The 50,661-nt window shown below is 40.9% G+C and overlaps 1 protein-coding gene across 1 annotated transcript; it reads right to left on the bottom strand.

The window, feature by feature from the left end:
• Positions 1 to 3,214: 3,214 nt before the first annotated feature.
• Positions 3,215 to 37,869, bottom strand: KIT (v-kit Hardy-Zuckerman 4 feline sarcoma viral oncogene homolog; the record flags this gene model as incomplete). Its single annotated transcript, XM_009074472.1, has 20 exons — positions 3,215 to 3,525; positions 4,640 to 4,745; positions 5,391 to 5,490; positions 5,583 to 5,694; positions 9,552 to 9,674; positions 12,023 to 12,150; positions 12,499 to 12,587; positions 14,356 to 14,506; positions 16,153 to 16,263; positions 16,350 to 16,454; positions 16,710 to 16,836; positions 16,929 to 17,035; positions 18,151 to 18,344; positions 19,542 to 19,656; positions 24,976 to 25,091; positions 25,790 to 25,979; positions 28,809 to 28,968; positions 31,611 to 31,747; positions 35,038 to 35,316; positions 37,627 to 37,869. Coding segments are annotated over 20 exons (2,819 nt in total), but the record flags the coding sequence as incomplete, so codon positions are not given.
• Positions 37,870 to 50,661: the final 12,792 nt, after the last annotated feature.

Here is a 50,661-nt window from a genome sequence, read left to right as displayed (position 1 = left end):
GAGGCAGTAATCACTGCAATAAGAAAATAAGAGTCAGATTTTTCAGAAAGCAGAGATACCATATCCTGGGGTGTTTCAGAAGGGGAGACATTTCAAGAAAATAAAATCAATGATGTGCTAACTGAATAAATACATAAAATAGCTCCTTTGGCTACACTAAATGAGAATTCACAAATTATTTGTACAATTCAGCTACTGGAATCCCTCAGTATGAACACTACTTTGCTTGAATGGGGGGAGGTGGTGGACAAGACAGGAAAAAACATGGTTCCAAATCAAACACAATCTTGGTATCTTTTGGAGCACTATTAGAAACAATGACAATGCTAATTGTGACAAAGCTTGCACCTCCTGGCTCCTGGCAAAATTGGGTTTTTAACAAACAGAGTAAAGATCTGAGTGGAAGAAAAAGAAGAAAAAAGAGCCAAAAAAAAAGGAAGCTGTTTTACAAAGGAAACTGAAGGAGGGGACCTCTTCAAGGAGGTCTGATGACAGAACAGAAATGTTTAAGGACCAAAAGAGTTGAGATCTGTCTCTCATATGAGTTTGTAGGGGTTTGGGAGGGGTAATTCAAGAAACTTATGCTTATATGCTCTATACCTACTGTTAAACCATGCACCAACCCGGCTGATCCAAGCTCATATGCAGCACAGGAACAAGAGTGAGCAGTTCAGTCACAGGTCTTAAACCTGGAGTAACTAAAGCAGAGGGTGTCCCACTAAGATGCAGGGTATCTGCTCAGTAAGGGAAGCATCCTATTTTCTCTTTATGACCCCTACCCTCACCCAAGCAGTGCAAGGTATCTCCTGCTGCCTCCCCTGCAATGCTGCAGTTGGCACAAGGAGGGGACAAGAGCATGTATGCGTGTTTAAGGAAGAGGGAATATTCAGCATCACTGCAGCCTTTCACTGGCTCTGACTGCCTCCACAACCATACCCTTAGTAACACTGAGATATCTTCATTTTAAATGCTATTCATGACATACAAACTGCATCAACAGTCTACAGGATCAATATTCTAGTAGCAATTTTTTCCAGAATAAAGCTGCATCCAAGTTTTCAACTATTTGTCCCATATATTCACAGGTAAAGAATTTCCATAACAAATAAACAGTCAGGTTTTCTGACACATATTTCCAAAAATGTTTCTGAATGTCAAACTTGACCTATGTGTGGGCAGACACTGAGATTTTGCTTCAACCCAAGAATTTATTAAGACTTACATGAAAATATTCATCTTAACAAAGTACACATAGGTAACATTTGAATACATATTTACAGATTTATTTGAACTTTTCTGAACTGCAATTCTACAACTGAGCAACATATCCGTAAGTGTTTCATAAACTTTCAAACACTTACATATTTATACATATAGATTTTGCATATATATATAAAAAAATATTTTTGAGACTCAAGGACTGAGAATAGTCAAAAGGACATTATTGCTACATTTCCATATTTACAAAAACAATGCATAAACCCATTCAAAACACCAAGCCATTGCAAAATAAATTTCAAAAATCCCCAAATTATAAAAATATAAATTTCAACAATGAAAAAACCCAAACCTCTTTCAGCTAAGTGTCCATAAAGTACCGAGACATCTATAAGTATATCCACTAGTTTGTCTACAGTTGCTCTAAAAGCCAACACATTACAAAAGAGCTTTTATAGCATTAAACTGAAAATGCTCAACAACAAGTATGCATAAGAGTGCATCCAAACAATTGGCTAACTTTGGAAAGGTGCAACAGCCTAAGTCCAGTGCAAATGGTTAATTTTTCACTTAACTCTGAAAGACAGATTCCTGTGACAATAAACCAAATGCACAGTCATAGAAGGAGGGTGGTATTTAATGTAACCCAAAATATACTACCAGTGTGTGTATTTACAGTTAGCTTGTATTTGGGCAGTTAGTTATGCATTTGAATTGCATGTAAACTCAACCAAAATCCTGGTAAAGTAAAAGTTACAGAGTGCTTAAGTGCATTGTAAATAAATAGGTACTCAACTAGTACTCTGCCTCTGATGAATGTTTCTCTCAATGCCTTTACTTATTTCTAGGGGTCAGAAACAAAGGAAGAAAAGAACTACCAGTGAGAATGTGGGAAGAAAATGGGTTAGAAAATAACTTGAGCACCACCTTGGGCTCAACAGATGCTGACCCCAAAGCCTCGTGTCTGTCAAAGATGACTGAAGGGATTCTTTCTTTTATCCCACTTATAAATTTAGTACTTCCCAGTTAGACTCTTCTTCATTATCATCTCTGGACTACTGTGGAAAGATGAAATGACTGGGGGTGGAGGAAAATAGCTCTTTCCAGTTAGCACTATCCAAGCCTGCCTGTGGGAAAGATTCACCTGGGTAGGACAAGATAAAGACAGGGCCCCCAGGAGAGAATTTTTTGCCTCTGTTCTCACTTAGATAAGATAACTTGTTAAACGGCCTCTCCTGCAGACACACAGTTTACTGGAAGCAGCCCTCCTCCTCTATTGTGACCAGTTTGGCAGGGCCTGTCTATCTTTGGTGAACACTTCTAGACATAACTATTACCAAAACAAGCATTGCAGTCCTCAGGCTGCCCAGGCAGGGTGGCACAGGAGCAGTTCAGGCTCCATGGTGGAGTGACACCCAGCAATGGGCAGCTGCATCCTGGCAGGGAATGCACCAGTGGAAAGTAGTGCCTATATCCACAGAACCTTGCAACTTGCCTGAAAGGCTGACAGCACAGGTGGAAAATAAACATGAAGATCCATACTCTTCTTCTGTCCTTCTCTGGTTCAAATCCCAATGCTCTGAGAAGGTTTCTGGCTGTGCAGACCAACTTTGGAGGGGTCTTGGTCCCTTCACCTGTCTTTCCCAGGTATATACAGCACCCTCACTGGCCTCCAACCTATGACACCTGCCTGGGAAAGCTTCTCAGGCTTGGCTGTAAGTGGAAAGGGGTTTGCAAAACCATTTACTTAATATTTGTTTATTTCTTAAATTGAGCAAAACAAGATGAATTTGAAAATGACTGTATGCATTCCAGGCACAGATACAGAGAAGTATCACTGCAGATTTGGTTTGATCTGCAGTCATCTCGTTCCACACCCTGGCTCAGGATTTCTTTTGTTACTTGTTTGGTTTTTTTTCCTTCACATCTGGCTCTCTACTGCATATACACACAATATAGCAAAATATATACAGCTTCAGTTAACATTGCAGTGACGCCTGTAACCGTGCTCAGCAGATTATGTGTAACACTGAATGGTAAAGGACAGTATTACAACAATGTTTCAGCTACACAGTGGTAGTAGTGAGTAAAAGTAAGAGAAATTATTGAAGTCGTCCCTCTCTCACCCCCTGCACAATACAAACACCTAACACATCTGAGCTCCTCTTCTTCAGATGCCACTCAAACATCTTCGCGTACCAGGAGAGGCTGAGTAGATGAAGCACTGCTACCCACAGAGTTAATCCTCACTGAGTGATCTGGAGCATTTCCTTGACTGGAAGGTGGAGTTGAGAAGTTGGCATAAACCTGCAGAAGCCAAAGACCAATATCAATACTCTGCAGACTGTTCCCTTCGTGTATTCTTGGGAGAGTTCTCCTCTCCTAGCCCTTTTCCACTGTGCACTACACATTGCCACAGAAGGGTTCCAGCTCAGGCATTTCTTTGCAAATCAGAAGGTCTTGGGCTTAACTGCTCTTTTTTAAACAATCAAGAATCTCAATCTCAGTTACTAGCAACACCAAAGCTTCCAACTGCACATCAAATTTCAACAGAGCGTGAAAAAACACACCTCAGGGTATTACTAAACTCCCCCAGAAACCTCACTAACACCCCCTTCACATTCTTGCTTTTGTTTTAGTAATGCCTGCACCTGCCAAAAATACACTACAGGATGCAATCGAACACCAGCAGCTTTCAGTTTCCTCTTTTCTCAAATTGTCAGGAAGCCATGTACTCTGTGCCCAAACAAGGCATCCAGAAGGTAAAAGGAAGTTTTATTTTTAAACTGGGTTTTAAACGTACTCTTTTAAACTCTGGTAACACACAAAGTAATGGAGAGAGAAAATCCAAGTTTATGATGTGACTCCAATTTTTCTTTGGACTCTTTTGTCCAGTTACCCACTCAGAACAAGCTTTTACTAGGGAATGGTCAAAAAAGCAGCAAATACCGTTTGTCACAACATACTTCCAACATTATATAAATAAAACTAGGGGAAGAAGATGCGGGAGAGCACTGAAAGCTCCACCCCTTCTTCCAGAAAGCTTTTCTAATAAAAGCTAAATATACTTAATTTCTGAGATGTTTCCCAGATTAATACAAGTTTTCATAGTTTAGGATAAGATGAATTTATGCAGTACCACTGCAATTTGTAACATCAAAATGGTCGTGACAGGTCTATTTTGAGTGAGAAACATCAATCAGGCAAAGAGTCTTCTCCAGCTGGTATATTCTGGGTATGGGCTTAGACAGCTACTGTCTAATGGCACAGCTAAGCAGAAATGAGTAGCCCAGACATCATTCCTACCACCCAAACTGACAGTATTTATTATAAATAATAGTGGAAATGAAGTGCCTGGGCTCTTTGCTCCTCACAGCTGTAGTATAACATCTTGCTTGAAACTGCTTGATCCATAACTTACCCGGGGAGCATTATCTGAGAGCTGCTGCTCTATCATCTGTACAATTTGTTTAAACGTAGGTCTCTGTAAAGGATCAGCATCCCAGCAACTCTTCATTATGTCATACCTGTAAAGATACTGAAATTATGTCCTGCTCATGAGGAAATCCTTAGAGCTCTTACCTCATCTCCATTATTATTTGAAAGAAAAGTGTCACCCAGTCTCATCTTCTTTAAATGACTTTTAGGAGTAGGAATGGTGTTGCTAACACCTGTGCTTGTCATGACAGAGGACTCAATACAAATGGGAGGGTCTGGACAGAGTTTTCTCTGACAGCTTGCTAAATGGCAACCCATTCACAAAACAGTGAATTAGGGATGGCTTATAAAGAAGATCAGTAGCCAGTCCTCTTGCTGTCAGGAAGTACAGCACAAATGCAGATGCTGTACAGTCTAGTGATACATCTCACTGACTTCTTTATCTGAAGTAAAAATGTTTAATTATGTTCTGTGATCTGTCAATAATTTATTGACACAGAGCAGATGCCATGACAGAGTGATCAGATGGCACAAGGCATGAGTGTATTTCGTTGCTCATAACAACACACACATGTATTCTGCTAGTTAAAGCATACGAATTATTTAAAACATGAAAAGAACTTAAAAATAAGACAGTGAGGCAGTGCAATGAGCCTAATGCAAGAATGGAAGCTTCTCTTCCTTTGCATCACTACTGATGTTTGGGTGATTACAGGTGCTGGTTGCTCACTTACATTTCAGGTGGTGCACACTCAGGGCTGAACATCCTGTATCCCTCCTTTATCATTTTGTAGAACTTGGAGTCCACTGGTATCCCTGGATAGGGGCTGCTTCCTATTGAGAGAGCAGGTGAGGAACATGATTTTTTCATCAGCAAGAAAACCCAAAATGAAACAGATCTAAGTACAGACCTTGAAGGAACTTACCTAAAGAAAAGAGCTCCCAGAGCAATATCCCGTAAGACCAGACATCACTCTCAAAGGTGTAGACACAATTGAAAATACTTTCAGGTGCCATCCACTTCACAGGAAGACGAGCCTTTCCAGGGAAAAGGGAATAAATTAAGACAATGGACATAAGGCATACAGAATTTACAAGATAAAATTAACCTTGTCTATTTTTATGTGCTTTACATACTTGTTTAATCAAGAAGATGAAGTATCCAACCAAAAATGAAAACGTTAGTATTTTTAGATTCTCCAAGTGCTGCATTGCTACTGATCCATCTTTCTGTGGGCCTACCAAATTAATATAGTTCCTTGTACTGTAATTTTCTGGATATTGCTTGATTCCCTCTGTCTAGTTAATAAAGCATATCAGGAAGTCAGAGGAAAATAATATAAATGACCATGGTATGGTTCCTCAACCAACCATGCAAGTCTGCTTTTGTGAACTGGCTGCCACAGGCACACAGATGAGATTCACACAGTCAAGAAACTTCAAGGCGTTAATGAACAGTCAATAACGTGCTTTAGCTCAGCCTATCAATGAAAAAATTAAAATTCAAATAAAAGTAACATAGATTAACATATGTATTTTGGGCAGGAGTGTTGATCTGCTGGAGGGCAGGAAGGCTCTGCAGAGGCATCTGGGCAGGATGGATTGATAGACCAGGCCCAATTATATGAGGTTCAACAAGGCTAAGTGTTGGGTCCTGCACTTTGGTGACAACAACCCCATGCAGCTCTACAGGCTGGGGGAAGCTGGAAAGCTGCCCAGTGGAAAAGGACCTGGGGGTCCTGGTTGAGAGCAGCTGAACATAAGCCAGCAGTGTGCCCAGGCAGCCAAGAAAGTCAAAGACATCCTGGCCTACATCAGAAATAGTGTGGCCATCAGGACTGTGGAAATGATTGTTTCCCTGTACTTGGCACTGCTGAGGCTGCACCTTGAATCCTGAGACCAGTTTTGGGCCCCTCATGACAAGACAGACATTGAGGTGCTGGAGCATGTCCAGAGAAGGAGAATGGAGCTGGTGAAGAGGCTGGAACATAAATCTTGCTAGGGGTGGCTGAGGGAGCTGGAGTTGTTTATTCTAGAGAAAAAGAGGCTTGGGTGGACCTTAGTGATCTCTGTAAAGGGAGGCTGTAGCAAGCTGAGGACCAGTCTCTTCTCCTAGGTAATAAGTGACAGGACCACAGAGAACAGCCTCAAGTTATGCCAGGAGAGGTTTGGATTGGATATCAGAAAAAAATCTTCACTGAAAGGGTTGTCAAGTACTGGAACAGGCTACCCAGGGAAGTGGAGGAGTCACCATCCCTGGAGATTTTTAAAAAATGTGTAGATACGGGGCTTAGAGACATGGTTTAGTGGTGAACTTGGCAGTGCTGCATTAATGGCTGGACTCGATGATCTTCAAGAGGTTTTATAACCTAATTGATTCTATGATTCCTAAATTTGTGTGGGGACAGACACATCCATCATCAATGGTAATGGGAGCAGAAGAAAGGACACAGAAAGCCTCTGCATTTGCTTCCACCTTCCTCTACCTGCTTTGCCCTTTCCTTGTCTGATTGTAGGAACTAGTCAGGCTCCAGCCTAAGAACTTGCCCTCTTCCTTCCAAGTGGTCTTACAATGTGTCTGAAGATATATTTCAACCATACTAGAGTGAATAGCCTTGATGTCTTGTAAGGAAAGGAGACTCAACAGAAAAGGAGAGAAATGGAAAGAAAAAGAAATGAGGTGGAGGAAAGGCAGCATGTGCCATGGGCTGGCTCACCAAAAAGGCAACCAGAATTGTTTATTTCATGAGCAATACAGACAGCAAACACTTTTACTGGCCAAGCCCCCAGCTGCTGTCAGATGGACTGTCTCGCAAACTGTCCACAGGTAATGATCATCCAGACCTCCTGACCTGCTTTAAGATCAGGCCAGATGCAAGTAGACACCTCCTGCAGCCACTGCTTCCTCTCTCCCCAGGCAGCTGCAGCCTATCCTCCTCTGACCCTTTCAGGATATGTAAAATCCTATTCTCAGGCAACTCTTTGGCAATTTTTGCCAAAGCAAACTGAGCCTTCTAATAAATACTTTTGCATGACTGATCAGTTCTGGGATTCCCAGTGCAAGAATGACATGGATGTGTTAGAGCAGGTCCAGAGGAGGGCCATGAAAGTGATCACAGGGCTTGGACAGGTCTCCTATGAAGAAAGTTTGAGAGAGTTGGAGCTGTTCAGCCTGGAGAAGAGAAGACTCCACAGACACCTCATTGTGGCCTTTCAATATATAAACAGGGCTTATATGAAAGATGGAGAGAGACTTTTTATCAGGGCCTGTAGTGACAGGACAAGGAGCAGTTGTTTTAAACTGAAAGGATGTAGATTTAGATTAAGAAATAAGGAAAAAAATATTTATGAAGAGGATGGTGAGAGACTGGAACAGGCAGCCTAGAGAGGTGGTGGATACCTCATCATTTAAAATGGTCAACATCAGGTTGGATGAGGCTTTAAGCAATCTGATCTAGTAAAAGACATCCCTGCCCACAGCAGAGGAGTTGGACTAGATGATCTTTGAAGGTCTCTTCCAACCCAAATCATTCTATGATTCTGTGATTCTATGAACTCAGGAAGCCTAGAATTATCTATTGCACACTTCTCTCCTAAGCTGCTGGTCTGAACTTCCTACTCCCAGGAGCCTTTACTGATCAAGCAGGTCCTGTCCTGCCCCTGACCTGAAAGCAGATTTCTTACACTAAATGCTAATATTTTGTCAGGGCAGCCCTTCCTGAATTATTTCAGTTCCTACTGTTCGCTAACCTCAACTTCAAGGCAACCAGTGGCTGATACCGACATTGTTTCAAAGAAAACCAAGACACTGGTCTCTACATAGCTTAAAATAAGGATATTGTAGGTACTTGATAGGGAGGAAGACTGCCCTGCTGAATACAGATATTCTCTCCTTTGAAAAACAGTGCAAGTGAAAGCATATGCAATTTGAGGGCAGCAGCTGGTTGCACCTCTGGCACAGACTTAAAACACAAATCCAGGCAGCACAAATCAGTCTGAGATGCAAAGTACCCATACTTAATAAACACCTCTCCAGCCTAACCACAGACAAGCTCAATTTTCTGTTGTAGTTGGGCTTTTTTTTCACTGCACTAGCACTTTAAAGGGGACTTCCAGTGCTGCCAAGGTAATCTGCATTGCTTCAAAGTGTCTTTGTACCCCTCCAGAAATTTAGTAGGTACTCCTGAGATTGGTACTCCTCTGTACAAGGGGTTTTAAACTTTTCTAATCAAAATATAGTTTCCTGTTCCAACCCTGTTACAGGGTTTGAACTACCACTACAAGTTCAAGCTGTATTTGTTACACACAAAAGGTTAGGATCTCTATGTGGAATCAGAGAAAACCAAGGCTTTTTTGCCTCCCACTATGCCCTAATCAATACATTTAGAATTCAGTTTCCATTGTCTGAGTGATCCTTTACAGAAAAGAATGGGATGCAAACCCCTGATTATCGAGATATTTTTTAAATAAACTATTTCAGCAATGAACAAATAGAACAATGCCCAGAGAAAGTTTCCAAATAATTATATTTAGGATGGGTTACTAGACTATTGCCATGACAAAACTTGCAATTACTCACAAAGCTGTAACATTTAGTATATTCAGATATAATAGGAAGATTGGACATTATACTGGTGAGCAAAACCATCTCTTCCACTACAAGTACATTCAGATACCAGCAGGTTTCCCAGTAAAACATGTATATACCAAAGGTTTTGTCAGCACACACATCTATGTCAGGAATTGCACCTCCTAACCTTCCAGACCAACATGGATGTACACCAGAACTGAGAAATCCAGATTTCCATCTAATTAAGAAAGACTATTCTTTGCATGTCAAGACAACAGGAGTCCTTTAACTTAAAAGGAGTGGATACAGTACCATAGATACTTACGTTTCCTTTGACCACATAATTTGAGTCATTCCTTATATCTCTTGCCAGGCCAAAGTCACAGATTTTTGTTATTCGACCATGAGTTAGAAGAATATTTCTTGCGGCCAAATCCCTATGAATGCACTAAATAGCAAACAGACAAACAAAAAAGCTATTTTATAAAATCCTTAACAGGCTGTTGCTTGGTTACAAGTTTACTTAGCTACATAACTTATTGCATTATGCATTTTATGGCAAGCTGAAAATCATAACGAAGCCATGTGCTAATAAGCTTACTCAAATGATTAAACATTCTGGTGTAGTATCTTTGTCATTCATAACATTGATCCATATCATTAAGGTTGTCTATGCATATATTTTAGGAAAGACCACTTGCAGCCACTTTGAATTTTCCAGTGTTTCACATATTCAGCAGAAATTCAATGAACTTTTTCTCTGACTTTTTAAATCAAAATCATCACTGGCTTGTTTCCAAATTCAGGACAAATAGGGGGAAAATGTGGTTTGGTTCCAAAACAATTCCAATATTCTATTAAGTAACTATTGTGGTTGAGGTGAAAGTGCTGAAAAGCTGAAAACAGGGAAAATTATGGTAACAATTTCAAAGCACACAAATGCTGAAACTGAATCTAATTTCATAAATACTCCTCTGGAAATCCTGAATTATTAAGTACCTAGAAGAGCTTTATAAGCAGACCTAAGTATTTGAAAATACTGGAATTTTTCATGTCAGCATCTTTCAGTGGGCAGTCACACATTCAGTGCCATAGCTATCTTATATTCCAGGTTTCACTTGTGAAGTGGGCATGTGTTGGTAACTGCAGCTCCAGGAGGTTGCCTGAGTTTCCCAGCAGTTGTGCTTCTTTGTATGCAAATGTGGAGCCCATGTGTGTTAGAGACTGGAGGTAGTTCTCTAACAAAATTATTTCTTTTTCCATCTGGAAAGGAGAGCATTAAGCTTCTGCTTTACTGATGGTATATAGTACACGGGCCACAGCTGCCTAAAGACTAGCTGAATATAGTTCAATTGTTCTTTTTTCCTTAAAATAAAAACTTTCGGGATTACCTATCAAAAATTACTTGCGCAAATCAAGCTCAGAAAATACCTGCAGATTGCATTAGCAATTTAATCTCTGTCCCTTTTGCATTCCTCATGTATGAGAAACTATTTTTAATGACACATACTGTCTCAGTGGACTCTCATTCACCTCCTTATCCAACATATTCAGCACTTTGCATATGAAAAGCTGAGAACATAACTGCACTGAAGCAGTAAAGGAATGGCCAAGCATCCAAGCATCTGCCTTGTTCCTCCAGAATCGGTGCAGTTTGTACTGAATAAAGACTTTGTCCAATGGAGGAAGCTCTGTCTTGTGATTAAGGCACCATGTGCTTAATAAGGCAGTTACCCTCTCAGGACAAGTTCCTATCCTGACTCCTGCACAGAGGCACTTTTATGCCTCTGAACCTTGAGATACAAGCAAGTTGCAGAAGTTGCTGGGTACTCTGCTCTGCTGGTCTGCATGGACCCTCCTTCCTCGAGGCTGTGAGGAAATATGGAGCAACTCATCCATCAGTCCACACTACTCTGCATTAACAAGCTGGAGCTAAAAGCCTGTATGTACACAGCAACTGAAGAGGACCAAACATAATAACATTAGCACATGGCAACTTAATTCTGTGATGAAGTTGTTAATTCTGCACTGCCAAGGAGATACAGATTACTTCCCAACTTCAAGGTGAGGTTATGTTCCACTCATTATTGCCTTTGCAGCTCAATGCCATGGTGTCTGTAACACTAGTTACAATGTTTACATGCTAAATGGCATTTTTACAATAAAATATAAGAATAACCATAGGAAGATCCTAATTATGCTGTGCTTGAGGCTTCTGTTCTTTATAAACCACTCTCTGTTATGCAGTACCTCTCCTCTGAAACCCAGAGAAATGTCTACTATGCTCAGTGTAGCCAGCAAAGAGTCTTTGTGAGTCTCTCAGCTGATTCAGCCTTTCCAGAAAATTCAAGACATCTCCTGTGAATCAAGCCATGCTTACAAAAAAGCACACAGTGTCACAGTTCCTCTGTTAAGGTGATATTCTACATGAGACAAACAGCAAGTGCAGTATTGTTTGAAACTCATGCAAATAGCTAGCTTTGCACCGATTCTACTAGCCTGAACTACATAAATATATATGTATGGATATACAAATAGCACTGCTTCACACTGACTACTGTGTACCCTGTTTTCTGCCCTATGGGTTATAAACCAACAATTTTGGCCAATAATAACTCCAACATTAGGCAAAACTTTAGATATGAGAATGAGTGCATCAATTCACAGTGCTTATTGAAGAGAACATAGAAATATTTGGCATTTAAACATGTGGATCACATTACAATGCTGAAAGTGATGCTAAAAGAAATAAAAGATCAGATGATTCTGTCCAGCTGTGGAAAATTCTTAACTTACATTTTTTGAGGCAAGGAAGCTCATGCCCTTTGCCACCTGGTATGAAAAACTTAGCAGATCTTCAACATCTAGAGCAAGTTCATCGTCTTCTGGCATAGAAAGGGTAACATCTTGATCCGTGTAGGAGCCTACGGAATATAAACAACAACAGCTTTTGAGTTGAGCAAATGCAATCATGTAGAAACAGGGTTGTCTTAATGTTAAACAAAACAGTGATTTGAGTAAGTACTGGTCTAGAGTCACATAAACAGCTAACACTAAACCAAAAAAAATAATCCTGATACTCCATTTAAGTGTGGAGAAATACAATACACTATAATTTATCATATTGTTCCTTCTCAGGCATTCTCATACCAATTACTGATTTTTAGTTGGCCCCATTCATGAGAGACAAGTACGATAAAACTGAACAAATCCATGAAATCCCTCTCTCTGCACTCCTACCAGCAAATAGAATTCCTTGTCACTGAACTCACCAGACTTCACAGCTCGCTTTTTATCAGCCTTTGGTGGGACTGCATATGACACTCCTGGTTTCATGTCCATGTACTCATTGGCAACATCACTGTAGAGGCAGCAGATAAAACAAAACATAGTTTAGTGAAAAAAGTCTCAAAAGCTATCCAAACAAAGAGCCAAGGTCACGCCAACCTTCTGAATATATTGCTTTACAAATTATTGTTTCACACACATGCATATGTGAAAAAGATGAGGAAATGCCCGAACAGAAAGAGAGGGTTCTCAGTACACTTAATGATACATCTCAAAGTTAGGAGCTTGGCTCAGGTGAGCAAACAAAACTTTTCACATTAATACTGTTTACACAGGCTTCACTCCCCATCAAATGACACCCAGATGTTTCACAGGATCTGCCAGTGCTTCCTTCTTCTGCTTAGGCCAACTTCTACCAGAATATTATAGCAGCTCAACTGGCAATTGAAATCCCAAAGACAAATGGTAAAAAATGTTATATTCAGAGATTCCCAAGTTCCATAGGGGATTCATATGTATTTCAAAAAAATCAGCTGAGACTTGGGACAGCCATCTGCTACCTTCTTTTAAGTTTTCTTATTGCTATATATAATTCAAATGTATTTTCATACTGTATGGTTTATAAATATACAGTTAGCCACCTCTAGAAATGATGGATATACTTTGGCATTAAAACTCGTATACTTCCTTAGTCTGAAATATCTGTTTAGTTTCTGATCAATAAATATAGACACCGAACTAACATGGAAAGGAACAATAGCTTAGTTGCCACCAGAAACACATGTGACATATTCAGCATCTACAACCTTACAGTACATTACTAATACAAGAATTTGGTAAATACTCTACTCTTAATACCTCAGTTGAAAAAAGTGCTCAAGCAGCAAGATCTCTCCACTGAAAAGAGGGCACACCTCCAATGCAAATCACAGTTCTGTGTTCATTACCCCAGTGGCCCCAACCTCTCTGGGGCATCACCAGCTATCTATCTACTGCCACAGCACAAACAGCTTTACCAGTATTACACCTTGCTGGGACAAAGACTTTACCACCTCCTGCAGTTCTGCCTAGTTCTTTTGTGTCTGCCAACACAAAGTAATGGACCCACTGAGGCAATAAATAGCCTAAAAATTAGAATGGGCAGGTATTGTAACAGCCACTAAGTTTTGGTAAGTTATGTCTCCTTCACTTCGCAAAGGGAAGGAAATCTACTTGGAAACACATTTGGAAAGAACTCTGGGCTGTTATCTAAAATGGAGCTGTTAAAACTATAAAGATGAAGTAACTGGAAAAAAACAAGGTACAAGAGCAACCTCAGCATCGTGACACAGGTCATTTCATCACAAAATGTAGTGAGCTATCCATGGCTGCCTGGCTCTGACACTGCAAGGCACTGGTTTGATTTTGTAAACAGTAATTTCTGAAGGCAGGAACTCACGAGAGCTCAGACAAGTGTATTACCTGTCAGGTGTATTAACACCTCAACATTGTGGGAATTGTAATTCAAGCTTCTAAATGAGCACTGCCAATGTTTCAGTGTTTAACAGAAACAATAAACACAAATACATGTCAAGATTGGAGCCAAAGAGGTGCATGAAATAACTGCAAGAAATTTGATAAAGAAGTAAAACAGAGAGTGTATACAATCCATTTTACTCTATTAGAATAACTACCCACTGTACAAATTGTCTCTTAATTAAATTGTTTTCTTGTGCAGCAAAGAATCTTCAAAGCCTGCTGCATGGAAGGTTTCTCCACACCTCTTATCCCTAATAAACTTTGGTATCTCCTCCTTCTCAGTCTTCTCAAAACACAAGTACATTTCAGCAGGTCATACTTACGCTGCAGGCTCTGCCTGATGCAGAAGGTTCTCATAAACTGCTGCATCTGCATGTTCTTCATGTTTTGGGCAAATAAATGAATCTCGTTTCCTTCTCAGAAAATTTAAAAGATCACCATAGCAGCAATATTCTGTGATGACCAGAGTGGGACCTGTAGATGAATGTAAGGTTTAGAAAGCTGGTGAGTATTTTTTTTAAAGAAGAAAACCTTACATAATGATAGCATTCACTGAAGCACACAGGCTAGACTATCAAAAACTCACACTGCTTAGCACTGTCTAGACTTGGAAAGTTATAGAAAAGTAACCCAGCATCTTCCCTTTCACAGATGAACAACTATAGTCCGACTAAAGCTGTGTTGCTCCCAATTAATTTTCTGCCCCTCAATAGCATTGAATTTTACAAAAATTAAACAAATAAGTCTTTTTCTCTTTTTTTCATGTAATAATGTTTCTGGCCAGACACAACTGTTTGATTTTGCTCACTTCCTGAAGGAAGTTATTTGTTCCAAACATTAAGAGCAATTCAAGCTTCAAACATTAATCCTTTTGATTCACTTCTGTTTACAGTAGAGCTTCACACTCCTTCAGTAATGTTCTGGAAATGATGTAGAGTGTTATATTCTGCAGTATAATAGGAAAAATCATTCAAACAGAACAGCCTGCTGCGACAGAAAACTACATTGCACAAGGTCTTAGAATATTAAAATGAAATCGGAAAAGAGAATCAAGTCATCTTCAGCACGGATGTTTATAGATCAAATATATGTCTTCTGAGTGAATGACTCTAGCTATGGACCTTGAATATGTAATTGCACTTCATGTTATTTCATCTCTAAGTTTATTCTGTACCATAGTTTCCTAATCTCAATATTTTATTTCCATCTTTCTGCAGTTAAAAATGATAGCTTTCTTAATAGCAAAAGCAGTGGTTGCAGAGGGATTTTCTTACAGATGCCACATTGTTTCAGCTGAGACAGACATGCACTCAGACCACTGAGTCTGTTGACTGCTTGAACAAAACTGTTTCACCCCAATTTATCATTAAATGTGAGAAATGTTTTGTCTTTGTCTAAAACTATGAATTTATACAAGCTCCTTCTCACTGAAAAATGAAGCAAAATCTTAAAGAACATATATTTGCGTAAGAAGTAATACCATCTTTCATATCAAAATGCACATAAATTAAAAATACAGGTCTCCAGCACTCTGTATTGACACTTCAGTTGTTTTGTAGCTTTTACTATGCAAGAAAACAAACTTATTAAGTCAATATTAACCGTGAAACATGAGGGTTGTGCAATACTTTATGTGGAAAATTATTTTTCTCTACTTTCTGCTGCTTAGAATTTATAACTTCAGTGGTGCCTGAACAGATACACTGCAGTTTAAACAGAAGGCTGGAAGACTATACAAGACAGGCCTGTTGACTTCACCTCGGATACCAACAAGGAACCAGCTCTCATTAATGAGAAACAGTGTGGTGGAGGAAAACATTTATACTGTACATTTTGTCATCTCTCAAGAAGAAAGCACACAATGGTTCACATGAAAGAGAATAAAAGAAACCTTTCCGTTTAGCTGCAAATACAGTGGTCTTACTACTGTTTTTAGGATGAGCCCAAAATCTAGACTCAGTAAACCACAGGTGATAGTCATGACAGTTTGCAACATAAGTACAAAAATGTCTTTACAATTTCTATACTTATAGGAGCACCCTGGATTCTTCTTCATAGGGTTCATCCTCCTGGCAATAAAAAAGAAACCTAAATAATCAATAATTTGTTGATAACCCCACCTCCAATTGTGCAAGCTCCAAGTAGATTCACGATGTTAATGTGGTTTCCAAGGTAACTCAGCACTTTCAGCTCTGACATTAAGGCTTCTCTTTCTGTTAAATGGGCACTTGCTGCAAGGGAAAGCACAATGTCAGTACATAACACACTAAGCAAGTTCAAGAGAGAAAAAATTGTCGAGTATGCTACAGCAACTTACTTTTCAACATCTTTACTGCTACTGTCATAGCAGCATCAGACTTAAATAAACCGTACGCAGTGGCTTCAACAACTTTTCCAAAAGCTCCAGCACCAAGGGTTTTACCTAATAAAGCAAACAAAATACTCTGTAATGACTTGGAATACTTACTCCTGAAGGGCTCAACATTTTATTTTATAATATCAAGGAAGCTATTGCAGACATGCCTGCTTGCTTTTTGTCCCAAGGTAAGAATGAGCAATTATCACTATCTGCATTATCGTACATCTTTTTGACAAAACCCTGCTGTGTTTGACCAAAGTCTCATATGAGACCTGAACGTTTCACCTTGCAGATGAAGTTAAATAAATCTAAACTAACCAAAACTCAAACGGTTTCTAGGAAATTCCCATTTGTGATCATAAGGAAGTTGCGTTGGGTCTATGTAAACATAGTTGTTTCCATTTATTTCTTCAACAACTTTCCACTGAACTTCGTACTTGGGTTTCTGGAAAAGAAAGAGAACGGCTGTCACTACTGAAGCCTCCACAGCCAGGGCACACACTTTTCTAACTCAGGCAGAGGGGCTTCTCATTTTACCTGCAAATATATGTACACCAGGATTATGACTATGATGCACATCAGTCCTGCAGCAACTCCAAATGCAGTTAGTAAAGGGGTGAAAAGGGTATGGGTACGGATTTGCTCTGGAAAGAAACAGAAAATTCTGCTTAAATACCAAACAAGAAAAACTACTTTAAAATGATGCAGGTGAAACCCTTTCCTCAGTTTCTCCTCGTGAAACACAGTTTGGGGTTTTGGCTTTCCCACATGTGTTCCAGGTATATCAGAATATCCTTCCTCAGTGAGCTATGGGAGACAGAGCTGGCACAGAAACCACCCAGTTTGTTGCCTTGGGAGTCTCAGCTTCATCAATTCAGGAGGTATGACACCAAGATCAGTTAATACAAGGGGTCTGCATGATCTCAGTCAAGTTAGGTTAAAGAAAGCTTTTTTTAATGAAGCCCTAATTTCTTCTCTTCTCCCTCGCCCACCCTCGCCCCTCCCAAGTATGATCTCTACAGCACAGTCTTTACAAATAGAGGTTATGCTGAATAGTCAAGGAATAGCATTCCAGTAAAACCCATCTGCCCCAAATCTGGTGTATTCATCTATCTGTTATATCTGGGTGTAACAGAGAAAAAAGAAGCAGAACATTTGATTTTGCAAAGAAGAGCACAGATTTACAAACACATTTCAAGTCATCTATGTTCTAGTGCTTTTTTTTCCCCCCACAAACCCACAAATACTGCTACAAAGCTCATAAGCCCTTATGCAGTATGTTGTTGTTACTTCTTTTACAACAGCAGGACTCAGGCTCCAGGCAAGTTCAAGACCACACTTTTCCTGAGATATTCTAAAAATCTAAAAGAAAATGCAATCTCTCGTTGAAAAAGAAACCACAAAAACAAAGCGATGACCTAAATGGTGGAAACAGACAATGACAGGAAAAGAAAAGGGGGAGAGAGAGTGGGAAAACCAGGGTAATGCTGTAGGTGGTTTGCCCCTGCGCTGCACAGACAGAAGAAAACCAACTGCCGACTGCATTGCAGATCCAGAGCCATAAAAAGACAATACCACAATATTAACTGAAATGTTAAAGCAATGCTATGACAGGCAGAACATGCAATGTAATAGATTATCATATTCTCAGCCACAGTACCATAAACTTTCTTACGGCAAAGGTAAACCACTAAAATCCTCTTATAGAAAGAGCTGAAGGACACCCATGTTTTATGGTCTCATTCAACCCAGCCATTACCTTTGATAGCAAAGTTGAAGAAAGCAGAGCTCCTGTCCCCATTGCTGGAGGCCTCACAGCACACAGTGCCAGTGCTCCTGAACATGCTGGCGTTAATGGTGCTTTCAACCAGGATTCGTTCAAATGATGGCACCGATGAATTTGTGTAACTGATTTTGACATCCATGGGGGATATTGTTGGTGAATCAAAACACCTGGGAGAAACAATACTGACAGTTACCTGCTATGGAATGGCAGACCCTTCCAAGAATGGTAATTAAACAACACTACTCTGCAAAGGAGTTCAGCTGAAGATCTTATTCTTGAAACAGTTTACTCACAATGACTCATTGTCTTCTATTCAGTGGGAGAAACAGATACATATACCTAGCCTGGCCCAGCTGGAGACCATGAAGTCCTTGCATTCGCTTTTGGTTAGAGATACCTACAGGTCTGTAACTCCACTATGGGTTTTATACCATTCAACCTGCATCTCCAGCTTCAGCTTCAAGCAGATGTAGTCTGTTACCTATTCTTGAAAACCTTCCCCAAGCATCATCTTACTACAGCACAAAAAAAGTCCAAGATGTAGGTACAACACCATCAAGCTTATATGTAGCCAGAAAATTGCCAGTTCTTTTCTCTCAAGATGCTGCTTCTCCTTCATGTCACATATTCACTACATGAGCACACACTTAAGATTTTAAAAAAGGTACTATTTAAAACAATTAAGGAAATAATAAGTGTTTTAGATATAAAACAAATTACACAAGTGGGAGGGAGACCCATGACTTGCTAGTACAAGATCTACAACCACAGTGGCACTCAAACAAAACCTGAAAAGACACTTCACAAAAGCTCACTTCACAGTGAAACTCTACAATCCTTTCAAAAATGCGGTAACTAAACATCAGGTTTTATTCATAACAGCTCTGGACTTGTTAACAACATCATAACATAACAACTATCATATGTTTCATGTGAACAGAAATCTAATTACGTTATGTCTTGAAAAATTGCTTCATCACACAATAAAACAAATTATAACAGCCATATTCACAAGTGATTCTGTGATTGCCATTCTGTGAAATTGCATACAGAATATGTGTCATTTGGGGCCAAATGAAACAAATCGCAGCTAGCTTGCAGTAGAAAGTTTGGCTTTTACTTTTATGCAGCAGAAAATGTTGGTTATTCCCTTCTCAAGGACAGAATGCAAAGGGGAATAATGAAATGTATCCCTGCCTTCTCCCAAACCACTTAAAATAATGCAATGCCAAAAATTATGAAAACAGCAAAGCAACATTTGAACATAACTATTACTGAATCACTTTATATTCTTAATTTTTAATTATAAATTGGGTGCGTTGCACCTAGAATAACCTTTGGAGACTCTTGTTTACTTAACTCACCTCTGCTCAGTTCCTGGGCAAAAATACCAGTATATGGTAGGGGCTGGGAATCCAGCTGCCACACACTGGAGAATACCATTGCTAAGTATATCCAGAGTGAGAATCTCTGGTTTTGCTGCAATAAACAAAAACAAGAATCATCCATTAGGAGAACACAGAATTTGCACTACCATTTGCTCTTCACCTCAGCAGCCTGTGTGTATCATCATCCCTGGAATCACTCAGGTGAACAAAGGCTTCACATGCCTAAGGATATCTGGATCTGAACTAGTGTCCTGCAAAAACTGAACACCTCTGAAAATATCAATTCTTACACTGAATGCTTGGGCTGGATGTCAGAAGAATACTTTATTTCCCCTGAGTATTTGGTTTGATGAAAGATCCTAAACCAGCAAAGCCCAGAGCTTAAACAACCCAAAATGTGCTTCCTGTTCCAGTATGGCACGACTTTACCCGTCTGTAAAAAGGGCAGTTTCTTCACAGTTATAAATGTACTAAATCTGTCAAACCACATCCCTCTTACATATGCCCTGTGTATTAAATATTACCACCACAGCCAGAAAAGGAACTAGAGTGCAAGGCAACCAGTGCAGACCTCCCCGTCCCACAGAGAACATACAACCCTCTAAGATACCACTACTGAAATGCCCAACTGCCTGATTCTCTGAAACACTGCATGCAGAGGAAGCTAATACTTGGCTGAACATATCAGCTTTCCAAATGAAATTTTGTGATTGCTTTGGTAGTTTAGAAAGCAATCCATCCGGCCAATGCCTTCTGCCACATCCTGCATGGGAGCTAATCCTGCAGTTGGTTCAGAAGCTGCTGTTCCAAGTACAGCAGAAAAACAGAGCAGTTAGGTGGAATTCAGTTATTAGTCAAATGTCATAGGCTCCAGCCAAGGGCACCACCAACACAGCAAGATGTATTCCCTGGTGAAACTTGAATTAGAGGCCTTATTTCCCATAACAACCTTAGTTACCTGTAAGTTAATGGAAAATCGGACTCTATTGCAGTGATGCTGCTCACCTGATAGGTACAAGAGCCCATTATCAGCTAATAAAGCAGAAATACAGAAATGTAAGATGAACTTCTAATTCTAGAAAGCAGGGACACTGTATAGATTGCAGTGGGAAAACAGAGATTTATTTCAGATAAAATCCACATACAAAGACTGCACGGTGTTAGTTTTTAATGAATAATCTACTCACTGATTAAATCAGAGGCAGTAAAGCACACGTATATTCTCAATCACATAACATCTCCTCGTGACTCATGTTACAGGAACCGAGTGTTCTTTCATTTCTAAATCTGCATGTTGTGTTTTATGCAAACCACCAAGAACCAAACATTGTTGCAAAATGTTGAGACGGATTTTCAGCATTACTCATTTGGCAAGGAACTTTCTGAGAGCACACAGCATCTCACCCAGCATCAGTGCTCAGGGAATACATGTAAATCACATTTCTGAAACTCCAATCAAAATGACTGGACTGTGAAATTCTAATTAACTAAGCTACTACCCACGTACTATTTGTTTAGGTATATGTTATGTTTTAGGCAACATTACAGCACAACGTAGCACAAGAAATGAGAAATCAAATGTAAGAGGAATATGAGCATTAAGCCCTGGATAAAATATTGTGCCAGAGTTGGGCTGCATCTAACATCTGACTTTGAGTGAGGGAAACAAAAATGCCCACATTAGTCAGGCTCTTTCTACTGTAAAAACCTAGTGCAATAAAAGCCTGTCTACATGGCCACAAGCCCACATGGACTCATCCTGCAGCAGTGGAGGCAGATGAGGCTGTGCATAGAGTGGTCCAGCCTTGGTGCCATGGGAAGCTGAGCTGCAGCAGCCTCTGAGAACAGCTGGGCTAAGAGCAGGTCTACCTGTCATGTGCCCGAGGAAGCGCTTTGATGTGGCGATTAGCGTGATCAGCCTCTCCCCACCAGCACAGAGGGCTCCCAAGCCTCCCTGGCTCAGAGAAATTAAGGGATGCATTTCACTGGAGGCAGGAAAGAGCCTCCCGAGCCAGTACCCAAGGGGACTGAGATGGTTACTACTGACGTCCCCCCAGGCTGTGCTTTCGCCGGCTCAGGCGACGCATGTGTCTCAGCACCTGCATCACTTTCTGGCAGCCAGAGCATCTTCCTCGACCACTAGCATAGGTGCTCCAGGGGATGCTGGAGCAAAGATGGACTGGTTTTTGCAAAGAGATGAAGAACTGTCACCAAGCAACTTCTTTTCAAAAGGGATTTTACTGTGCTAGATTTTATGACTTTTCCTGCCTAATTACCCCTGCTATCAGACTTAATAACTAGACTTTGCTTACTGTTTTGGCATTAACCCTTTAAATATTTCACATTTCATTACACTGTTCACAGCATATATGCATATTGCCTTCCATAATCAGTCATTAAATATCTTAAACTTCTAATTTCACTGTTTAGTAATTGCTTTTCAGCTTTTATTAATGTTGATTCTGAATGTATCAAACGTGATTTATTAAGAGGTCACTCCTATTTTAATTCACAGAATTCAATATTCTGTATGATGAATTTCTGCATTTAATTGCTTTCTAATACCAATTTCCCTTTCTTCATTGTTAACAAAGTAAATGCCTAAAAAGTAACACTTAATAGGTACTGTCAGTCATCCCAGACAAAGAGAGAGTGCTTTCCTCCTGGAGCTACATTTTCTGTACTGGAACAAATCTTTCTGTAATATCACTGTGACTCCTCCTTTGTTCACTGCATAGTCTGACAACAGGAAAACAACTGACCTTGGCTTCATGTGAACTATAATCCCATGACCAGTTTTCTCTTTGCAGCATGAGCCCCAACTGCATAGATAATACTGTGTTGACTATAATTAAGCTCAGATATTGTTTTGCACTAAACTCAGTTACTAGTTGGAAGATTCCTCTGCTAATTGCTAGACACTGTACCTTACCACTCTGGAGATTTGTACAATTTCTTAATTGTAACTGAGTACAGTATGCTGCCTGTCAAGTTGTAATTTTTTTTGGCTCCTAATTTTAGAGCTCCTTACTTACTTACTTCATGTCACATTTACTATGAATTACTACACTTTTTTTAAAGCAATTTAATATTGTTTCAGATTAGCATATGCAATTGCTAAATATGTTTAAATCCAAGGCAAGCATTTCTGCACTGGTTTTTTCATATCTTTCAACAAATGCTTCAGCATCAATTTTCATTTATGTGAAGACATTCTCCTGATTGTGAATCCTGTTTTACCTGTTTGATTACTTTCTGCAGATTACTTGCCCAGGCCAGATGTGTAACCATCACTTATGCAAAATTCTTGACAACAATGCCAGGACAGGACACACCTTTAGATCAGGATCTGACCCACCCGCATGTGACTCATCTTTGGCACTTACTCTGCCATGTCAAATAATATGGTATGTAGTCATGCAGTTTGTGTTTTATACCTAAATGACAAGCATTTTACAAGCCACTGAAAACAGATTATTCTTGGTAAAAACAAACCTGTAGAAAGATCAATTTATCTCTTCTCTTCAAAATGAAAAAATGTTTGCAGGAGCTTAGTAAAAATGCCAAAAGAAATCCTTTTTGAGTCAAGTGCATCAAATCCATCTGCTTAAGCAATGGCTGCAGTCCACCCAGGGCCACAGTGAGTGGTAATGTGGGCCCTGTGACACTGCTTAAATGTCCTCATGGCATCCCAAGATTGATCTTACTACTTACAGGCAGCTGAGACAAGAAAGAAGCAGACTTGACTACTGCTGGTTGTATGGACAAGTCATTCAGAAGAACTAAACTGTCTGTGCTCTCTCTCCCCTTGGCCATCCTGCTTCACCATGCTCTTTCCAGTCTGGTTTCCTAACCACGATCTACAGGGGTTTTCAGCTTTTATCAAGTAGCACTTACCTCAAAATCACAACATAGAGATCTGCATTGAGAACTGACACCTGATGATGACAAAACTGTGGGCTGGTTTTTTTTTTTTTTTAATCTGTGCCCAGACTGCACCCAAGCAGCCTGCAGAGCCTGGGAAGGCTTGGAGAACCATAAACAGCCCCTCACTCCAAGCACATGTATGATGCTGCAAGTCAGAAAACACCATTCAACCTCATGTGAACTAACAGTGCCACAGGCAACCTGCAATTTCTCTTGTTGCTTCATGGAAATTAAACCTCCGGCTCAACAACTTGCTCCATTAATCTGTTAAATACTAGAATTATCCCTCATGACTGTAACCCACACTCGTTCACTGAGACAAAGTACATCTGAGGTCACCAGTGCTCTCATCTCAGAAACCACAGCTAGGAAATGGAAAAGGCACAATACAAATGACAACACTGATGGATAAAGAAATGCCGTGTTCTGAAAGGAACCCAAGTGACGTTTCTAGACTCAAACTATGTCACTGTTAATAAATATGCTACAAATGTTGATCTTCAGTGATAAATTACAAAAATTCAGAAATTAATATCCAGGACTTGACACATTTGTGGAAATCTCAATAGTCCTTTGCACAAAGCTGTGCCTGGAAAAGGACACGTTGCTGATAAAGCATAGCATAAACACAAGACTGCATTAGCAGTATGTTCACTTACTTTATATACAGCTCCTCCTGCTGGGCTTGAAGGCATCACTGCCTACCTCACCCTAGTTTCTCCAGTTTGCCTGCAGTCCCCTCTTGGTTTAATTTTCCTTAAGCTTGGCCTGTAGCAGCTGCCAATATCTGTCTGCTGAGAGCGTGAAATGCTTTAAGAGGATGGCTCTGCTAAGGACAGGCTTTTCTGAAGGTTTCATTGAATTAATCTTGAAGTTTAGCTTTTGTCTTGAAGAATGTTATTTGGAACCAAGGACAATGTTCTTTCTTAACAAGCACATCCCAAAGATGACAGCACACACATTTGTAGAGCTATGCAGATTGCTCTAAAACAATGGTGATTTATATTCTTATACATAAGTATTTAGATGCCAAAAGGCTAATAATTCTCCTGACAAGCTTTCAAACTCTGCATCCAACTCAAACAAATTAAGGACAATTAATATCTTAATTTGGTTGCCAAAAATGCAAATTATAATCCCTGTTTATCCTGCTACACTTCAAATTATAAAAGGTTTATGGTACATACTTATTTCTGAGATCATGTTTCCAGTTTCTACACTTTTTTCTGTATAAACTACCTAGCTGCTCTCTGGTAATCTCTGGAACACATTCACTAGAATGTAAGGTCGTGCTGGATAGTAGATGGATTTGTGCAAGAACTCTGCACTTTTATATCCTGACATTTAGTTTTTCCAGTATGTGCTTCACTTCAGAAAACCTCTCATATGCTGAACCACACTGTGACATCTTGTGCATACATTATGTTGTATAAAATACAATGACTGTGATAATGAAATATTTCAGACTGTTCACTTTACTTACTTTTCACATAGACATTAAATGTTACTGAGGAGCTGGCATCAGAATTGGACACAAAAAACGTGTAAATGCCTCCTTCTGTTCCTTTTAATCGGGTAAGGTGAAGTTCGCTTGTATAACTGTAAAGAAAAAATTAAGCATTACTAAGGCACACAACTTGTGGTGAACAGGCAAATGCTGCACAGAAGCTAAGGAGGGAATTAATAGCGTGGCATCATCTTCTACAGACACTGTCCATGAAAACACTCTTATCTTGCATTATGACTGCCCTTGCACTTCTAATGACTAGACGTTTTGCCACTTGTAACACCCATGTGTGTGCTTGGGTGACAGCTCAGCACCACGCTCAGACCCCATGCATGCACCACCACCCACTTCTCACCGAGGAGGGAAGCCAGATACACAACCCAGGCCACATATGCTACATGCTTCATGGGATTTTTGGACGACCAGGGACCAGCAGAGAATAGTGCACTGCAGAAAAAGCATAAGCTTTTGCCCAGAACAGTGGGCTCTGCTGTGACAATGGAGGGAGTTTCTGCACATGAACAGCTTTAAATTCTCATTTTTGCTCATTGGACAGGAACGGACGGGAGTCGTGGGTATAAAGCATGCTGGTCCTCAGATGGTGTGGTTAGCTCAACACTATTCCAAATCTAGGTTAGCAGACTTCGCACCAGTTACTGTGGCAAGCCACATGTACTACAAGATCTTTTATAGTCACAATTTTCTCACCATCTCCACTTTTGTCTTTCCAGAGCAGACTCCAGTTTGTTATTCCAAAGAAACTGACAGCACTCACAGTCATTCATATTACCTGTTACTGCCTACAGTCTTGAACTTGACATAATGGTCCGACGAATTCTGTAATGTCTCATTCATGTACATCCAGACTTCTTCCTTTGGTTTTGGATAGGCCTCATATTCAACTGTTAAGTTTCCATTTTGTCCTGCATTTATATCTATTGTGGTATTCATTGTTGCAAACAAACGGACAAATCCCTTAGCTGATGGTCATAAGAGAAGGAAAACAATTTCAGGGCCATTTAGAAGATTGTCAGTACTCAGACTACTTCAAGATCAGTGATCAAACATCAAACTGTGAAACAGGAAGCCTTATCTGCAAAGCAGAACTTGAACCCTCACCTGCCAAAACCAAGGCCACTAGCTATATATAACAATGAGGCACAGGACTTAAAGCAGCCTTGAGTGCCTTAACATTCCATCGTATGGTGACAAATGTCCTTTATTTGCTTTTGAAAAAATGCAAACACATGTTTGATTCTACTCAAGTATTTATATTTTACCGAAAATCAGACTTGCTCTCTGGTACAAGAGAAACACAAAGAAAAAAAGCAAGATAAAATTGTTTATGACAATATACTAGAGTATTTAAGGTTTCTTTGTCAAGTGTAATTAAGAACGACATTACAAATGAAGCCATTAAAAGCTGTAATTAGAAAAAAAATGTGCTAAATCCACAGGCCTGGATACCAATCGTCTTAAACTAAGGCATTTCTGTTCATCTGCTGCTGGGTCTTAATCTTTTATTTGGCAGATACCATTTATCATTGCGCAGTTCCGTTCCAAAATATCATGTCAAACAACATCCTTACTGTAGTGGTTTTAATTTCATTAATAAACTCGGCAGCTTCAGGATTCACTTTGAAATGACAAATTTTTCAGTCCTATTACACAAATTCATAAGGGAATTATGTTCGACAGGCAGATTGCAATTACAAGGAAACACATTTACTAAGAGCTTGAATTTAGACCTGAAGTCAATCTCAGATCCCTGCTTCTTCCCACTCTCTAGTAATCAAACTGCTGTGGCCAGCTGGGCACCCGAGCTCAGGAAACCCAGAGCCAGTGGGGCTTGGTGAAAGCATATGGAGCTGCCAGAGCACTTGACAGATGCTTTGGAGAAGAAAGGATGGAGTAAATTCATAGCAGGCAGGTATGCTCTAAAATGCTCTCCATCATTAGAAAAGAGAGAAAGGTTTTCAGTCTGGAAACTGAAACTTTGTACCTCCTTTGCTGAGCTTTTTTTCTGTTTTCTATATAAATACAGGATCCGCATGCAACCTATATTCAAGATCAGACTCAAGAGCCTTCAAAACAAAATTTTATGATGATGCTATCAGTCCCTGAAGTGCGGTTCTAGTAACTGTCTACAGTTAGATAAATTAACTGCTAGAAGAAGCAATTAGGAAATTTACCAAAAATACACATTATTTCTTGTAAACCTTTTGGCTAATGTTAAAGCCACAGTGATTTAGGATCTGACACAATCCCCGGATCTCTCCAGTACACACCATACGCAGCACTCCCCAGGCCCCTGGGAACTGGCACAGTTCAGGTAAATATAGTCAGTTTGACAATGAACGGTGAAAGGTATCCAGAAACTGAAGCTTATTTTAAGTCAAATTTGAGAGGGTGCGGAGAGAAAAGTATCTCAGAAAGGAAAGATTCCACCTTGTCTCAGGCATTTTTTATTAAATGCAAACTTTGCACTTTACTAAATAAAAACTTGCTACTTATTTCCTACTTATTATAGTGCCATGCTTTATTTTAAACCCCAGACCTTCCAAAGTCAATCCTTTTTTAAAGCCACATTTGCATATGTAGTAGTACTAAGAATTTCTGTAGTTAAGAACTTCCCTCCTTTTATAATAAAAGCTTTCACATTGATCCCCTCGGGGGAAAGATTTTCTTTCATACTTCACACTGTTTCACTCTTTTACATATGAATGTAGTCTCTCTTGTAAAAAAAAAAATGAGAGGAAAACATCCCTGTCGTTGTGAGCCCTACCCCCTCAAACGGCAGAGCAAGGTTAAGGGCACTCAAACCTCTGCGGCTCTGCTGAAGATCTGACCCACATAGGTCAAACACTTCTGTTTTCTTTACGTTACCAGGGAAAGAAAAACAAGCAATATTGCGGGAGTGTCTGTGCAACAGAAAAACGGATTTGAAAAGGAAAAAGGATCCAAGGCTACACTTCCCTCAGTTATTACACCCTTGAATGGTACAGAACTGAAACGGTCGTAGCCAATTGCACAGACTTAGGAATGAACTTATTAACTATACCAATGTGTCCTTATTTGTCCTCAATTTATCAAATGAGGAGGTTTCAGCAGCTTTAATATTCAAAAGGCACTGTGTGCCATTCGAGTTCATATATAGCACACTCCAAATGCATTAGTTATTAAACAAGAGGAGGAAGGGAGTTTGCTCACTACTTAGGGACATGATCCAAAACACATGGAAGTGATGGATAGTGGGTTTACCAAGGGGGTGACCTCCAGAACAATTTCATACTGTCTACGCACACCACGACGTTCCTCACAGCTTTATTTTAAATAGAGGTACAAATATAGCTTCTACGTAAAAAACATTGACACGCTGTCAGTGAAATTTCCCATGCTTGGAAGGTAGGTATTAAAGATGTGCTTCGCACTTGTGCTGCCAAATTACTTAAGCGCAGGGACAGTACCAGGCCAAGGTAAATTACTTGCTTCGTTAAAACTGGATTAAATTTTAAATTAAACCAGGAAGGATGAGACAAACCAGAGAGATGGAAACACTGCTGGGTGGTTGTTCTAATATCACTTTCCAATAACATGGAAAGGGTTATAGAAATTAAAGTAGTCATACATGCTACAACACTTTCTGAGCCATCCCATATGGTACCAGTCAGCAATAACCTTTTAAACAAAGCAACTTTACTCACTGAGGTTTGGGAGAAAGGAGAGAGATGGAAGGGAAGTCTCCCCGGTGTTCTCACTTTTCATCTCCCGCTCTTAGAAATGTTAAGATTTCTACAAGAAGTATTTACCTAGTGCTTTCAAGGTTACTGTGGCATTGGTTTTTCCAAAAGGGTTTTCTGCTTGGCATGTGAATTCTCCAGAATCATTAACTCCCACTGAACGGATGTTCAATGTTAATTTCCTTTCGTATCCATAATCACCCAAATTTCTGCTTTTGCTTGTAACAATCTGTCGGTAAAAAACAATTACCATCTAAAACACTGTGTATGCATCATCTTTCCTAGATAAATTAAAAATAGAAGTAATTATAACTTTGCTATATTAATATTCATAACTTTAAACCGGAATAATAAGCCAGCACGACAAACCTGTCACTAGATTCTCTCCATGCAAAACAAGTGTGTGATCAGCTGTCTTTGGGAGATAATGTCCTCTCCTAAATCCTATCCCCTCCCCTTATTATTTTTTTCTCCTCAAGCTCCCCTGTAAGGCAAGAACGTGGGGGGATGTTGGAGAGAGGGGATGGGGGAAGTGGGCTGAGTGTGCAGCTGTGCTCACCTGCCCCATGAAAGCCAAATGGGAAAGACCAGCCCAAACCAAAAAACTGAAACTCTAGTTTCTTCAAATGTTTCCACTATAGGATGACAAGAGTGTCGTGCCCAAGGTCAGACACAGCTCATTCTGGCTACATTTCTGATACTGGTGAAGGTGAGGAACCAACAGACAGTTACACTTGCACTAACAGTGCTTCTAGCCATAGGGCTTGATGCAAAATGACCACTGGGTCCTGACTTTCCTGATGTTTGAAGCTGCAACTATTGCACTAAGTCATTGCAACTCTGAAGTATGGTTCACCACTCAAGTGGTGCCTAAAGCTCAATGGTTCCAATGCTTGCCAGTGAATGACAAGAGAGAACTTAACAGTCCTGGAGCTTCATTTTAAACTGTGCTGTGTCCCAAAGCCACAGGATCTCCTGATTGCAGGCATGCTGCAGAGAGCCCTGCTGGCAGCAGGCTTTACACAGCATCCTGCCTCTGGTACCCACTCTGATTCTTGCTCCATAGCAATCTAGATTTATTAATCTTAAAGAAACCGGAAATTTCTTTCTCTTAAGTATACCATGACTCTATACATTTGCATAGAAAAAATAAATGCTTTGAAATGCTGCATTTAGTTTCTGTGAGAATGTCTGGTATGGTTGGAAAGACTGATAAAATTTACACTTATTAACCCAAATGCAGACCTGGACTTGTTATGATTTTCCAATTGAACCCTTTCAATTCTTGGAGGCTTTTTTAAAGCTTTTCAATGCAATTTTGATTCCTCCTGAACTACAATAATCACAAGCGAAGTTTGTTTAGCATGGATGTGCTTGCTTTTAACAAGACTCCTAACTTTCAAAAAGTGATGATAACTTCAGTCATAATGGAGAAAGTGTTTTGGGCTTTTTTCCTCTCATTTATTCAGGACAAAGTGTACTTCTGAATCTATTTAAACATGAATTTTATGTCTTCTCTTTCAATACAAAATTTGATAGTCAGGATTTAAAACACACCATCTCCTGTTATTTACCAGAAAGGTCAAATTTATTTGGTCGCAAACATTTTCCTTGTGGCTTTTACTCATAAAATGAAAACTTATAAAGCACAAAACCTGAAGGGAAGGCCCCAATTCAATCGCACTGTAACAAAGCAAAGGGAGGGGAACGAGAGATGAAAATAAAATCTCAGATGCTGTTGCACTTGGCACAGGACCAAAAGACCCATCTGCATGTCCTGTGCCATCTTCATGTCACTTAGACCTTCTCAACCTTCAGAGCTGCGAGGTGGGAATTCTGGAACAGTGAGCACTTAGTGAGAACAGCTCTGCCAGAGCCAGCAGATTAGCTAGGCATGGCATGCCCAGCCCCAGGGAACAGGTCTCTTGCTCATTATGTGCCCAAGGAGATGTGATTTATCCAAATATCACAGAAGTCTTTTCTTCCATACACACATGGACTGAGAATTATGTATTCTGGTCACTACCATTAGCAGCAAAAGACCAGCTAATTAGAATGGGAGCCTATATGGTGGGAGTTACTAAAAGGTCTTCACAAGGGCTTTTAATTAATTTACATTTCAGGGTATACCCAGAAGACCAAGAAGCATTCTCTGAAACAACCCAGTGCCTGCTGGTCATTTCAAAGACAGAGTTGGCAGCACGCTAGCTGACCAGAAGAGGGGATCTTTCTGCCTCTCTTCTGCAGAATAGCTGTGCTGCTGGTAATGAACTCTCCTGGAGCACTTAGCCTGTCAATAATGTAATTTGGTGATGCCAGTCAGTACCTTCATCTATCACTGGCAGACAGAAGCCAGTTCACTGGTTCATTTTTCAAAACTTTCCCAGTCAGTGAGGCACACCATGTAATTTAAATGAATTAATCATTTCTGCGAATGCTTACTACTATTCCTGTCACACATAACCCCATGCTAATTAGCAGGTATTTTACTGTTAATGATAACTAGAATATATAATTTGCAGTCCGTGTGTTGATATTTGCAGCTTCCATTGATTGCAATGTGATGTGTAGGCACTCCATGCTTCTGTATTTAGGCAGCCCAACAGAGGTCACCTAAGCTTCACATTGAAAAGCCTAACTTTAATTTCTGTTTGGGAAGAGAAGCCTGTGCAGATGCTTTTCTTCCCAGCCGTCCTCATGGGCATAGGACAGTTGGTGTTGCCTCCTCACCAGTCTGTGGGAGGCTGGATCATTGTATATGCAACAAATCCAAACTGACACAGCATCAGGTACCCAAGACAGGTATGTGAATATCTACAGAGTGTCTGCGTACTGTGCTGAGGCATACATGATACAATTCAAGGAACTTACCCCACTTTTGCGAGAAATCCAACTAGCTTGTACGCTGCTATCCACATCAGTGATTATGCATGTAACTTCAAATTCTTCCCCTTCTTTGAGAAGCTCATAGCTTTTGGATAAGGTGATAACAGGAAGAGCTTTGTGAACTGGAAAACAATTTGGAAGTGTATTACTTTTCATTAGTCGCAGCACTTCCAAGGGGGGATAAAAATCAACAGTCATTAACTTTCCAATAAAATCAAGCCTCTGAGATGTATTCAATTTTTTAAACATATTACACAGTTGTTCCTTCACAACATGCACATTTATGCTTCAATCTCCCTTCAAATTACACTTAAACCTAGGTAATACTTGCTAGAGCATAGCAACTTGCATGAAGAAACTTGTCTGATGCCGAACCATCAATGAGACAATTCACTCCATGACAGTGATTAAAAAGTAGCACTCTGGAACTGGTGAGGAGCAGCCACCAAAGAACAGCAGCCTAGCACTAACTGCAAATTTTAATTATAAAACATTACAGTCGACAGAAAATGGTGTCTGACAAGTCCCTGAAAAGCTCCTGATGGACAGCCTGGGAAGGACAGGCACAGCTCAAGGACTTCTGTACACTCATCCCTGAAAGCACCACAACCTCTGCTTACAATGATTGCTCAGAGTTTTTGTCACCCAAGAAGGAGGTTGGTTAGATGCAGCTGTGGGTTAGCTGTACCCTGTTTTGCTTCAGGGTGTCTTTTGTCAACAGTCAACCTGAGGACTATGCATCTCCTGTCTCCACAAAGCTCTTCAGCTCTTCCTCTGTTCCCTCCATTGTTTGTTTTTCTGTTTACTTCATCCTTTCTTCAAATTTCCATTTTTCATGAGACTCCAGTGAACTTCCCACTAGGGCTTTTACACAGAAAGACTCACTTTCAAACTGTGAATGCAACATATATCAGTTAGAGTCTTCCAGACTCTATTCCTGCCTCTGACACAGGTTTTCTAGTTGTCTTAGGTAAATTGTAAGAAACTTAGGAAAACACCACGCTTTTCAGCTACTCATACTTCCACAACAATGTTTTCCTCATGTTGCTGTAAGTGGCTACAGAAGAGGACAAAGAAACATGTTTGCTCTCTTCAGATATAAAGGTTCACACAAAAATTCCCCCCAGCATTCAGCAGTACCCAAGAGACAGGAGGATGCCAGTGCAGAAGTCCATAAAGCCCCTCATGTTTTCAGAAGGGCTAGGCATAAACAGCCCCTCTGCTATCTTAGCTGGTGTGTGTCTGAATACACCTGCACAGCTCCCTGTTTCATGGATGCCTCTTGTGTCTTTCTGCACCAGAGGGTCTGAGTGTGATGGTTATAACTACACACCACGGGGTCTCCAATGCATTTAAATGTTGTGTCAAGGAGAAAGTGGGATTTTTACCCAGTAAACTTCAAAAAGACTGAATACAACAACAGCAAAATTACAACACTGAAAGTGACAATGCTTTCTCTTTGACAGAGGACATGGGCAGAGTGCTGACATTCCCCCAGACACCTGTGGTTGCCCACTGGCTACTGGCAATGGATGCCAGGTCAGCACCCTTCCATCTGAAGTCACCACTATATTGAGCAAGTACAGACTTTTATCCTACAAAAAAATTAAACAGTCCAATACTACAACTTGCAGTCTCTTGTGTCAGAGAAACATCCGTTATGTCAATCAGCTAACTTCTTTCTTTGGCCACCACTCAAGAACCCGTGGAAAAACCCCCACTTGTTACAGAACAAACAGGAGAGACGGCGAGAACGGGCTTGATTTTTGTTTGTCAAAGGAGAATGCTACAGATGCCCATACTGATTGAACTCATTAATTGACATTTAGCACTCATTAAAATTCACTATGTTAGAATTCCCAAATTATCAGGAAAAAGATTTCTTAAATTTGCCACAACAAACCGCACACTTGAGATGGTCCCCATGGCTCAACCCCTTGGCTGTCCACCAAGGAACATGGTACTGGGCAGGTCACAGAGCCCTGGCAGGTCACACAGCCTCCCACCATGGAGCAAAGGCCAATGTGTGCCCTAATCACGCCATGGGGCAGCACTAGGGACCATGCTGCTGATGGCCTGGGCTCAGCTCCCAACACCTGGCACGATGTAGGCAGCAGGGGAGAGCACACCAGCCCACTGGCCCAAGCCATGTACCCCCCACTCTGGCAGCAGTCTCAGCAGCATCGCTGGGATGGCATCACTGACAGACAGATACCTCTGGGTGCACAAAGACAACCAACACAGCCCCCACGCACTGGTCTCTTTTCAGCCACAAAAACCCAACTGGACACCTTGGCCACGTGAGCAGAAATGCCCTCACAGCCAAGAGAAGCTCCCAGCGCACAGCCTACATGTGTACCCAGACAAGGGATGCTCCCTCCTCAGACCCCACTGCACCACCTGCATTGCACACATGCCTTAGCAGAGACATGCTCTCAGCTGCAGTGAGGGGTGCCCAGAGCTACATGGAGAACAAACTCATTCCCTTGACCCTAAGGAAATACAGAGTCAAACTGGCTTGCTGAACCACTCCCTCCACTTCCCTCCTGGGCATTTATACAGTGGATTACTGACATGCAGGGCAAATGTAAGCTCCAAACTGCCCAGACAAAATCAGTTTGTAATGTACTGCAGATAGGCATGGGGCTTCTCCTCCTTGGCAAACCCACCTAAGCACTGAACCCTAGGGCACAAGGGAGTGTGAAGGCCAACAGCAGGGCATCACCAACAGGTTTGCCAAGCTCAGTGGTGCATGTGGCAGCTCAGTCCCAACACATTCTTCATCATGATCTGGGCACATGGATGCTGCTACACCCATTCTCACAAAATGGATGGAGATGAACAAGGTCTCTCCTTCCCCAAACTCTGCCTCTCCATTGAATCCATCTTCAAAGTCATCAGTCCGTTCTTCCTCCTGTCACTTTTGAGCAACAAACATGTGAATCAGGCATGAAAATCTCCATCTTGCCTGTACAAACCTGTCCAAACCTCAATGTGCTGGTTGGTCCTCAAAGTTTAATAGCACAATCCACATTTGTAATGATGAAAACAACACTTGGAAACCACCAGGAACAGAAAACAAAACTGATCATGGCCAAACCTGCACAGCACAGCCACAAGCTAAGTGTCACAAGATCAATCTGTGCCCTGACACAACTTGCTCAGAACAAGCTTTCTAAGCTCACCACTTTCCTTTGGACAGCCTGTAGCAGCCACAGAGAATCCCCTGGTGCACAAGCACCTCTGGCTTTGTGTTGGAGAAGACTCCACAAACCTTTGGGAGACTATCACCCCCAGTCTTTCCATAACAAGGTCAGGACACAAGGTGAGGCTTCACAGCCCTTCCCATCAGCTCCTGGGAAGTGAAGGATAAAATCAAGTGCTCTACAAGAAGGCAAAAATCCTGTGTTACCTGGTCTCACATTCAGGAAAATGCGCTCTGATATCTTCTCAACTCCATTGTGCTTGGCCAAGCACTGGTAGCATCCCTTAAATGACCTCTGTACATTCTTTATAACAATGCCTTTCTGAGGATTGGGAATGAACGTCATATTTTTGGGGAGACGTTTGCCATCACATTTTCTCAGTGTGAAATTCGAAACATCAGGATCTGTTAGCGGGCACACTAGCAGGATGTCACTGTCTTCTTTTCCATAGATCAGAGAATCAACAAGGAAGAGCACATTTGGATCTGTGAAGAAACACAATGACCTGTCAGAGAAGTTGGCATTACACAGGGAACTTCTGATGACCCTAACTCTGCAATAGGGCACTTACATCAAAGAAAGTTTTACTTTCAGCCAGTAAAACTGAGTACTAAACAATTCATGTTTACCAAGCAACATTAAATTTTGTGCCAACAGAGCAGCAAAACAGGAGATGTGCAGTAGCATTCAGTACCAGACACACTAAAGAATCATGTGCACTAAAAATAATCTTACTGCTTTTTTTATTTGGAGACGGAGGGGTTTTTTTGCCTTGTTTAGCTCCAAAATATCCACCCTCCATTCCCACAACAGTAAACAGATTTTCACAGACCATTAAAAGTAATTTGCTTTTAGCTAGCAGCAGGGCTGTAAGGTTTCATGCCCACAGGAGGATTTTGAAGAAATTTATGAGCAAATGGAAGTTGAAAAGCACCTAAATTATGGTTTTCACTTCTGTAAAATACATAATCTAAATGAACACACATTGCTACCAGAGGAAGCACCAAACAACTTCTCTCTTTCTCTCCCCTCCCTGAAAGCAGGGATTATTTTTAGCCCCCTTAGAAGAAAAACTGGGCATACAAACAGCATACCTGATTAAAAATTCATCATGCAATCTTTCACTAGGTAACTTTTCTAAAGCATTTCATCTCAGCCAACCACAGCACACAAATACACAATACTTTAAACAGTTTTACAACCAAAGTTGAAACCTGTGACAGGTCATGACCTTGAAATGCTAAGAACCTGGCAAACACAAAAATAAATGAATGTGTGATGACAAACCCTTTGTAAAAGCTTATTTCAGAGTCCATCTGCCCTCCCAACAGAGTAGAATGAGTAAGAAACACAGACAGAGAGGGAAAAGTTTTCTTTTTTGCAAACAGGCTTCATACAACTTAAATGATTAGAGATCAACAAACCAAGGAAACAAAACAAGGAAGACTGCGAGAATTTGGTTAAGATGATGGACAAGGTGCATTTGGTTTAAGACAAGAAGTACCAGGCTAAAAATGAAGCATGGGAAATTCACATAAGCAATCACTAAGTTCTCACTGAGCAGAGAATTTACTGGTTGGTTTCTAGCTTAGAAAGAGAAAGACTGTACCTTTAACCTCATTTGATACTACCACCCAAGGAGCCACCACAAACTACGTTTTGAAGCATAGGTCTAGAACTAGAGGATGGAGACAAATGAAAAAAAGGAAAGCATGTCTGAACAGAACCAAAATGTGACATTTTGTGCACAGAGATACTCAGAGAAATGCTATAACTAGCTGTCACTCCTGAGCTGGAAGAGGATGGATTAGAAGAGCTCATCTAATGTCCCTTCGGAAAATACTCCTGTGCTGTATTTTCATAGTGCTGTGCTTTGCTGTGCTGGTATCTCTCTGGCTTGGAGAACAACCTTGCAGTAATTCACAAAGGATTAGCAAGGTTCAGAGGAGGTTCTTTGAGACAACCCCTGCTGGATAAGGAACGCTGCCTCCAAGAAAGTGGATGCCGTAGGACTTTTTTCCATCAACAGGGAAGGAAGGCCACCAGAGCTATGTTGAAGGAGAAGCAGAGTAACACATTTCCTTGGAAAGTAAAAGGAAATGCCAGGCATGTCAGCTCAAGGGCAGCTGATGATGCTGCAGATCAGGAGCAAAAAAAAAAAAAAAAAAAAAAGAGAAGAAATCTGAAAAATACACTGCACAAAGTAGAGTAATAAAGGATTGTGGAAATGTGTCCGAACACAAGCACTTTTTTCCTCTCTGAGAAATTTTTGATCAGTCACAAGGTAGATCAGAAGCTGGCGGCAGAGGAATCATTGCTGTCTGCTGGCTTAGGCCTGGGAGCGCAGCCTCAAATAAACCAAATCCTTTAGGCCAACTGCCTCAGTAAATCAAGAGCTTGGGACCAAATCTTATATGACTTTAGATTGATGGATGCTATGGAATTAAAAAGACATATCTACATATTGCTTTCTTCCTTACAGTACAACTGACTCATACAACAGAGTCAGGTCACTTGGCTAGTGCCTAGAAAGAGAACTCAGGTGTCACCATAGAATAACAGGGATGTAACGAGAAACTCATCCATAACTTTGCTCTGGTGTTGAAAGCCATCGCAAGCAAAGACAAGAGTGAGGTTTCTTCCTACTGGACAAGGAAGAAGATGTCTTCTCTCAAACTGGTTCTCTCTCTGTACTTCAAACTCATTCCCTTGTCCAACATTAGTTGTCCTATGATTTTGGGAGTGGGAAAGGGTGGGGGGAGGAAAGCAAAAATAATGCCTTTATGGATATTTACCTTTAACGAAAACATAAATAGAGGTGACAATATTCCCTTTGCTTCTGCATACATATCTGCCTATGTCTCTGACTGTTGCATTTTTGGTGTACCACTCTTTCTCATTGGAACTCCTTGCTTTTGCTGATGGGTCCGAATTCTGGAAATTCCAAGTCACAGGTCCCTCTTCATTGCACCTCAGCCTTAATTCCTCCCCTTTATTCACAACCAGTGAAGTCCCCTCTTCATGGGGCAGTGAACCACCTGTAAAAAAAAAGCACAAAATACAGTGCCTGTCAATACAACTCTTTTTTTTTTCTGCAGCAAAATTATTATTGATAGTTGTATATTTGCAGTTAGTATTATGGGTTATTTCTTAAAAATACTAAGCTGCAATGGCACAGTGCAATTCTACAGACACCTTTCGGCTTGTAAGACCTTCAGCACACAGAGAAAATAGCCACTGCAGGTGGAAACTGTCCTCTAAAAAACCTTTTGAAACTAAAGTTTCTGATACACCACTTTCTGCAATGTTTTGGCTTTTGAATGGGAACAGACCCAAGCTATTTAAAAATTAAATTCAAGAACATATGAGCCTGATTCTACATGGCAGCACTTTTAATCATTCTTTGTCATTTACTCAGTATGCTGCCAAGAACTAAAGTTTCCTTGCTCAACAGTTATCTTTTTATAACTGCTCTCTCATGTATTCAGAAGCTCCACTCACACTTTTAGATTAGAAGAGTCCAGTTTAATGAAGTCATCAGTACTTGCTTTTCATACTTGTTTATTTCTTTAGCTGAAGTGTCAATTCATCATTTCTTACCTCAAAAAAATTCATGCAAAATATTAACCTTCTATCCCAATACTACCAAATTAGTTTGAGGCACTGACCTCCCAGTCACCAAAGCTGTTCTAATTAACCTCTTAGCTTCTTTCTCACAGAACATGCCACAACACAACATTTTAAAAGTCCTCACAAAGTAAAGCTGTGTAAAACCAGTAGCTCCAACATACAATTCCAACCACTTCCCAACTGTCTACCTGGAGAAAGAAGCACATGCAGGCTTCTCTGGCTCCACTGTTAAGATAAGTCAAGCATGGGGTTGATGACTTCGCACACCCATGATGTGAAAGTCAGTAAACCTACAAAATGGAGTTTGTAGCCGAAAATCGAGAAAAATTCTTACTGTTATGGACCTACTATAACACCAGAAGTACATATGCAAATATTGAGGTGATTTTGCAGGAACAAACCCTTCCCCTTTCAGAGTAGCTCTTTAGACCTACAAGTAACACTTATCTTACAATAACTGTGCTGTTAGCTCATGTCACACACTTGTACAAGATTGTACAACATCTGTGTGTAGTAGCAGAGTCATGCCAATGAAAATACTATTTGCATGCAAAAACACACTCTGCGGCTCCATTCAGAGGCTGAATTTCCCTGCCCACACAGAACAACAGACGTACAAGAAAAACAATCGGATAATTACTTGGGATGAGGTTATACACTCCAGACTTAATTCACTCATCTCACAGCTTTAGTTGGTCTTAAGGTATATACTGGATTAAGACCAGGTCAGGTAACTGCTCCTCTTCCTGACAAATCCACCACAGACTAGCAGGCAAAAGATGGTCAGACCACCTGCAGAGTCTAATTACTTTGTTTGTGGTCTGTGTTCTGGAAGAAGCCCTCAGTCTCTCCCCATCTCCCTAGAATTAGAATTTATTTATCAGCGTTAAACCAAACCAGCAGTCATTTTTCCAGTGTCACCATCAATTTTCCACATGAGGTCCACTAACCCTGTATACATGCTTCCATGACTGAATGCATAAACAACCATCCTAAAAATAAAAATTGCCAGAAAAAGGCAGAAAAAACCTACTCTTAATTTCAAAGTTGGTACCTCAAAGTGCAGGTGTGAGCCTGAGCTGTGATACAGCAGGTCAAACAATAAGAGTGAAAGTCCAAAGTCTCAGAGGCTCAGGTCCCAGCCAGCAGTGGCTGGGCAGGTAGGAAGGAGAGCTGGAAAAATCCTTTACCCCGGATGAAGAGGAACCTGACAGCAGGGTGGAGGCAAAAAGACCTCCAATTTGCAAACTCCTCATTTCAGAGCCAGGAACTTTTGGCACATGAGAAGGCAGAGGGCCACGAGCTTTGAGGTCTCATGAACGACCATGCAGGTCCTTCATGGGGATGTCTCTGGAAGACTCTCTGGTGCTTTCAACAAACCATAGGGCACTTTGAGTGATTAATTACATGAGCTACATAAAACAGCAAAAGTGCAATGTAGTATACGCACTCTGGCACTAGCTTCCCAGACAAGTCAGGGAAAGTTGAGCAAGGAGAAGATCTGGACAACCTTCACTGGCAACACTCCATGCCTGCAGCCAGCAAGGTCCCAGCCTGGGCCCTGCCCAGGAGGTGTGCATATGGCTGGACTGGGATGGCCCTCACTGCACACCCTGCCAAGGAGCACAGCCCTGGGCAGGTCATACAGCCCCCACCATGGAGCAAACACCAACATGTCCCATCACCACACCAAGGGGCAGCTCTCCTACACCAGCACTAGGGGCCATGCTGTTGATGGCCTGGGCTCAGCTCCCAACACCTGGCACGATGTAGGCAGCAGGGGAGAGCACACCAGCCTGCTGGGTGCCCAGCAGCATCGCTGGGATGGCATCACTGACAGACAGATACCTCTGGGTGCACAAAGACAACCAACACAGCCTCCACCTGCCGCTCTCCTTTCAACCACAAAAACCCAACTGGACACCTTGGCCACGTGAGCAGAAATGCCCTCACAGCCAAGAGAAGCTCCCAGCGCACAGCCTACATGTGTACCCAGACAAGGGATGCTCCCTCCTCAGACCCCACTGCACCACCTGCATTGCACACATGCCTTAGCAGAGACATGCTCTCAGCTGCAGTGAGGGGTGCCCAGAGCTACATGGAGAACAAACTCATTCCCTTGACCCTAAGGAAATACAGAGTCAAACTGGCTTGCTGAACCACTCCCTCCACTTCCCTCCTGGGCATTTATACAGTGGATTACTGACATGCAGGGCAAATGTAAGCTCCAAACTGCCCAGACAAAATCAGTTTGTAATGTACTGCAGATAGGCATGGGGCTTCTCCTCCTTGGCAAACCCACCTAAGCACTGAACCCTAGGGCACAAGGGAGTGTGAAGGCCAACAGCAGGGCATCACCAACAGCTTTGCAGAGAAAAAGGGACCAATTGGAGGTAGCAATGTAGAGATTAATGCCATAACTGACATTATACACAAGGCTGGATCTGTCAAACCATACACATCACATGTGTGTAAATGCTGACAGATTCTGCAGCCACAAACCCTTCCCCTCACAAGGCTGGTTCCTTAGTCCTACAAATGAACACTGCCCCATGTCCCTCCGATGCACAGCACAGTGCTGCACAGCTCGACTGAAGGTATAATAGCTATGCCTGAGCTAGAGGAGAACATTTCTCAAAAACCAACACCACTTGCATGCAAAAACACACTCCATGTCACCTTTCAGAGGCTGAATTTCCCTGCCCACACAGATGACAACAGACGTTCAAGAAAAACAATCGGATAATTAGTTGGGATGAGGTTATAGACTTAATTCACTCATCTCACAGCTTTAGTTGGTCTTAAGGTATATACTGGATTAAGACCAGGTCAGGTAACTGCTCCTCTTCCTGACAAATCCACCACAGACTAGGAAGCAAAAGATGGTCAGACCACCTGCAGAGTCTAATTACTTTGTTTGTGGCCTGTGTTTTGGAGGAAGCTCTTGTTCTCTCCCCATCTCCCTCAGATGATTTATCAGTACTAAACCCAATAGGCCGTCCACCAGCTCCTGTTTTTCTAGCACCACCAGAAATTTTCCCCATGAGGTCCATTAATCCCCTACACACACTAACGTGACTGAACACGTAAACAAGCATCCCACAGAAAAATAATTTCAAAAACCATAATTTCATATTTTTATGGAATGTCTGTGACTCTTAACCTACTCTTTCACCTAACTCTCATCCTACGCATTCAAGTTAGGAGTTCAAAATTCTGCAATACTTATTAGCAGGACTGTCTGGCAAGCTGTTGGAAAGTTTTTAAAGGTGGTAAACGACACAGCAGAGCATGACTCCATCCAGAGGCACAAGAAATATGTTACATACCAGAGCTGAGGAAAAAGGAAGAGGGAACAAGCACACTGTGGTATAGTATCACTCGTATTTCAAGATGACTTTGCTATGGTTCCCTTTATGCAGCCTACGAGTCTCAGAAAAACGATTTACAAATTGAATTAATGCCTTGTACAGATGATTCCCACAACATGGGGTTTTTTTTCTCTTGCTTTCTGAAAATAATGTCTCTTCAAGAAAATTATGGCAGTGTAAGGACAGCAGGTTGTAAATGCAATGACTATCAGATTAGCTTTGTATTATGCACCTAACTATCACCTGTCTTCAAAAAAAAACTACAAAGGCGTTTAGAAAGGTAAGAATTACTTTGTATCTTCTTTCTGGAGGAACAGTTAACAGAAATCTGTGAGTTTAACCAACAACTTGTAATCCAGTGTACTAATCCCCACAGCATGTGTCCATCTGCTCTCTCTTCATCTTTTCTCCGTCTGCTAACACCTCACGTCTGAGACTGCTCTACTTGTACAGTACCCAAGTGATGGGCTTCTGCCAGGCCCACTGTTGCTCTTGGCCACTCCAGTAACATCAACCATATAATCATAACCATGACACTAGTAATTCCGGAATTGGTTGTGTTGGCATGATATACACATGGGATAGTAAGAAATCTCCAAGTGCCAAACTCCACAATGTAAGTCTGCTGTCTCCTCCAAGGGCTCCACATTCAGCCGAGGCAGGACCATGACTTTACCAGTCACTTAGCAGGACTGCAAACTTTCTGAGCAATGGGATGGAGGAACTCGCTGTTATGTCCCCACTGATATCCTCCAGGTGTGGATGTGCATCCTTATCCTGTTATCTGACCCACACCTGGGCATGCCTCCACCCTCTCTCTACCTCCTTACACCTTAGAAAAGGAGGTGAACCACTACTTCAGTATTCAGTGAAGCCCACCTGACTACATGAACAACTCAGGACAAGGGCAAGAGAGGAAACTCATCTTCTGCCAACGTGGTTCCTGCAAAACATCCAACACTCCCCATACAATGCATAGCCAGAGTACCACACTGGGGTCATGGATGACCTTCTAGAGTTGCCCTCAAAGCCAACTAGCAGGTCTAGTTATTATATGCTAACAAAATAGGTTTATAATGGCAAATATTTAATAATTAACAGTTAAAAAAACCACCTTAAAATAAATTTCCAAGCTCATGGTTGGACAGCCCAAGATCCATTTTGGATGTGCTAAATTCGTGTCCTACAGCTGAAAAGATTGACTTCCACCATGCCAGCTTCCTCTTGTAACATAACGAAGTTGAGTTAAAAACTACAATGCTGGGATCACTTGTGAACAAGGCTGTGTAACTGAAAAAAGAATATATGAATATATTACAAGCAGCTTCCTAAGCCCCAAAAATGAAGGGAGAGGGAGGGAGGAAAGAGGGGGAGTACAGCAGTTGTGACTTCTGCATGCAGAAGGAACATCTGGAAAACCAGGCTGGAGGAATTAGAAAATCAAACAGCTCTAGATAATACCGATAGGAAATGCAGGTCAAATTGCAGGGATATGATTAAGGACAGCAGAATGTTCCTGTAACAATTAAGGGATGTGCAAACAAAAAAAGCTTTGGCTAAGGAGTGCATCATCCTGGGAAAAAAACCATGGTTTATGCTGGAGCTTTTCAACCTCAGCACAACACTGCTGTAGCACGGAAAAGCACATCAGGCGCAAGTCCACATCACGCTCACAAGCAACTGGAAACCCTCTCCAGCTGCCAAGCAAACAAAGGATGTGGGACTGCCATGGATTAAGTTGAAGAGTCAAGCACGGTGGATTTTATTCCCAGCTCTGCCACAGGCTTCCTGCTCAACCTCAGACCAACAGGTTAGTCCCTCTGTGGCCGCTTCCTCTTTCAACTCTCATCTAAACATTAAAAGGAACAAGAAGTTTGTGGCAGCTCCATAACACAACAGATTGCTTCCAGAGAAAAATAAAACAAAACCAAACCCCCTCTGCCTTATCACACTCCCTTCCACATTAAACTTATCTCAAACATCTCCCAAAACAGAGGCACAGTGCATCTTCACAGTACAGACACAACCTGCTCACACCAGTACCAGTCTCTCTGCCAAGCCCACGTGACTGGCAATGCCCTGCCAACAGGTTCACTGCTGTCCAGTGGGAGCAAAGCCCTCTCCCTGCCTCTCCCAGGGCTGGGACACATGGTAAGGGCATGGCAAGCTTTTCTGAACTTCTGCCTTTTCCATTTGCAGTTGTCCATAACCTACATAATCATCAGCAGTCCCCACATAAGCTGTACAAACACTGCACAACAAAAACAATGACCTACCCATGACCTGATCCTGACCATGATTTCTAAACCAATTAACGTTTTTTCTATGAGAAATGCACAGAGGAACTAAACTTTAAGGGACAAAATGTGCATAACTTTTGTGCAAGATTGTGGGAATTGGACACAACTGGAGTGACTTTCTTTTCAGTGTCTATGCATTCTGGGCACTGGGCTCATTTCAAGGGCTATCGCACAGACCTCACCCACCGTGGTTTCTCATCTACAACAACATAAGAGAGCAGAAACAAGAGATAGACTTTATCAGTTAAAGTAGTGGCACTGTTGCAGATGCAATGGTCCAGGGGTATCAGCAAGACATGACTTGCAGGGAGGTAATACCCTCTTTCAGCATACCCAGCACTGCTGGAAAAATGAACATGTTTTCAGATGCACAAGTCCCCTACAGGTCTGAAAGGAGCAGAAGCAAAAACATCTCTTTTACACAAGAGCAGAAGTCCTAGAGAGAAGCCTGCTCAATTTTCTCTACAGTATTTATATACAGGTCTAATTGAAGAACATGGCCTTTCCAGCTTTGTCTCTTAGTTATTAAAGCCACTGTGACATCTGACATATGCTATGATGGACATGAATTTAAAATAATTTCAATTAGATTCTCTTTGTCCTGCCATTTCACACCATAAGGAAACAGTGTCAAACTTGCATGTTAATCACACTGAAACAACTTTAATTTAGTCTGATGTATAAAGTCTCCCAGATTTTTTGAAGGAGAGATGCTATCATATGTTTACTTGTTTTGTTCCACTTCACTAAACAGACACTCTCCCTGATGCTAGATGAAAAGTTTAGCAATGGCAAATGTCAATTTTAAATGATTTGATCTGAAAGCTACATCAGATACCGTTTCAGTCAGGCTGTCGGGCAAAAGGCAGCAAGCAGTACAGCCTCTTACTTCCCAAAAGAAGCTATCCACACCAACACCCATGCTACTGTCTTCCTCGAAGACATAGACCAAAAAAGACTCAAGACGTGATTGCCCCTGCAAATGTCATGGGTTCTCAGCATATATGAAAGACACAAATCCCTGCTGACAAAATGCTGACTGTCTCCTCCACCCTAACTTCACTTCAGAGACTGGAAAATAACTGCCACTGGACACATATTTAAGGGTCTAGGCTGATTAGGCTTCCCTGCAAAACTAAGCAGTTTGTTTCTAACCCATCTAACAGGGTTGGTGCTATCTGCTGACCAACAGACTCTTCAATGTCGTGTTTCCCACAAAAGTAGAAATGCAGAGCTCACGAGCATATGTTTGATCTGAAGTTTTGGATTCTTGAAAGCTGTATGTTTCTAAGCAGAAAACCAGGGGGAAGGATTAATGGGGGCTTTGACTTTTACCCAGCTGCATGAGGGCAACCCCTGTCTTCTCACCCAGCCTTGCCCACGCCCTCATCCTGAAGGGGAATGGGGCAGAGGAAGGGCACTGTGGAGGGCAAAAAGCAGGAGCCTGCAGAGCAGCGTTCAAAGGCACAGCCAAGCTGACTCCATCTGCAAACAGTGTCAAGGAGAAACTGAGATCTCCCAACACAAAGAGCAAGTGTGGAACCAGCCAGCTGATTCCCACCCCGGCAAACCCGAGAGAGGAAGTGGAAAGAAGCTAGAACAAAGGTTGTCTTTATCATCTATGAAGACATGAGCATGGGGAACCATAGAGGCAGTCAGACCATGGCTGTGGCTGTGAGACACCCCTCTTTGCAGTGATGCCCCATGGGAAGCTTTCAGCTCCAGTTTGGGATGGCTCCTACATGGAGCTGCCTCGCTAAAAAGCTCATGCCCTGGGAAGGCACTCCATAGAACAAGTAAAAAGCATTTGATGCTTACCCCTTGCAAAGAAAACAGCTCAGGCAACTGAGACCCCCAGCTACACCTGAAGAGAGGTTATGCACCCCTCTAAACAAGGTATGTTGAATTGGAAAAAGCCTGCATCAGAGGCAGGTGGCAAGAAGACAAATCCAGCCAGCCCTCTAGCCCCCACACATCCCACTCTCCAAGAGAGACATTCACAGGATCTTCAGGCAGGATAAGTGTGAGCACCCGGGCTGATCCCTTGCTTGTGGGTGGAAGCCAGCAGATCCTCATGTAGGGGGTCTTGTCACAGCAGTTAGTGACACACCTAACAGTACTTTGCTTCTGTACTTCAGAAGCAGGCTTAACAGAGCAGATTTTGCACATGACCTCCAAAACCAAGTGAGAGCTGCCCTATGCATGCAAGTGCAACACTCCCTCAAGGCAGGGGGCTGTGGGAAGCAACCGCACCTTCCTCTTCCCACTCACTTTGTTTTCCCAAACACCATGCCTCTTTCCAAGGCTGAGTATGATACCTTCCTGAATCCTCTTTTTCTGAGAAGTCATGGCTTTGGGGCTTTTTCTGTTTTGGGGTTTCTTTTTTGAAGGAGCACCATATGCACTACAGCAGTTCATTATGAGCAACAACCTATTCTAGGTGATCAATTCATTTTATTACACCATGTTGACTCGCTAGGATCTCTTATACCTAAATTTCCCATCATGGAAGAAAGCTACAGGCAATGTACTAATGAACAAAACTGAACCCAAAGCATGACTGACCTACCAGGGTTTTTTTAAACTAGAATGGTCTATGCTTAAAACAACTCCCTGATACTTCTTATTCAAAGAGAAACATAGAGGACAGCTAAATATGTATGTATGTACACACACACAAGTAGGATATGCAAAAAAAGAGCAACTGTTTGCCACAATATTTGTCAGTATTGAGATTTACACATTTAGACTGATCTTTACTCCTACTGAATTACTGCCTTCTTCCTTCTAATTTCCAAAATTACTTATTAACCAGCTATTCCCACAGTTAGTTTTGTCAGCTGTTAGACACATAAAATAAACAAATTATAACGTATGGAGAACGATTAGAAGGAACGAAAAAGCACATTAATGCATAGTATATTCATATTCAGCTGTCATGCACTGTGCCTATTCCTTTAATGGCTCTTTCTTCTCACTTCTCTGTGCTGACATTTACATAAAAAGGTGCAGTTCTTTCAACTTCCATTTTGAACCAGTGTTTTTTGTAAAGAGCAACATGGGCTTGAAAGCATATTTTCTGCAATGCAGTGAAAAGGTAGTTTTAATGAAGAGATATAAGAAAACTGGAGAACGGTGAATTGTTTTGCAATCTGAAATAACGCCTATTTGGAAAAGGCTCAAGTGAAGAAGGAGATGTAAGAGTTTTGGCAAGGCACATTCTAATTATTTCAAGTCTTGGCAGCAATTTTATCAAATAGTAGCAATTTCATTTAAAGGTGCACTGGTAATCATCTACATAAGGCCTCCAGAGGGAGAAATATACCAATAATTGCATAATTATGTTATCATTGCTCATATGATGGACCACATTAAAGACCACAAAGAGGAGCACTGCTTTTTACTTTCTCTAGATATTTAGTTCAGTACATTTTCCTCGAAGATTACAGTAATAAGCAAGACCTTCAGATTAACAAACATGTTCACCAAATTTTGCAGAAAAGACACAGCTATCTTTTATGTCCATAATGCTTTGCGTTCTCTTTTCCTTCACTGAAAGAACTGACAGATTAATGAGAAAAATGCTGGGTTTAGTAGTAAGATAGAGTATGTTACTGAAATACAAGTCATTGCATCACATGTCATGCAGCCACAGGGCACACCAATCCATTTAAGACTCAGGTTTTAGAAATTTCCCTATTTGCCCATATACATTAAGCATATCTATTCAGAGATTTTTCAATAAGCCTGCAATAAGTTAGATTTCCCTTGTCTAACTAACACAAACTTTTCTACCAAGATGTTGGTAAAAATTTCCTGTAAAAGTGTTGCTTACAGGCAATGCCAAATCTAATAAACAGTTCTTTAATGAGGTACTCAGCATTAGAGAAGTATCTTTACACATGCTTTTGGAAATTGTGACTAGGAAAACTTCCGGAGGAGTTGCTGGCATGTTCTTCAGAACCTCCTGGGTGAAAAATCTCACCTCAGGCAATCACACTAACACCCTGCAACATCTGTCACTGATGTTATCTTAGAAGTGCCTTGAACACAGCTACTTCAATATATTTCTGACAATCCAGTTTCATTTCCCCAGTCTTCTGGCAAGGAGATATATAACTCGGCTGTTGAACTTCATCTCCACCGTCAGAAGTCTCACTTCTAGTTTTTGCTTTTAAATTGTACTTTATTTTTCCTACTTTATTTATAGTTTATTTTCTAGTTTATTTATAAGCCCTATCACAAATTGCATATACATGGCATATATATAGGCAGCTGCTAATTGAAATGTGGTCCTCCTTCCTACCCCAGGAGAGACACACAGAGGACACTGCACTGTGAGCACAGCCCAAATAGCTGCCTAAGCAAGGAATTCCATTCAGCACCATCACTTCTGAATCTATCTAGCTCATGGGAGGAGACCAACAATACAGGGTTTACTTCTGCTCCTTCAATTTGACCTCTTTTATCTTGCTGCGCAACTCAAATCCAAGGTATGATATTAGCACAACTGCAAAGTCAGCAATTGTATGTATAATACCTGGAAGTCAGACATGCTATGGAATAGGAAACTTCAACAGCTTGTGTTACAATGAACACTACTGGGAGGATGCTTTTATTTTCTTGAAGATAACATAATTTCTTTTCAAAGTTAAAAAGTTATGTTCATCCAGGCGTAGAAAGCACTTCCACACCACAGAAAATAGCAAAGAGGTAGCAAAAGTGAAGAAGACAATTGGTCAGTCACTGAGCAGCTGAAAATGAATGCCTCAGTATCAGTGCAGATTTGCATATAAGGTATGCAAACAGAACTTCAGGTAAAAAACACTCTATTAAGTTGCATATTTAATTTAATATTACATTAAAGGTAAAAATATAGCTTTTTTATAATACATACTTTCCTTTTAAAAGGTAAAAATATTCAACAGTGACTTTGAAAATACAACACCATTCATTTCAACTTAAAGCTCCTCTAATCATTTTTAAAAAAGCAACAAGCTTATTCAAACTCTGCACTTGCTGCCAACATTTTAAAGATAATCAAACTACCGGATTCATGGAAGTCAGTCACTGAGCGCCTCTAGGCAGGTTGTGCTGCAGAGATAAACCAGCCTTTGGCATCTGGAGTTTCCTAGCAGGTGCAGAGAAAATATTTTCTTTATTTTGGTTCATTCAGTACAACTCAATTAAGCAACTAGTCCATTCACCGAGGAGCTAGTGATCAAGAGTTGAAAAAAAAATCCAAAACAAACCATGAATGTTTCTTTCCATCGCTATTCTAAGAATAAAAAGAGGATGAGATGGTCTAGTTCTAAACTTTTTGTAGCATAGTGATTAGAAACCACCAGTTTTGACTACAGATAGGCCTTTCAGACATTAATTCTTTATTTGAAAACATTTCTCAATGAGTTTTTTTCTTCTGAATTGGCTGGTTTCTATGTGGTGCTATTTATCTAACGGAAGAACATTTCAGAATTCTTGTTTCCTTCATTGTAATCGATGCAAATCATGAGTAAAAATCAATTATCTAATACAAGAAATGTCAACACTTTCTATTTTCATAGTAAAACATACACATGAAGAATCGGAATAAGTGTATATATAACAAGCTACATAATTGCTTAAATACAAGCACAGTGATTAATCAAAGTAAGTATAACATTAACTGCAAAGGCTATATTTAATTAAAACTCTATCTCAATGGTAATAAAGGAGGTTAAACCTTTCTTTACAAAATGATTAAGTACAAATGCAAAACAGTTAAAATGAGGCTTACTGTTGGCTGATTTAAATCATGATTAAAATCAGATTTACAATGCTTTGAATCAAATTGAGGCACATAGTACAGAGGGAAGTAACTATTTTATTGAACCTAGGAGCACTACATTTTTCATCTGCAGTCAGACATCAGTTTTACACATTGCACCTGAAGGAAACGCAAGCAAGTCGGAGAGGGCTGAGAAAAACAAGAGTTACAAAAGATGTACCAAAAGAAAAGGCTGGAAAAGGTTTATCATAGAAAAGAGAAGCCAAAGCAGCTATATTGTCAATGTGCAAAATATTATAAATAGGATGGTGATTAGCAGTTCATTATATCCGACAGATGAGGGGGGGAAAAAAAGGATGGAATTAAGCAACCAGCAAGGCAGATTAGGTTAGGTATCCGAAGAAGCTTTTGACCTTTAACAACTACATACTAGAAAACACAGGTGGTAGACTGCCCTAAAACAGGTTAGACAAAAGTCTGTGTGATGAGATCTGCTCTGTCTGCCTAGAGGAAATAGCAGGGTACCAGATCTCTGCAGGTATCCTCCAGCCTTACTCCTACATTTCTGTGGGAGCTTCCTATGACTTGCTGTGTCTCTTAGAAACCCAGCTGCAGGAAGCAGGTGAATGCATGAGAAAGTCAGATTTCACTCAGCAAAGAATGAAGTTCCCAGTCCTGAGGGCTGCAGACAAAACCTTCAACATGTGATGTCACTGCAGCCATTAAACTCCTGAACAAAAAACAGATTAAGAAAGCCAAGTG

Source organism: Acanthisitta chloris, unplaced genomic scaffold, assembly GCF_000695815.1.
Source record: "Acanthisitta chloris isolate BGI_N310 unplaced genomic scaffold, ASM69581v1 scaffold16305, whole genome shotgun sequence".
Lineage (NCBI taxonomy): Eukaryota > Metazoa > Chordata > Aves > Passeriformes > Acanthisittidae > Acanthisitta > Acanthisitta chloris.
The sequence above is the reverse complement of the archived record's forward strand: the minus strand, read 5'-3'. Positions and strand labels throughout refer to the sequence as shown.